General features: G+C 38.7%; 2 protein-coding genes across 6 annotated transcripts in view; one reads left to right on the plus strand and one right to left on the minus strand.

The window, feature by feature from the left end:
• LOC101856539 overlaps positions 1 to 4,263 on the plus strand; it is a gene marked incomplete in the record, with an annotated part of 45,605 nt that extends 41,342 nt beyond the window's left edge. The window contains 3 exon segments of the mRNA XM_005088817.3: positions 339 to 543; positions 1,211 to 1,360; positions 3,746 to 4,263. Of these exon segments, the coding sequence (XP_005088874.2) occupies positions 339 to 543; positions 1,211 to 1,360; positions 3,746 to 3,911 (521 nt within the window).
• A 7,348-nt stretch (positions 4,264 to 11,611) lies between these two features.
• On the minus strand, positions 11,612 to 56,089 carry LOC101856763 (puromycin-sensitive aminopeptidase). Of its 5 annotated transcripts, none has more exons than XM_005088822.3 (22): positions 56,001 to 56,089; positions 46,892 to 47,103; positions 45,020 to 45,089; positions 44,336 to 44,418; positions 43,380 to 43,502; positions 41,318 to 41,425; positions 37,752 to 37,946; positions 36,725 to 36,821; positions 35,948 to 36,096; positions 34,408 to 34,572; positions 32,904 to 33,008; positions 32,192 to 32,347; positions 31,306 to 31,521; positions 30,173 to 30,307; positions 27,413 to 27,538; positions 23,077 to 23,170; positions 21,654 to 21,796; positions 20,183 to 20,239; positions 18,702 to 18,809; positions 17,374 to 17,526; positions 15,249 to 15,296; positions 11,612 to 14,181 (listed from the first exon to the last, which is right to left on the minus strand). In XM_005088822.3, the coding sequence occupies exons 2-22, from the start codon at positions 47,015 to 47,017 to the stop codon at positions 14,047 to 14,049; spliced, it is 2,592 nt and encodes an 863-aa protein (XP_005088879.1). In that variant the 5' UTR covers positions 47,018 to 47,103; positions 56,001 to 56,089; the 3' UTR covers positions 11,612 to 14,046. The 5 variants fall into 5 exon arrangements, with proteins under 5 accessions (XP_005088879.1, XP_005088877.1, XP_005088878.1 ...); XM_005088820.3 differs by lacking the exon at positions 56,001 to 56,089 and adding an exon at positions 54,489 to 54,720; XM_005088821.3 differs by lacking the exon at positions 56,001 to 56,089 and adding an exon at positions 51,276 to 51,373.
• Between the last annotated feature and the right edge of the window lie 2,213 nt (positions 56,090 to 58,302).

The following is a 58,302-nucleotide window of genomic DNA, read 5'->3' on the forward strand; positions in this document are numbered from 1 at the left end:
CTAAAAATTTATTAGGCAAACTAAGAACTCTATACCGACCATCGTTGTATCGGAAGATTTAACAAAAATCAGATTAAAATGTATCATCAGTTTAGTAATAATTTATTACCTCTAGAAAACATACTATTGTATATTAATACCTGGCAGAGAACAATATTCCTGCTTTTGACTGTTGCTGTTGTTGTTGTTGCTGTTGTTGTTGTTGCTGTTGTTGTTGTTGTTGTTGTTGTTGTTGTTGTTGTTGTTGTTGCTACTGCTCCTGTTGTTGTTGCTATTGTGATTGTTTGTTGTTTATGTTACGTATTGCAACCACAAATGTTCTTCTTCCGTCCAAACAGCCCAAGAATCCGTAGAGGTCACCATGGACTCCCCACCACTAGAAAAGCCTAAAATGTCTGGCACTCCCAGGCGTGCCTTCACCGGCAATGTGCCATACATGAGAGTGCCTATCGATGGCCACATAGTGCGCTGGGAGTTCTTCAGCTCTAGCTACGGGGATGGCGCTTTCCAAGTGTGGAGGTCCTTTGGTGAAGGGAATTTTACGTGAGTGTGTTCTGTACAGGTCACTTATTGACTGAAGTATGCAGGTCAAAAGTGTGTAGAACTAACAAAAGTGTGAGGGACAGCTTTTAGAGGTGGGGAAATTTTATAGGACAAAGGTATGAAGGACAGCTGTTAACGAAATTGAGTGGGACAATAAATACTAACAGATATAAGTAGAACAAAATATTGACGGGGATGTGAAGGACAATGCTGACAGAAGCGTTTACGACAAATGTTGACCAAAGTGGGTAGGACAAATATTGACAGAAGAGAGTACGACAAATATTGACAGAAGAGAGTACGACAAATATTGACAGAAGAGAGTATGACAATTATTGACAGAAGAGAGTACGACAAATATTGACATTTTAGGTTCTGTGTCGGACGCGAAATGACATTTATTGTATTTGCAAAGCGCTTATTAACATTTATTACACAGTGATGGATATATTTAGCATTTATTGTACCAGGATCGATATTTGTCATACGTTATAGAGTGCACCTTCATGTACGTACAGTCTATTCTTTTTACTTCCTCGGCCTCAAAGTATAATATTATGTCAAACTGAAAACAAACTACACTATATTATATGCATCACAATTCTATTCATTGGAGTCCTGAAACGATTTTGATTTACGTTTTAAATCATGTTTATCCTTATCACAGGTATCAGTTGATTGGGCAGAATCCCGTGAAGACGGTCTCAGATTTCCAAGTTAACTACTATGTGCCCGAGGCGGACCGTATCCCTGTTCGTAAAGGGGACTTGATCGCTATTTACTACGGCAATGATTATGCAGGGATTGGATACGCTTTGTAAGTTGATTGCTTGTACAGATTTTAACCCCACCCCTTAGTTCTATTTAGATCAGTTAGAAAAGCAAATCATGACCATTTTTGTTGGAGGAGGTTGTTTTGTTTTGTCACTTTTAGTCCAGTGAACATTTGTTTGCAAATCACACCTTTAATAAAACGAGATAATAAAGCAAGTCAGGCAGCATCATTATTTCCTGCGATGGCTAGCCGGACGTGGAGGGAGACACTCGATAAGGTATTTTTTTTAGTTGAAATTTTCTGAGACAGCCACCCACTACCGAGGAGGACAGTGGTTGTCTTGGATATATGAAACGTCTTTGACGGTGCCATTATAATATTACTCGTACATTAGAGAAAAAAAAGGTGCAAGGGATTAAATGGGGATTAATCGTTTGTACAGGTCATTTTCTTGGACAGGTGGTTGTTAGAACAGGCTGTTGTTGTGCAACGTCAATGACACATAACATAGTGTAAACTGCCAGTTTGATTCATTTAAATTAAGTCGGGGACAACCAACCAGGGTTTCTTTCATGGGGGACAAAAGCTACCAAATTTGGGACAATACGACCGATTCAATTCAGAATCTTGAAAAAGGAACGTGTTTGATTTCAAGGTCAAAGTCTAATTAAGTTGGAATTGATAGCATTGTGGCAAATGTGTTGATTCATTTAAATTAAGTCGGGGACAACCAACCAGGGTTTCTTTCATGGGGGACAAAAGCTACCAAATTTGGGACAATACGACCGATTCAATTCAGAATCTTGAAAAAGGAACGTGTTTGATTTCAAGGTCAAAGTCTAATTAAGTTGGAATTGATAGCATTGTGGCAAATGTGTTGATTCATTTAAATTAAGTCGGGGACAACCAACCAGGGTTTCTTTCATGGGGGACAAAAGCTACCAAATTTGGGACAATACGACCGATTCAATTCAGAATCTTGAAAAAGGAACGTGTTTGATTTCAAGGTCAAAGTCTAATTAAGTTGGAATTGATAGCATTGTGGCAAATGTGTTGATTCATTTAAATTAAGTCGGGGACAACCAACCAGGGTTTCTTTCATGGGGGACAAAAGCTACCAAATTTGGGACAATACGACCGATTCAATTCAGAATCTTGAAAAAGGAACGTGTTTGATTTCAAGGTCAAAGTCTAATTAAGTTGGAATTGATAGCATTGTGGCAAATGTGTTGATTCATTTAAATTAAGTCGGGGACAACCAACCAGGGTTTCTTTCATGGGGGACAAAAGCTACCAAATTTGGGACAATACGACCGATTCAATTCAGAATCTTGAAAAAGGAACGTGTTTGATTTCAAGGTCAAAGTCTAATTAAGTTGGAATTGATAGCATTGTGGCAAATGTGTAGCTTTTACGCCATATATGAAGGGGAAATCAGGCTGCCCTAGATTCCGTCAAATGAAGGAAATAACCAGTGTGCCCTGTCCCTGTGTATACCCATTCCGCGTTGGGTGTCCGTTCTCTGTGAGTTTAGTGGAAGACGAACACTCAAAGATTTTTTCTTCCTGTGTGTAAGAATTCAAGAGCTTGCTCTTGAAAATCTTGTTATTACCGTTGCCTTACAATTTTGCACGAACAAAATTCTACTTCAACGAGAGGACATTTAGGAGACATAATATAATCTGGAGGTGTGTACAGTAGGCTATATTATGATATTATTCTTTTTTTTTTAACCAAGTGTTTCATCAACGTCATGCAGATGATAAAATATTCCCTCAGGCACGGCGTACACTAGGAAATTTTCACTCTTCGTTCAACCCCTTTGCCTCTCTTCTGGGCTTCTGACTCTTTCTGCAGCCTTTCTACTGCTACTCCTTGGTCCCTTCTTACTGCTGTCTTTCAACCACACCCCTGATCCTCTGGTGGGAAAGATCTACACCTAGCCTTCTCGGACAAGGGCAAAAAATTTCGAAGGTCCCGTGTGCAAGTTGCGCTTGTTGAAGATACCTTGGTGGTCTGAAATCGATAAGAGTAGGCTTTGGCCGCCACCCGGGCAAAATTCTAAATTTCCTACCAACTGAAAGTTCAGTGTGTTGCGCGCGCTCAGATGACTTTATGCAGTTGCGAGCGCCGTAAAACACTTACCAAAACACATATCTTCGTTCAGGTGCTAGTATGCAAATGAGGCAATTTTCGCTCATTCCCCTATCTTCACCGCCAAGTAACATTATATTTTACAGCCGTGGGACGAGAGGTATTTTTCCTTATGTGTGCGGAGCCTTTGTCGTACTCGCCGCCCAAGAATCATTTACCCTTGCAGCAGGGTGAACTGTAGGTTGAAAGTAGGGAATAGATAGATAGATAGATAGATAGATAGATAGATAGATAGATAGATAGATAGATAACTCTACTATATTTTCCCCACAGATGCAGCCTTGCTGACAATCCAGATTATAAAAATCTAGGATACCTGAAAAACCCCATCACCAGCGCGGCGGACTTTGAGGCCGGTAACTATTACGAATTCGCGCCCTTGGATGCATCCAGTGCTTGCCGTCAATATATCTTCAGGGCTGTGGTTTTGCCCGACTAGACCAAGACAGACAAATAATGGAAGAAGAAAGAATGAAATGAAAACAAAGGTGCAGCACTATACAAACTATGTATAATGCTTTCCATGAAAAAGACTTTCGAGTAATGTGCTACCCTTCTGTTCGTCTGGTAATGTCGCATCAAACCTAATGTCGACAAGGAGCAAGAAGATATGATGTTGAAACCGTTTCCGAGCTTTGCCGGTTATGCTTTCAAGGGTGTATAATTTACTACTCGTGCAATATGGGTGTTGAAACTAATAGCACACATCTCACAAACTTTTTACAAATGCAAAGTGCAACGGCAGTTTGTGAATGACGCTAACAAAAAGAAAATAAAGGTGTAAAAACAAAGATTTTTTTTTCTTTACTAATTTCTGTGTGTGTGTGTATGTGTGTGTGTGTGTGAGAGAGAGAGAGAGAGAGTGTGAGAGAGAGAGTGAGAGAGAGAGAGAGAGAGAGAGAGAGAGAGAGAAAGGGAAGAGAGAGAGAGGGGGGAGAGAGAGACAGAGAGAAAGAGAGAGAAAGAGAGAGAGAGAGAGAGAGAGAGAGAGAGAGAGAGAGAGAGAGAGAGTATGTGTTGTGTATGTTGTATTATGTGTGTCGGGGGGGGGGGGGGGGTAATTTATTTTTTTAATTTTTTAAAAGGATTTTATTGTTAATGTTTTCTTTTTTTTCACTTTTTAAAGAGGGGGGGGGGACTTTTACTTTTTCTGGAAGTCTTGAAATTCCCGTTAGGTATTTCTACTCTTCGTCGTTGAAATGCTGTGTACAAACAGAAGAGTAGGCCTACTTTCTTCCCTCTGATCAAGTAAGATTCGATGAAATATAGCCTTTTCATATTATAATCATTTGTTTTTATTATTGTTCAGGTTCAGCAATCATATAAGCTAGACTAGAGTCTAATCCAAACAAAATTGCTTGGCAAATCGTTAACCCATGTTGTGATACAACATCATTATGCTCAGTACAGAAAGTTACAAGACCAACATAGTAACAACCGACATAGTAACGACAATCATAACGACTTGCAAAGCAAATTTGGATGACAAAGAATTAAAGCTGTTTCCAGATTCTTTGATAACTAGACTTGTCTAAAGTCTAGTTAGTACAAAGTTACGTTTACATTTACAAAAACAGGTTGTAAAACAAAATGTTTTGTTTGTTGTTCCAAATAAATACACAGACACAAAAACAAAAATAGTAGTCTATTATGTTCAACATCGAGAGGGTAGCGACCGACATAGTAACCACCAACAAGTACAAACAAAGTAAGTTTGGATCACCAAGAATTAACACCTTCTTGACTTTGATGATTGTCTTATTAGGGAAAACTTTGATGATTGTCTTATTAGGGAAAATGCTTTCAGAGTTTTGTTTAGACTGTTACGGAGTGTTGAGGGAGGAAGCAGATTGTGTTTCATGGTCCTATTTTGCTTTACAATCACCTGTCTGTACTTAATGCCCCAATCTTTAACAAGAAGCAGATCTTTCTTAAATTAATTCAAGCCTCTCCCTTCCTTCTGTCTGATGGCTAATACCCTTCACGCTTTCTTTCCAATCTGATGAGATTGTCGTGGTTGCATAGTCCTTGCTCTGAAACCAAAGCGGGCTGATCATTCTGCTGTATATGTAGCTGAAAGCTTTAAAGAAGTAAGCGCTCATATGACCTCAGCAGTTGCGAGCGCCGTAAAACCTTATACTATACTATACTAGAAGTAAAATTTTGCGCTTTACCCAGTTTTTATTGAACTTTTTAAAACTAGATATTTCTCGAACACGAAGATCGATTTTCTTCATATTTACATAGGTCATGCCCTCCTTGTGAAGTTTTATTTGTTCAAAGTGTTATTGTAATTAGGGAACAGATGACAGAGTTATTGCCTTTAAATGGGTTTTCTTTTTTAGACACCCTGTACAGCAGTAGATCCAAACGCTCACACATTTCAAATCCAGGCAACTATCTCTCACGTTAAGAAAGAAAATGCTAGAATGCTACATCTTCCTCATATATGGCGCTGATACCCGGACTTTGACAAAGAAAGAAGAAAACAAAATAACTGCATTTGAAATGTAGTGCTACCGTAGAATAGCCAGAAAAGGTTGGAGCGCAAAAAAGACGAACAATGAGGTGTGTCAAATTCTCCAAACAAGACAAACCCTGCGGAATAAAATAGAATCTAGAAAAATACAATACACTGTACTATGGCCACTTAAAATGACACGAGGCCATTGTGAAATAAGTGCTTGAAGAAAGATGTGGGACAGAAGGGCCAGGGGAAGACAAAGAGGAACATGGATGGACAACATAAAACATGGACTGGTCTAGATATGGCAGATAATATGTGTAATGGCAGCTCGCGATCGTGAAGGGTAGAGGGTCATTACACGACAACCTCTGAGTCTGAGTCAGAGGGATGACACCTCCAGGTATCTAGGCACAGCAATAAAAATGAGAATCCTGATCTTGTTCGTTAATGTGCTCAGTGAGGAATATAATTCAAAAACAAATCTTTGTAAGAGTTATCCTCACACTTCCCCAGGCAAAGAGCTACGCTAACCCCGAAGTCCCGATTCGGCTCAAAATTATGGAATTTGAGTTGTAGACATTTTTTGCCTCCTCCGCTTCTCCTACAATTATTTCATGGCATAAGAACCCCCAAAAATCCTAATTTCTTCCCATACCGGGAATGTTTGTCACCACCATTTTCTCATAAAGTCAATATTTTACTTTTCTATTTCGGGTTTCTCAAAACTCGATTTTTCTGAATATTTTTTTGAATAACCCCACCAGTTCTCATCCAATCTTCATGAAACGTTCAGTGAATGAAGAGAAGATGTAATAATAAAAATGTATCAGTTGAAATTTTGATGTATGGAATAGACATTTAATTTGTTGGTGGTGTCTGGACTGTGGATTTTCACGGATTTTTTGCAAACTTGAATGTTACCTCGGGAAAAAACTCATTACAAATTTTCTAATTCGTTGGGGAAAAAATCAACAGACAAATATTTCGATCCAATGTATGCTAACATGCATTTTAAAAAACACAATCAATTTCCACGAAAAGTAAGTGTGGTATTCCTTACGTAAGACATGTCAACAAAATCCAACGCGACCGCCGTATCCATGGAAACGAAACTTTTTTCTCAAATTTAAATTGCTGATATTAAGACCCCTTACTATGCTTGTTGGGTGTGTGAAATATGGTAAAATATGGTCCACTGATAAGTGAGAAAGCCTTCAGGTCAGGTGTAGCCCCCCCCCCCCCCCCCCACCCCACCCCCAACCCCCTTAAGCTTTTGCTATGTATTCATGTCAGTGAATTCATGCTTTTTTCAAAAACTAGATGTGGACTGTGGATGCAGTTCGATGCATGTTCAGAAAAGAGATAAAAGCACACTCAAACTCAAACGCCAGATCGGACCTGGGCACTTGGCAGATAATTTTTGCCCCTCATCTTCATCCGGTGCCTTGCTGACTTGGGTGGGCGATCACGGACCCCCTCTTTACTCTGTCTTGCGTTGTAGCAATGGTGTCTGTTGTTCTTGCTGCTCCCAGCCATGTTGTCAACGTGTCCAGTATCTTTTCCCTCTGTCTGCCTCTGCCTCTCTTTCCCTCAATACTTTTACAATATTCTCCAATGCTTCTTTCCGCATTTTGTGTCCAATGAAATTTGCCTGTCGCTTTCGTATATTCGTCATAAGCTGTCATCTGCAATTTGCTTCAATTTTTGCCCCTGCTAGTGTACTAAAATGTCAATCCAGTCTGTGTATCTTGGTATTACATGGCCAATAGAACTGTGAGGAAACGTTGAAAGGGGGGAGGGGAGGGGGGTGTCGAACCAAGAGTGAAAGTGCCATCAGTGTGGCAGGGACAGTGTGGATGCATCCAAACATCCGACCCAGGCTGCGTTGAATCGGTTACCAAACGATTTCGTACGACTTTTGCCCTTTTCATTAAGAACTCGAGGCAGGATTTCCTTTTTTTTTTCAGTTTTACCTTTTTAAGAGAATCCATAGTTGTTAACATCTAAAATAAAATGTAAAGGTTTCATGTTATACGACTTAATGTACAGTGGAAACTTGATATAGCAGGGATGGCGGGACCAGAGAAAAAGTCATGTTATATCAGATCCCTGTTAAATCTGTCCCTGTTGTTTTAAGCAAGAAAAATTCTGAAATTATGCAAACTGAGCCCAAAAAAATGTGAAATTCTGCGATTCTGTTAATTTGAACAAAGAAGGATAAAGGAAAATATTCAGAAATTATGCAAAAAATGATCACATTGTGCTAAATTATGCTGGGTGCATAAAACCACGGGGACAGTTAAATCAGAAAAACAAGTGAAGGAAGCATTTGTGGACTAATCAAGCTGTATTTATTCATGGGTAGTTTCCCATGGCCTGCGCATGACACATTACGCGTGCGTGTAGCAAAGCTTAGGGCTAGATCGAAGTCTACAGCACACCGCAGCCCTCTTTCCCTTCACCCGCTGTGTTTCTCTCCATCTATCTTACTTTTCACACATTGTTAAGGAGCCTTTGTCCCTGCTATAACCGATTGGGATCCGAAGAGGCCCTGTTATAGCTGATAACTTTTAACAGAGTCAAAGAGTAGGAAAAAAACGGGGATTTTAAAAAACCCTGTTATTATCGGATCCCTGTTATCACCGGGCGTGTTATATATGGTTTCCGCTGTATTATTATTGCTGATGCTCACCTAAAGTGTTCTCAAGTTGAACGGAGTACTATTGTGTATGCAAATTATCCTAACGATTCTTCAAGTTTTAGTAAGCGTTTTACGGCACTTATAACACAATTAGGTCATATAAATGCCGAAGATTAGAGGTGTTACAAGAGAGTAAAAAAAAAAAGGAAGAGGTAATGTTGTTTTTGTAAAGTGTTTTAAGGCGCTCGCAACTGCACAAGGTCATATGAGCGCGCGGGACACACCTAATATATTCAGTTGGTAGGAAATTTTGAATTTTGCCCGGGTGGCGGCCGAAGCCTACTCTTATCGATTTTAGACCACCAAGGGATCATTAACGTGCGCAACTTGCATACGGGCCCTCCGAAATTTTTCGCCCTTGTCCAAGAAGGCTAGGTGTAGATCTTTCCTACCAGAAGATCAGGGGTGTGGCTGAAAGACAGCAGTAAGAAGAAGCCAAGGAGTAGCAGTAGAAAGGCTGCAGAAAGAATCAGGAGCCCAGAGGAAGGGGCAAAGGAGGTGAGGTGGTGGGGGCAGAAAGAGGAGACAAAAGCAGACGACAGAACATTGCTAGAGAGCAGGAAATGAGGTGAAAGGAGACAAATTTAGAGAAGAAAATTTTCGATCTACCCGGAATCGAACCCGTGACCTTTGAATGACCCCTAGGCCACGAGAGCCCCCGAGAAGAGGTAAAGACGACAGATGTTTGTTAGTGAAGAAAGAGCAAACCACACCAGAGCACCCGCCAACCATCCATTACCAACCCCTTCATGAGTTATACAATGGAACCCCTTATGCGGGGTGCCCACAACGGATGGGATCTGCCGATCGGGCCGATCGTCCGACTCTGTCGCCTCAAAAACAAACGTGTTTGTTTTCAGTTTCAGGCGACCGAGTCGGCGATCGGTCCGATCCAGTCGTAGTGGGCACCCCGTATTAATACTGTGTCACTATTTGTGGATTCCAGCACCGACTAATGCTGCCCATTCTCTGTATAGGTGGTTTCACACATATTTAGTTTTGTTTCTAAAATATCAAAAACACTGTGACCAAATTAAGACAGTTTTCACCTCTCTGTCCTAGTGCAGTGGGACATAAAAAGCTTAGTATACTGTATTATGTATAATCAACATGTTTAAAGATGCATATTATAGCCCCAGCGATTTATCTTTTTTTAGTAGAGGTTATACGGCGCTCGCAACTGCATAAGGTCATATGAACGCCAGAAGATTAGAGGAGTTACAAGAGAGTAACAAACATAAAAAAGAAGGAGGGAAGATGAGGATGATAGATGTTTGACAGGAAAGAAGAAGCAAACCACACCAAAGCACCCGCCCACCACCCATGCGATTTATCTAACCAAACAATAAAAACCCATAAAAAGAAGCAAACAGAGGACATAAAAGCATTGACACAAATACATAAACATACATACTAACAAAAAAGAAAGACAGACAGACAGACAAAGATTTCTGATAGATACAGACAAACATAGGTATAGGTAGATTCAGAAATAGACAGACAAAATTTAACAAAGAGACATGGACGGACCAAAAGACATAACAGAAAGACAGACAGACACGGAAAAAAACAAAAATAAACAGAAAGATTCTCAGACATAGATGAATAGACAGATAAACAGACAGAAAGAGGACCAGACATGGGTAGCGAAACAGGGGTCGACGCAGCCTGCTTCCTAAATGGTCTAGATGGTGTCATCCTGGACAAAAAAGACTAAAGGGCTGTCAAAAATTTGTGGCGCAACTTATCGTCCAATAGCTTTTTAAAGGTGAATCAATGTCACCCATACTTTGCACAGCAGTTCGTATTAATTTGTCTTAACTTAATTAGATCTATATTTTTCCACAACAATTAAGGCTAGATTAAAAAAACTTTTCTTCTTTAATTCATATAAAATACTAAAAAATCTACTTCACACGGAAAATGGAATTGTTCACAACACTTCCCATTAACACATACATTTTGCATGTATACGCATATATGGCTTACGTCTCAGCTCATCAATAACACCACTTTTTAGTGGCAAAACTAGTTACAAGAAATTAATTTTAAAGTGAACACTTTTTTAAACTAAAAGTTCTCAAAACAAGCGTTCAATAAAGATAATCTCACGATTAGAAAAAAAATGACGGACTTGCTTTTAAAAGCGATACTGTCCCAGTTGTAAACCTTTTAAAATGAATAGAAACCACCCACTGGGAAGTTTCATTAGTATTCATTAAAGAATTTTCTAGAATAGAGCAAACAGGTGTTTACAAAAACATTGATCTATTAAGACAATTTGGTACAAGCCACTCAGCACAAACTGGAGAGTTAGTTTTAGTAGTAGAGGTTTTACGGCGTTCGCAACTGCATACGGTCATATGAGCGCCAAAAGATTAGAGGTGTTACAAGAGAGTAACAAACATAAAAAAGAAGAAGGGGAGATAAGGATGATAGATGTTTGATAGGAAAGAAGAAGCAAACCACACCAGAGCACCCGCCAACCACCCACCTGGAGAGTTATGTTCGATAGTTGAGGAGATATTTGACAATAAGTTGCACTACAAATTTTTGACCGCACTATAACCTTACAAGTAAAACATTGGCATAGACAACAAGTACAGTCAAAACTGCTCTGACTCTTAACGGCCACCTGTGCGAGGCAATCACCGTTACACACAACCACTTCCCATTGCCCCCTTACATTTTTCTTTTGAACATTTTAATCTTATGGTGAAAGACATCTACCTTAGAAACACTTTTCTCCTTGACGATAGGTGGCTGCCTTAAAGAATTTTGATTGAATATAAAAAAATACAGACAGAAGTGTGTACATTTGCATCCTGTGAAAGCCCGGATATGAATTACTTCAAGTAAGTAATGTCAGTGAAGACTTGAGTCATTAGAGATATTTCCAACTGTCTGGAAAAAGCTGGAACCATGAAGAACAGATTAATAAACAGTATTTAAAAATTTATAAAAAATCAAATTTAAAGTGTTGTATTCTTTTAATAATACAAATACATGTAACACTTGAACATTCATTCATTGTTTCAGTTTTAAATGACTTGGAACACTCCATCAGATCATGACACTTTAGGAATGTACACCACACGTACTCAATTAAGTTTTCAAACAAATTTTATAAACTTGTCCAATTTCATTAGAAACATATACAACACTTATGGTTTCAACTGAAGTCTTAAAAAAAGAAAACCCTTTGAAGTATTACATGCTGTCAGAAAAGAAAAACAAAAACAAAAAAAACCATACACCTACACAGCTTGTTTGACATTAAGTCTACTAGAGACAAGCACATCACTGGCATTTCCAGTGCACTCACAGTTTTCTCTGATATTATCATCTGTGGCTGTGTGACAACACAAACACAGAAGCTTAACTAATTTTTTAAAAAGTAAGTCGAACTATGTCAGTCAGAAGACTTACATTTTCAAAAGTACAACAAAATGCACCAGTCTCTGACTGACTGCCTCAATATTTAGAATAAACAGAAGAAAAAAACAACATTTCCAATGAGACAAATGACTTGAGAATACCCAAGCCCAACATTTCACACCCATGCAGAACCAATGAAGGGTCAATGCGCGACAGCAACTTTGCAGGTTATATGCTAATAAATACCAGGTTTGTCTTTGAAGAAAAATTATAAACATAAAAAAGGAGAGACTTACAAGGAAAATAGATGTTTGATAGGAAAGAAGGAGCAAACCACACCAGAGCACCCGCCAAGCACCCAGTATTAAGTTTGTGTGGCCATGGGCAAAAATCACCACAGCAACATCAAATAAGTTGGCATATAGACGTAAATACTGCTTCAAAAGGTCGACACACAGACAAAGCTAACGTTACATTGTGTCATCCAGTTTGTTGCACAACTCTGACAGTGCTTGGAGTGGAGATTTTGAGAAAAAATGTTTACAGATGGAGAGGAACAGGAATTACAAAGGTACTATGTGATCTCAGACAAATATTTTGATTCAACATACAGATTGTCACCCTTCATTTGATACACAAAAAAAAGACCATTTTGAAACATCATCTCCTCCCTTTCTGAATGGTTTGCTGCCAATAACAGCTGCGTCGGCCATAGAAATGTGAAAATGAGATAAGTACTTTCAAAAATCTCTGAGAGGCATACAAGAAGTGACCTTTTCCTTCAATACATGAAAAAGGAGCCATTGAAGCTTTTCCTTTATAACTGATTTATTATGTATTATCAGTGTCTCATGTCATACACTTATAACAAAGGGATGTAATAATCACTGATCAGTATGCAATTTTGAATCCTCCCCCTCCCCCCACCAATACCAAGGGCTGAGGAGTGGTGAAACAAGAAAAATCTCACAACTTGTTGGGTAAATCAAGAAACTAGTCTAGAATGCACAGAGCAAAATTAGCAGGTTGCAGAAATCGTTCCATAATCCATGAATCTCGCTATGCACATGTTTTAAATACAAAGAATGTATATGAATATGAAAAAAAAATTACGGACAGAAAAATCTGTTTGCTACGTATGTGTTCACTATGTGTGTGAAAGACTATTATTCTGAAAAGTCCAAGACAGCCATAGACCATTCTTAAAGGACAGGCCATTTACCCTGACAGCACAAAGGAGGGAAGAAAAAGAGGAAGTCTTAGTCTTAATATTTGTTATGAAAGCACAGTGTGGATGTCACAGAATGCTGGGCCAGACAATAAAAAAGGAAGAAAAAAAAACAAACTATCATATAACTGACAAAATTATAAATTTAGGAGTCACAAAATTTATGGACAGGGAAAATTGGTGAGCAAAAACATACACGTTTAAAAGTGACCAGCATCAAAAATGACATTTGGGTATTTTGAAACACCTGTCAAAAATTTAATCTAATGTAAAGAAATGTGTCTTTGCTAAAAAAATATGCCTAACTGTTGATATACTGTTGATAAAGAAAATGATGATGTCTGGATTAAAAGGTAAATCTTAAGTGCTTACCAATTACAAAACTTTTATCAACATCATAAACTAGGTACCAAAAAGAGACATCAAAACTACTCTAGACATGAGCAATAAGTAAAATGTTGCTGATTGTAAAGTACAACTCAAATTTCAATAGCATAAGATTTTAAAAAGTTCTAGTAAATTTGCAACCACATATGTTTATTTCAATCTGCTGAAGCAACACACACAAAATACTTTTGGCAAATCTGAGAAGCCGACTAAAAAACACAAATTTACTGAAAACTTCAATAATTTCTAAGGAAATGGAAAAATAAAATCTTGAGTGGATCTGCCAAAATAAAAGTGGAATCAAAATACACATTAGAAGATAAAGGTGAACCCGTTTCAGTAGGAAACAAAAGGTCTGCATTGGTCCAAAGAATGAATGGGGTGTTTTCTCTCTCCCTACCAAATGGGCGGGTTTAGTTGAAAGCTTTCAGGAACTCTGTGACGGCAGGCAGCTCTCTCTGAAGCCAGCGCGCGTTCAACCGGATATTCTCAATGCTCTGCTGGACAGTGCGCTCAGCAGCCGAAACTGGATTAGCCTTGAAGAATGCCTGGAACGGGGGAAAAAGGTGAGAGAAAAATCAAAGTAAGCATCAGCACCCACTGATTCCAAAAGTCTAAGAACATTTTCGTTGATAACGATAATAAAAATAATCCCATTTATACAGTGCACATCCACAGTCTACAGCATGCTCTATGTGCTTTGCAACTATCATTAGACACCACACCTTATTGTCTTTGAATTCCAAAACTTCTCTGCCCATAGAGATGGCATACTGTGCCCCTTCATAAAATGGTCACAAGAGGCTGTATTCCCATGCCATTGCCACTTTATCCCTGATGTTGTTGTTGTACTAACCAACAAACATATTCTTTACAACAATTTGTAATTTGGCAAAACAGCAGGGCAAAGATGCATATAAATTACATGAATCTAAATTCTATTGTTCACAAGGGATGAACTTCTGCCATCGGGTGATTTGTGGGAAACCATTCAAGAAAATGTAAATCAGAGAATGTAAACATATGACACAAAAAAGAGTATATAAAATAAATTTATTTGTTTCATCCTTCCTGTGTACATTTTTTGTTAACAATATCATCCCATTTGCTAAACTGCCTGAGTGAACATCATTTTGCACTCACTGAAAGTGAAAGCAAAGACTGACTGCTGACGCCAGCTCTGACACTTTCCCCACTAGAAATGACCACAAGGTTACAGATTAATGTCTGTATCTATTTAAATCAAAACCAAGTTTACACCAGCATCTGTGGTGTAGCAGTTAGGAGCTTCACTGTTGCACACAGGAGACCAGAGTTCAATTCCCGAGAGAGAAAATTTTTTTTTTATCATGTGTCAGTCTCTCTGCTTGGATTGTGTATCCCTCCCAGCCTGGTTTGGCCTTGACAGCCCACCTCCTAAATGATCTAAACTGTGACGATGGGGGCATAAAAACAACTACATTTTAAAAAGAAAGAAAAGATAATTCCAATAAAGGGAGGGGATGGGGGGTGTCTACCCAGTTTTGGTAGGGGTGAACAGGAAAGAGTTAAATGTATCATATATCTCAAATGCATGAGCAAATATGATTTACTACAGTGCAATGAAAGAACTTACCTCAACTTCCTTTGCTTTCTCTTCTGTGGCAAAACCCTCAGTTGTCGACTGAAATGAATTTTAAAAAATTGTCAACACAATGCTCTGAACAGAATAAAAATCCACTACAAACAGCATAACAGAACAGATACCATGGTAAGTGTCAGGGAAACAGAGTAAGGAATTTTCATAGTGATTATCTGCTTAGTGATCAGAAAATATTAATGGTTTTTCTTTTGTGCTTTCTTCAAAATGTTACAATACAAAAAGTTGCTTAACCCTTTGCTGTAACATCTCGCCGATCTGCAAGAACGCTGATGCTTGTGATGGCAAAGAGTTAACAGAGTCTAAATCCCATTTAGGAATGACTGCTGGCACCCCAATCCAAAAGACGAATTAGGGAGGAGAGAGAGCGAGTGTTTACATTATCCCACATTACCAATGAACAGTCAACAAAGTACAATCTGATCTTTATAACATACCATTTACCACAACAACATGGACATTTCCAGGACATGATGTTCAGGTAATGATTTTGACTGTCCATCCCTTTCTTTTTCTGTCACTATCTTGACTAGATTGCAAGCCTGAGCACGCTCTACACCTTATATACCCTTCTGTGAATCAAAAGCACCCCTCAGAGAGCAGTGGGGCAAATTTAGAAGTCATCCCAAGTGAGCTCAGATGCACAGATCCTGCAATGGTCTCAGGGCAAGGATCTAAGGAATAATAGTCTGACTGCTGACTGCTGAAATCCTGTCCATAACAAACTTTTTTAATGTGAAAGTGCTGGATACATATCCAAGAGAGACCTGAATTTTGTCAGTGCTCCCAACAAGTATGTCTTTTCTCCGTTCAAAGTCCTGATAAAGGGGGGGGGGGGGGGGTGAACTCGTTTTGAAATCTCCACCATTTTCAATACAGCAGGCATTCCCCCCCCTCACACACACACGTCAGAATTGGAGAGGCGAGCATTGATGCAAAATCCCTTTGAAGTTTGCCACCGCGCGGGATTTAACTTTGTATGCAGAATTTTTACAACAATTATCGCCCCGAAAAAATCATTTCATTTTCGGAGTCATATCAAAATAAGCAAAGTGGCTCGTGAAGAACCTGATTTGACGCCATATTTAAACTTAAGCAAACTTCATTTTTGATTGTCAATTTTGAAACTAAAGTCATGTATCAAGGTCGCCCGTGGGTTGTGCATCTGATGTCACAGCTGTGAGACCAATCAAAATGCTTTGTGCCTATAGACCAAGTAAAAAAAATCTGGGGGGTTACAGGGAGGATGCTCCCCTCATTTAACCCATAATTTGATATTTTGCAGTTAGTTTTGAAATTTTCTTGAAAATAATAGATCTGCAACAGTTTTAGTAGCCACATGTGTGATCTGCAGCAAACAATACGCTGTTTGACCCCCCCCCCCCCCAAAGCAGAGCATCTGTGTGCGGGAGTGCGTCTCAAATAGTTCCTGGGTGCTCGCCGGAGACGTCTCCGAATATCTTCTGCCCAAAATACCTCTCCAAAAATAGAATGAAATAAAAAAATTTAAGAAATCTTTTTCCCTCGGTTCTAATATTTCTCTCTTTGAATTTTTACAGGTCATTCCCCCTCATGAACCTCTAGAGATTAGAAGGATCTAAATTGCTTTTATGAGCAAACAAGACTAATAGATTACATGACTCCAGCTAAACCTGAGGCATAAGACGTGCACAAGGTAGCTTGTTGCTAGAGATCACCCTATTACCATTGACAAATAGAGCACACTGACATTTCCCAAACTGTTCTCATTCTTTTACTTTTATGCCAGTGTTAATTTGTAATTCATGTCACTTTACTTTGTATTTTGTTTGGGGTCTTTTTCGGAGGTAAGCATTTGTTGACTTTTCCAATTCATATGTTTGAACACCTCTTTCAAAGAATTTTAATCAAGTATTAAGATAACTTTTTAAAAAGTCTGGAAAAATTTGAAACAATTGTGGGTGAACTGAAAAAGAGGAACGCCTTAGAAAAGCACGCTTATACACGGGAGGGCTTCATGAGTCAAAAGTTGGGAAACCAGAAAAAAAAAATCAGTCTGCCCCCCTCCCCCCCAGATCAACTTGCACGTGCAAAGTAAAGCAGACAGCAGCTGAATGTGTACCTGCACGAGACGGGAGAGGAGGAAGCCGCCCTCGTAACGTTTGTTCAGAGTCTCGAAGTTATCCTGGAAGAACTTCCAGGCCAGGTCCCGTCCCAGGGCAGTGCCAGTGGTGCCTCCGATCACAAACACTGTGTCTTGAGAGCGCACTTTGTCCTGTGGAGACCAAACGCAAAAGATAAAAAAAATTGTGAACATTTTCTCAGACAGTCACCCACCCATTGTCGAGAAGAAAATTGAAAGGAGGCCACCATACAGAATGTAGTTTTTATGTAACAAATACAAAAAGGGAGGGAATGGGAAGGGGCCGTTTGTACAAGTGATTTTCTTATACAGTAACAGTTCTTATACAGACAAAGATTTTCTTATACAGTTCTCAGATTCAGATAAATATTTTCTTATACAGTTCTCAGATTCAGATAAAGATTTTCTTTTCTATACAGTTTGTACAAGAGATTTCCTTACACATGTGGCTATTTGGGCAGGTCTGTAAGTAAGGCGCTGGTTTAGTTTAGATTTGTAAAAGAGTTTTACAGTACTAGCAACACAATAAGGTCATATAAGTGCTCAAGATTAGAGGTGTTACAATAGAGTAACAAACACAAAAAAGAAGGTGGAGAGATCAAGATGATAGATGTCTGATAGGAAAGAAAGAGCAAACCAAAACCAGAGAACCCGCCAACCACCCGCGGGCGCTGGTTACTGAGCTTGAAGAGCCAGGCTATTCACACAGATAAATGATACACTGATAATTTCATAAAATGCAGCCCTTACAGCTCTTTATGAAATATAAATAAAATAATATAGCACTTTGCACTGGCTGCATTATTGACTTTTAGCTCACAATGAGGCAACATGAATGATGGCCACATTTTGCTGGGAACAAATTCTCAAAAGGATACATCCGGAACCCAGAACCACAAAACTGAAGTAGGAGCAAAGTACATCACGTGCCCATTTTTAATCTTTTATTTCTATCTGGATATGGACATTTTTTTTGCAAACTTGTAACAAATCCATGATACTGAAACACATGACAAAAACAAAATAAAAGAAAAATAGCTTTTAAAATAACACACAAACACAAAGTTTTGCTCTGGAAACATTCGGTCAAAATGGTAAATCAAACATTTTGACAATTTACCAAATTCTCAGTATACAATACAAAATTTCATCCTCTCTGTTGATTTGCTAATTGGCTGACATAATTTGAAAACAGAGCAAAGACATATTATGTCTTTTCAAACCTGGATCGACATATGCACCAACAGGCCACTCAGAGAAAGACAAGAGGCAAGTCATGAGAGGAAGAAAAAGAACTGTTGACTTACAGACAGGGAGAAGTCCAACACTCTCTTGATGAGCTCGGCGTCCCGCACGGCACCCATAGAGCGGCTGATCCTCACTTTCTCCTCCTGCATATCTGCTTCATCATAAAGCTGAGGGAGAAAAATGGACGACACTGTCTTAAACATATAATTATAAATGTTTTAAAAGTTGTTTTCAAGCATGATGAATCTTTTAACAAGATAGTCCTCAATCTGTTTTTTAAAAATGTACTAATACACCTTTACTTAGCCCAGTTGATAGCACAATGGCAAGGCAGGCAGACTTGGTTGGAAAATACGTCCTACTTTCCTGTGAAGTCTGAAGCTCGGTCCAGGTAGAAAAAACAATGTACTCCATGGATTCTGACTACACCATCATCATCACTGCCTTTCTCACCCTGCATCAGGGAATAGGCCAAAAGCGCTTTCCACCTTTCCCTAAACTGGGCCAGCCTCTTGATATTATTCCATATCTTCCCCCTTTTCTGTACATCATTATCCGATTCTCTGCTTTAGGTTTTATGTGGCATTCTCCTTGAGAATATGGCATTCTCCCTGTGGATTCCAATCTCACACTTTCTTTAGTATGTAACTGCTTGGTTTCCTCAGAGAATTCTTACTATATCCAAAATCGTAACAAGCTCTAGAGACAGACAGCCCCCTGAGTCAGGAGTCATCTAGAGATCTAGAGCACCCTCTTTTTTGCTTCAAGTAAAGGAAATTGGGGTTGAGGACAATTAAATGAGCTTAAACTTGTTGCCTTAAGACGTATATGGTACATCACAAAGAGTGCAATGAACGTCATAGAAGATGGTAAAATTAGCCGTTCCTGACTACCTATTGGACATACATGTACATCCCACTAATCATCTGCTGTAATTTTTCTGTATGGAGACTTAGCCACAAGAAGTGCGGATTTGTATTTTGGAGAAAAAAAATGCTCATATTTGTAGGCCTTGTCTTGCATATAAAAGTGTGTTATTGCAAAACACCAAAATAACAGGCAGCAATTTTTTACTTAAAAGTACGCAAGTTGATTGAACTGACGTGGAAGATTGGGAATAATACAGTAAAGGGATTATGAGGATGAGGAAGCTGAGCAAGGTGACATTGTTGAAGACTCGGTGTCTAAATATGTCATGAGTGGACCGGAACCAGACAACAAGTCCACTGATACAGAAACTGATGAGACTGCTGACCTGGCTAACGAGCAGAGCTGAAAATCAGTGCTGACAGCAAAATGTACACCCCCGGGCACTGTAAAACTAAACTTTTAGTACAGGTAACATTATATTAGTGATATCCTAGAAAGGTAATATTAATCTGTACATCACTGGCAGTATTCATATGAAGTCTCAACCCCCCCCCACTCCCCCCCCCCCGAATAAAAACCCTTGCAAAAACACTTACTCATAAAACTTACACAAGCAAGGTGTCTTTTCAACAACTGCACAAATTTTAATGGTTAAAAATTATGCAAATACCTTCAAGATTTTCTTAAACGTTTCTTCCCCTCCATTGGCGAGAACAGTTCTGTAGACCTAAAATATAGAACATAGAAGCAAGTGTTAGATTTGTCAGATTATAAGTATTTGAGTGATATTAATAATAGACAACAAACTCAACTGGCGAGTACAAACTTCTCTCCTGCATAAAAAAAAGTGAACAAAAGACTATTTTTTCTAAGAAAGCTCATGTATTTTAAAGTTGACAAAACATTCATGTCCATATTCTATCATTCAACCATAGAGAGTATGATCAATTTTTGTATAACAGCATGGGCCAGGAACACAAGACAACAATATAAAGAAACATTAAATCGATTTATACGGGAAGCATGTAAAATTTCAACATCTACATTTCCCTACTTGGATGAATTGTACATGACAGCTTGAACTAAAAAAAAAATTATTCCTTCTTTTTAGACAACAAACATCCCTTATTCCCTCAAATAAAAACATCAGTCAGAAGTAAAAGACCTAGATTTCTGATCTGTAACAAAGAAAGATACAGAAGGTCATTTTTACCATCATCCATCAAAATTCTTCCATCTCAACCATCTTGTTATAAGTATAATAAGTATTCATATGACCTTAGAGTATGCATCAGAATAACATTGACTATGTAACTAGCTGAAGATTATTATTGTTTATATTGCTGCTCATTTATATTAGGCATGTGATTGTAAGCCTGCGTGCGTGTGCGTGCGCCTGTGCGTGTGTGTGTGCGCACGTGGTGAAATACCAAACCAATGTGCCAGAATTTGGACAATAAAGATGTATCTTATATAACACGAAGAAAGTAGGTTGGGGTCCTACAAAACACAAACAATTTCAGCAAAAAAATCTGGACAAGAAATCAATAGATTGATAATTCTTTACCATTTTCTTGGCTTTGTAATACTAAAAAAAATTAACATTGATTCTAAACTATTAATTCAACGTGAAATAATAGACAAAAAAGATGTTGTGGCATTTAATAGGTACCGGTACTCCGAAAGAGTCAAAGAAAGAGGGGTCAGAGGGAGGACACCAGCATCTGTGGTGTAGCAGTTAGGTGTTTCACCACTGTACATAGAAAACCTCCAGATCAATTCCCCGAATGGGGAGAGAATTTTTATTGAGTATCTTAGTCTTTCTGCAAGGATGTTGCATCCCTGTCAGGTCAAAGCCTGCCTCCTCAATGATCTAAATCATGTTGATAGGGGCATAAAAACACCGGATTAAAAAAACAACTTTAGATGGATAACTCTACTTATCTCTATATTATATTTTTGAGCAAGTCCATTTTTTTGTTATTGTTCAGTCAAACCATTCTGAAAAAAGCTGCTCATAAGACAGATTATTTAGGTAAGCTGTCAATTTAATTGCAAACAAATGCAATTTGTTTTAACCTTAAAAGAAGAAGACACATAGCCAATACGTCAAACATCACACATTGGTGGGCACCACTTACACAGGAGCGTAAGTCAGCTGGCAACTTGCTCGAGCCGTCACAGTGGGCCTCGAACCTGCGGTTGGCCTCAGACACAGTCCCCTTGTCCCCACAGCCGCCCAGCACCCCCAGGACCACCTCTCTCAGCATGGGCATCAGTGTGTCTACAGAAAGTTTCGTTTAGCTTTAGTACAAATTTTATGGCACTTTTGCAACACAAATACGTCAAATAAGTGCCATAAACTAAAATGATACTAGATACAAATATACAAACAAAAAGAAGGAGGGGGGATAAGGACGATATATTTTTTATAGGAAAAAAGAAGCAAACCACATCAAACATCCACCAGTCCCCCTTATGTCTACAAAAAGACATTAACATGCCTGTCAAATCTTATATGGGACGACAAGAGTTTATTAAACTGATCCCACCCACTGTGTGAAAAAGTCACAAAGTATACATGAATCCTTAACTTAAACAAGCTACAACTGTCGGTGGCAATAGACTTTTAACCCTTTCAATGCCGTAGGTAAATAGGCCCCTGTGCCGGGGGAAATCCCATGAACCAAGGCTGCCCAGGGGTGACCCCACTCTACATCCTATAACTTTTTTTATTTATGGATATTTCCTCATGAATATCTGCATGTACATTCTACACTGAACCACATTTCTATTGATAAAATTTTGGGGAAATTTCATTGAGAGATAGAAGGAGAAAACTTGGGGAGTTAGTAACATGGTGCCAAAATCAACACCATCAAACAAAATAAACAACACACATTCCAGTAATGGTAAACTTAGATTTTTTAAAAAGGAGAATACAATATGTTGTGTGAGTGTTTGCAGGTAAAGAGGAAGTGAAAAGAGGCTTTTCCTACATTATACAACACTCGTACAATCCACATACATGTAAGCCCATCTGTGTTTACTGCCTGTAAATCATTTTTGTGTGGTAGACATGTTAGATCTAGATCTAGATCTAATCTTCTATTCGAGCTAAAATCTGAATCTGATGCTTTCAAATGGGGGGGGGGGGGGGGGGGGGGGGGGAGGAAATTGAGGTAAACATAAAGGGAAGGTACCCCAATAATAATTACAAGATTTTAGAAGTAACTTCCCTTATAATTAGTACCAAAACAACCTCTGTCACAGTCCAGTAAATTCTACGGGCCAAAGGCACAGTGCTACAGGGTTCAGGCCCGTAAATTCTACAGGTGCGGCAGCTCAAGAGTTATAATTTAGTGAAAAATGCTAATTATTGTGGAACCATGTACCTTTTACTTTTACACTCTCCATGCAGGGACCGCCCACCCCCAGCCCTAAAAAAAAACCCAACCAGATATACTGTGCAAGGAAAAGAAACCCCAATCAGATATACTGTCTAAAGAAAAGAAACACTGTATCAAAAAAAGAAATCATGCATCACTGGTTAAACTTTTTTACCTTCTCCTTTCTGAACATCCCAGCCCACAGAGGCAGCAATCGTGCCAAACATCTGACAGGTAAATTTGTTAAAGGCAGCAAGGCAGTCCGAGTACTGTAAAAGACCATTCAATAAAACTGAAGGTGGAAAAGCAAGGGTAATCCATGCATTATACATGTAAAAATTGTTGTACGCCAACGATAGGTAAATATTTTTGCTGCTTTAATGTGTCCCAGTCAACAATCAGCTGAATTCTGGGTAGATATGACAAGAGAATTTCAACGACAGACCGCCAAATGACTTGGAAGACTAAAGGCAACAACTCGTGCACATGAAACATGGACTATTTGAAACAAAACAATGTTCAAAACTTTCCTAAGCCCTGAAACTTGCCTGATCTGAACCCAATTGAGCAGAATTGGGATATTTTAGACAGGTAACTCAGAAGTCAAGTACTGACCCCCACAACTCTAAACAAGCCTTTTCAAGTCCTGACAGAAGAGTGAAGAGCCATTCCTATTGCTAACATTCGCCACACCCTTCCTTTCCATGCCCACAAGCTGCCAAGCAGTTATGCAGTCAGCAGGGAGGCATACATTATGATACTGATTACAGCCCTGGAAATAACATTAAAATGTGTATCTTTCCTCTTAATTATACTGAGGAATTAAAACGATCAACAACTGATCTCAAACATCTGAATGTGTTGTAACGAACCTTTGTTTCTAATTTTTGATTAATTATATGAACAGTATAGATCAAACTTTCTTCTCCGCAATATATCCCTCAAAGAACCAGAACCAGATCAGTGCAAGTGGGCTAAAGGAAAGACCAGAAAAGATATCCTCTTGTCATTTTGACTGTCACATGATCTCTAGGTCCCAATAAAAAAGTAGCATGGTGTAAATAAAACCACAAAATAGCAGACGGTATGGATAACCAACCCGAGCTCACAGACACATCTTGAATCATCAGCCCAAAGCAAAAGCCAGTAAAAAATTCAAAGACTGAGCAGCCATGCAGTTGGCAAAGATTGTAAATGGATGAGATTTAATTTTAAATGCTTTGAAGCTGTTACCACAGACAAAAACTGGAAAGGACTCATAATTATCAACACTAATCAACCTTCAACCTGTCCCCAGACAATTTTTGAAGTTCATGCAGAAAACAGAGAGAAACAGGGATAAAGAGAGCGAGAGGGCGAGAGAGAGAGAGAGAGAGAGAGAGAGAGAGAGAGAGAGAAAGAGAGAGAGAGAGAGAGAGAGAGAGAGAGAGAGAGAGAGAGAGAGGGAGAAGAGAGTGAGAGAGAGAGAGGGAGAAGAGAGTGAGAGAGAGAGAGAGACAGACAGACAGACAGACAGACAGACAGACAGACAGACAGACAGACAGACAGAGAAATAATGGACCAAAAAGCAACAGCTCTAATTCACCCACGGCCCTTCATAGAGTGTCAACCCAACTTTGGTACACAACAGAAAAGCAGTAGTATTCTTCAAACTATCACTCTCAACATCAATTATCAATACAATGTATACATGACATACACATGTCAAGGGAATAGTGAAATGAAAAAAAAAAGACAGTACATGTTTAAAACCTCTACAACTACCATAAACCTTAGTTTATCCCCTATAAACAAAATCTTATCACTTTCTTGAGAAAATAAAAACAGGAATGCTCTCCTCTAGAGTTATGCAAGCATAGTGTCTGAACAATGAAACTTGCAAAGGCAGAGTCAAAAGATGGAAAGCTGACTTTCGTGACTCAATCTTAGACAGTTGCAATAAGGTAAACCCACACTATAAGTCTCACAAAAAACATTAAAAAAACCACTTGCAAATCTACACTCCCCTATCCCTTTCAAAAGATAAATTTTTAATATAATAAATAAATAAAAAATAACAATTCCCACAAACAGCCACCATGTGTCCCTGCCGGTCAATATCAGTCATATGAAGGAAATTTCAAAACTGAGTTAACATTATTTTCAAAAACTATCACCTGTTCCCTACAATTTAAAACAAGAATGAAGTAAATATGACCATATTTGACGAAAATACAAAACTTTTAATAGTGCGAGGTGAGGAAACACGAAAAGGAGAAAATGGCCTCAAAAGTTGAGCAACATGTTTCCATAGCAATGGGGGTCTTAGAATTGAGATAGAGACTTGAAATTTAGCAGTTATCTTGGCTATGCCACTACTAGGTATCATACAAAAGTAGAAAACTATTCCATTCACAGAGAAAAAACTTACAGACCAAACAAAATTTTAACGAGAAAGGACTTCACACCAAATACAACAAAATATTAGCATAATACTAGGTACCAGACTCAAAATTTTCAAAGTAGCTGTATGTCAAATTCATCTGTTTCGTTTGAAAGGCCTAGTGTCTCCTGAGAATTTTGGTACCATACATTTACCTTTCAGTCAATGTTTAAGATAATGGCAGCTGTTTCAATTTAGCCTAATAATAAAATATTGCTGAAGTTGTTTACTGGCTGCAACCCCATGTTTGACGGATAGTAAAAGAGTACCAAGTGCACCAAACATCTCTACATTAAAAGAGTACATTCAATATAACATAGAAATGAAGCCTAATAATTTTCAAGACTGTGAGATCATTACAAGTCAGTATTTTATTGCCTCAAACACGATGATCTGTTGTTATTTCAATGAAAACACTGTGAGTGTTGTCTCGGCCGGCGTCGCACCAGCCTTCTCGGCGAGCGAGCCGACTCAATACTGTAGTATACTGAGTGCTCCCGGTAGTTTCGCAGAAGGATTAATGCACAATAATTCTAAGCCGATGACATTATTCTAATAGAAAAAAAACTGTTTTTTTTATTGGTACCTTTTTAGCCGGTATTTTACACATTTCATGTTAAAAATGATCTTTGAAAACTTAGATCCTTTTTTTTCAAGGTGTTCTTTCTAAACTCCAAAGGCCAAAAATGATAACCACGGGAAACCACACGCAAAGCTGTATAGCTCTACGCCAATGAAAAGACGGTATATAATCATTAATCATCAATCTTTCTGCAAAGCATTCAAATGCATGGGTGTCAATTCTCCAGCTCCAAATACCCGGATATACAAACAACTTACAGTATTATAACGAATTAAATCTGAACTTTTTCAAAGTGTTTTGTTTATAGGGAATAAACTAAGGTTTATGGTAGTTGTAGAGGTTTTAAACATGTACTGTCTTTTTATAGCAAAAGAGCAAGGAAACAGAGATCTGAATTATCCCCATTTCACCGAAACCACGCGCTCGGAAGGCCGCGAAACGGCTTACGTGCCGTGTTAACGTTGCCGAATAGTACATTTGAAATAGCACCATAAACGCACGAGAGAGCACACACACACACACATACACACATACAAACACACCAACACACATATACACACATGCACATAGACAGCCTCAGTGACCTCTTGGTAAGGAGTCCACTCTGAGAGATCTAGAGGAAGGTTAATTCATCTTTTAAAGGCTCTAAAACACAATAAAAAACGAATTTTTAAAGTCAATCCAAGTGTAAAACTTAAAAATCAACAGACAATAGCAGCTAGCAGGGCACACCCACACAGTCAGCTGTTTACGTAAACAAGCTTGAAGTGAGCTAGAAGTTCCCGTTTTTACTCCGTTTTACCAATCAGAGTTGTTTATATTTCAGACCTTTCATGCTCGAAAAGGGGTCAAAATCTAAAAATAGTTGGGAATGAAGAACGTTGGAGCAAAGATTTTCCACTAGTGGAGAATCTTTGGTTGAAGCAAAGGTGGCCATGAGGTAATGGTTCTAAAAACAATCTTACAGCTACACACTAGAAAGGTCCAAATTCCTTTATCTCGTCACCAAAGCTCGCAACAAGCCACACATGCCTCCAAAATAAATCAAATAAAATATTTATAGTTGATTAAAGTTGTTTATTTTTATCGTAAATGAAGCAGAAGATATCAAACTTTCAATATGTTCAAAAAACAAAAATTTCACGGAAAGTTACTTTTTTGCCTTTCGAGCCTCGTAGCGGATAATAGTACAGTGCGTCTTACGACTGATATTGAGCGGGGCAGACAGGAATGTCCAACACACAGAACCATATTGTCAGGATCATAATAATAATAAAAACGATAATAATTATTATAACAATAAAAATAATAACAAGAAGAAGAATAACTATGGAGGAAAAAGTTCCCCTCAACAACAAATTCTGTGCCCTTTAAAATCTATAATATTATTGGTACCCTCGCAGACCTGATAACATTCTGAAACAATTTCAACTTCCTGGGAAGAAAAGTAAAGAACCCCAGTGACCCAAGCAGTATCGGAGAGCAGGAAACAAAGGACAAACTGACCTGCAAAATGTGTCTGATGGTGGCCATGTTGGAGGCCAGGTTTGACCAGACAGTGTAATCTTGCTCATTCTCAAAGGCTAGCGCCACCTTCAGGACATCCACGGCAGACGTGAGGCCAGCTCGGGACTGAAAAAAATAATAAATTGGGGTGGTTTTCGTAAGAGTTTTACAGCACTTCCAACAAGATTGAGTCATATCAGTGTTGAAGACTTGAGGTGTTACAAGAGGGTAAAAAACATATTTAAAAAGGGAAAGATATGGATGATAGATGTTTGATAGGAAAAAAGGACCACATCAGCGGACCCGCCACGACAACCCATTTTTTCTTTTAAAATTTTTTACAGATTAGCATGTGTAGTACAAATATTTGTCAGGGGGTGTGGGTCATTACAGAGGTCTCCGTCCAAAAATAGTCTAATTTGGAAAACAGGTCAAACACAGCTCTCCTCAAGGTAATTTTCTTTAACATTCGCTTACACTTGATGCACAATATGAATACAATCGATGCTGCAAGAAAGATGATCAAACCCCAGTGTTTTGTAATGAACCTTAAAAAGTAAAGCGAAATAAAACTCATCTTTCTTGCCACTAGGAGAGAAGCTGATGGCAATCGAAACATGTATCATCACTGGCAATGCTCAGAGAAAAATGTTGGGAGGCATTAATCCATACAAGGGAGTTGAAGTTGTCACAGGTAAGAAAGCAAATTGAATGGACATACAGTTCAGATCAAAACTTCTTAAAATTAGACATGAAACTAGAATTTTTCCTATTGGCTTGTAATAAAAGCTGTGACTGTAATAATACATTTTAAAAAATATTGATTCTTTCCAGATGAAAAACCCCTTTATCTGCAGTAATTGCAAAGAAAAAAGCAATGGGGAAAGACTTAACCCAATGTCATCATCAGTTCCGGTTCTAAGCAGTCATCCAAATATCAGTATGATCATCACTACACAAACACGGTCCATCAACAACAATGTCATTTTCAAAAGTAGTGTCTTGACAAAACATGTTCCAATTTAGCATTCTCTTCAACATGATTACATCATCATCTTCAGCCTTTCTCACCCTGTGCCTGAGTATAGGCCATCCCCAAGACCCTCTCATGTACTTCTTTCCTGGGCTATTGTCCCAACCTCTGCCCCACTGTATCCCATCTCCTCTAGATTGAAACCTATGTCCCTCTTTTAAGTACTTTCTCTCTCCTTTGGGATTTCATCTTAACTCTTTTTATCCTAGCCGTACCGCCACGGACTCAGTACCAGTCCTGGGGCCGCCGCGCCGCATGAGTCGGAAGTTAGTGCGTACAGTTCAAAGTGCCATATTTCTTACATTTACTCTAAGTTTTTAAGGAAATTTGGAAGTTAAGTTAGAAATTGAATGTAGTTTTTGTAAATGTATGTGGTTAAGAAATACACCAATAGCACAATGTAGATTTTGAGGTGTATTCCACCTTCGAACTTGACCCTGATTGCCGCGCCCACGACGTCCCATTGGATTTTATAGATCTAGATATAGCCCTACCATAGATGTACACTATAGGCACGCGAATTCCAGCTGACCCCTTCACCATGATCTGAATCGCTATTAGATGAGTCTAAGTCCTGTTTCTTATTATCCACAACGGAATTTACGGCTCTTATTTCAGAGTCACTTTCATCAAATTAGTATCATTCCCCCTCACAACCCAGCGCCACTTCAAAAAGAACTTTGTCGGTCGTGTATGTGCGTTTTCGAGACATCTTTCAAGCTTCTACACCCATCAAAAACAAAGAAACTACTGTTCATTGGAAAATTAAAATATTCAGACAGAGCTAGCATCGCCGTATTTGCGTATTTTGGTAATTACAAATAGAACTTGCTTCTTTGACGTGACTGTATCGCTGTTCCGAGAATACTCGTAGCCCGGACTGGTCCTCGTTACGAGTATACTCGTAGCCCGGATAAAAAGAGTTAAGGCTTGGGGGTAATGTTCGGTTTGTTTGCTTTATTCAAGGCATGACCAATCTACTTCCACTTTTTTTGTTTATGATTTCTATATCTAATTTCTTTTGATTTGTTTGCTCCCAAAGTAGTTCATTTCTTTTGGAGTCAGGTAAATGAATTTTTAGGAATTTTTCAAGGAGTTGTAGACATATGCCAGTAGCATTCCATTACAACAACAAAAAGTAATCCATCGAGACTAAAGTTATTAGAAACCAGTTAGAAAACATATAAGGGTTATATAACAGCAAACAATCATAGAACAATACAATGAAGCATCGAAACCTTTCCTCCCAGTTTCAATATAACTTTCAACTGAAAGTCCGGTCCAATGTGACTTTAGCGTTTTGAATCACATGCTTTTCAGAAGATGCGAGCACACAAGTTGTGCCAGACAAGCTAAAGCAAAAAAAGTTATATCTAACCACCTCACATTATAACCGAGACTAAGAAAAGAAACTTGCTCGTTTTTTAACGCGTATCATCACTTCCAACAGAAGGTTCTCAAAGCAACCCACATTTTCATTCAAGCCTCCAAGAAGACATGCATACAGCATTGCAGTCTATTACACAAACACATCACTATCATTCACATATTCCATCTACACCAGTTGCAAATGCCCATCAGCAGCTGGGTGATCGGAGAATAAATAAGGTCGGCAAAACTTTTCGAAAAGAGACTATGTCTTAGCCTTAGAAGGTAGGAATCAAACTCACAACTTTGTAAATTGTAAATGCAAGTCTACCCAGTCGTATATCCTGAGAAGCACTCACCAGGGCAAAGAGATCTGACTGAAGTCCTAATCTGTCTTTGGGAGGCAGAGAGAGATCTTTGACAGCAGGAACCAGGGCATCCAACATCTCAGACGGGTACATGACCCGATACACTCCCACTGAGCCAGCATTTACCTGGAAAAAAAAAAATGCAGGTGTTTTTTTACACCTCCCTTAACATGATTTTGATAATTCAGGAAGCGAACTTAAACCCTAATTGTCAGGGCCAACCTGGGCTGAGGGGGACACAACATCCCAGCAGAAAGACCAATACACTAAACAAAAACTCTCTCCGCTCAAAAGACAAACTTGATTCTCGTGCATATAACGGTGAAGTGCCTACATCATAATCACCAATTAGCTGGTCAGTCTACTAAAAATATCAACTTTACCCATCAACATACATCCCAAAACACTGATTAATACTTACAGTAAAATTTAATTCTAATCACTGCAACACACAAACACTCAGTGTTCATTTTTGTTGATAAAAAAAAAGAAATGTTATTTTCTCTCTTCGAAATAATTTTTTAGTCTGGACTTAGAATTGCACTGTCACCATTATCTGAGGGAACACAGGCTTTAAGATGTTTGATCCTCGTCAAATAGTAAAAAAAAGCTCTCTCCATGCTCAAGCTTCTCTTTCTAAATAAAAATTATCGTAAAGTATATAGAACCTTTTTTCAAGTACAGATCTGCTTAACATAAACGAAAACTACTTCTGTCATTAATATTAGTTTCTGACAAAAGGCTTTTATAACAGAAACTTCCTTGGACTGGCCTGTCCATTCCATTACCCCATCTCAGTTCCGCAGAGGGACCTTCCATTTTGTCATGTATTTTTACATCAGTGTACAGCTAAATACTCAATCAATGCGGGCGAATTTGAGAAAAAAAAGGTAGGGCAGTTTCTCCTGCCACACACAGCCAGAAATGGAAGTCATCCCTAAAGATTGCAAGTCTAAAACTAAGCTGCAAGAAAACAATTTAAAAATTCCGAGTAAAATTTTTTAGACAAGAATATTTCTTTGGCAAATTTGAGGCCAACAACTGCTCATCAAACAAACGAAAAGGGGACAAGAACCAGTACTTAAAAAGAAAGTTCTGTTTCAGTTTCAAACCTAACAACAGACCTTCACCCAGCTGTCTTCTGGTGCAGACGGAACGTTGAACGTAGCTGAGGCATCCTCCAGAAGGCCCAGGTTTGTGGCTGTGGTGGGAGTGGCCTTGGAACAGACTGAAATGGGGACCATCCAGCAGAACTCTTTGGTGGGAGTTGAGCCATCGGCCGTGAACTTGGTCTGAGAGACTTTCAGTTGTCGCGAATCTCCATTTTGTTCCTGGCTGACCTGGAGACACGATGATATCCCAATTTTTGAAATAGAAGCACATTGACAAAACAAAATAGTCATTTAGTGGAGGGAAAGTAAAAGGCACACAGACAAGAACAACAGATGGAAAGAAAACAAGACCTCCTAGTGACACTCTTACACTTCAACCATCTGTACATCAGCGATGCCTAGTCGCTTTGATTCAGGGCTGACCACCAACCAGCATATGTTACAGTGATCAACAGATAGAAAATGAGTAAACTGACTTAAAAATTCGTAATATGGCCATAGAAAATCTTCGAAGGGGTATCAAGGACAGGGGTTGTAGTCCAGTATAGTAAAAATGTAATGAAAACAAAGGCATGATGATACAAAAGGGCAGGAATTTTATTTTCTAACATCTTGTCAATCTAATGTTTGCCTTACTCATAACAAAATAAGTTATTTTTTGTATGTCAGTTCTATGGAAATTATTATGTCACTCATACAGGTGGAGTTTCTACAATTTAAAAGTGTAAATTAATAAAAATCAGGTTACACTTGAAGAAAAGGGTGTCAACTGAAAAATCTAACTCAGTGTCAATTTTTTAACTGAATTCACCTGTCGCAGATTTTGAGAAGTGACTCATTCTGTCAGGCCTTCTCACAATTGCCGATGATGATATTCCCTAGAGAGGCCAGCACTTACCTTGAGCACCGGGAAGCCCATCTGCAGAGTCCACGTCTTCATCATCTTGCCAACTGGCTTCCCACTGGCCTCTTCCAGGGCAGCCCACAGGTCCTCTGTGAACGTATTCTTGTACTGATGCCGTGTCAGATACAAGTGCATGCCCTTCTTAAAGTCCTGTGCACACAATAAAAAAAAGCAATTAACATGGGTCAAGCCTATCTGCTGCTATAAGGGTTCAAACTTTCTAAGTTTTTTTGTTGGTCTCTTCTAAATATTTTTTTTAAATTTGGGGTGGGGTACTTTCTTTTCAGAAATAAACCCAAGACTTTTACAGAGTTTAAGATATGGTCTTTCTAAAAACTTTGCTTCATGTGGGAGAAGCTTGGTGATATAGGAATATATGGTTGGCTTCTTTTATTTTTAAACAGTTATCTGACATACCTTGACCAAACAAAAATTTCGGTTTAACGAAGTTCAGTACCCTTCATGTACATGTCTACCACTCAGTGTCAAGACGACAATAGAAATGCAACCTTTTAACCATTAAGTGAAATACCATAACTAAGAAGTGATATGACAGCTATGAGACACAAAAATTTCTCGTAGTAACAAAACTTCGTAAAACCTTCCACTGGAATTCAAATTTAGGTCACCAAAACAGCAGTTTGGTGTTTCCACCAGAGAAAATAGATGTAAGGAACTCCCAATTTTAGAGAGAGGGCTGACTTACCTCATCTCCAAGGAAGTCATGCAGCATACGAATCACTGAAGAACCTTTGCTGTATGAGATGGCATCAAAGATCTCATCAATCTCTGAAGGGTGTCCCACCTCAACCTGAAACAAAAGAAGATGCAAGTTTTCAGTCTCATATTCATATGAAGGGAGAAAAAAGTTCAACAAGGGTAATTATATGTCTCTTTAGCACTTGAAACAATGCTAGCATTTGAGTTCAAAACCTTTATCCAATAAGGTGATGTTGTTTTGTAAATTAGAACCAAAAAAAATCAATGACGGCAATTCAGTTCACCCAATCTTTAAAATGTTTGTATATATTTTTGAATATAGAGATACTGATGTCAACAAATACAGAAAGATGAGGATGACATCTTTACATCTTTAAGTAATTTAAGGTATAAAAAAGTGTGTTTCACCTACATTCACATAAACAGACCTGCCAACCCCCACATGACCCAAATTGTTTTCCAGTCTAGAGAAAAAAACTGAAGTTTGAGGGAAAAAACTGGAGTCTCCAGAACCCCAGTAGATTCAGATTACAGTACGAACCAACAGTGGCAAATGATTCTGTATTGCAAAAACATGAAAAAAATGCAAATAAAAATGTGTATTTTCATGTCATTTACGATAAGTTGTGCAAATATCACAAATAAACACAAATAAACCTATGTATTCTCATCCCATTTTTTCAATAACTTATGTCCAAATGATGGAAACAAGATTCAAGAAAAATAAAGGATTGTGTGCAAATGCAATCTGGTTTCTTCCATAGGCCTTAAGAAACCCTTCCAGGGGGCTCCATTTTTTATCATAGTACTGTTAGTAGTGTAAGTACTGCCATGTCTTCATTCACCTGACAGTTACAGGAAGCTAAAAATGTCAGCTATTTATCATTGAGAGGAAAGTGCTGAGAAAAAGATATGTCATACACCTTTTCTTTCTCTTTTAGAAGAAAAAGTGTAACATAATTTGAGATATGTACAGTTAGTGGCAAAATTTACAGAACTATAGATGAAAGATATAAATGCAGTAACAGTTATTGAAAACACAAACTCCAAAAACACTTTTTCTCTCAGTCACTTATCACATAATAAAATGGATCTATTTTGAGGCACACTTTCCTGAGTTTTGCTTGTAATAGCGAAATTGAAGAAGTAACAATGGGTGGCATCAATACAATTTGAAAATGAAGTAATATTCAAATTTAGGAAAGTCATTAGACTTGAGTCATTGTGAAGAAAATAAATTAATAATAAACCTAAAAAAAAAGAAATGAAAATACAGAAAAAAACACTGTCTATGTACACCATGTAGATCACACCCCATTTTTTCCTCTTCTTGCAGCACGCAACTGTCATCCCCCACAGTGACCCTGTATACTGTGTATAGGGTTTAGTTGTTTGAAGGGAGGGAGAGGGATATTCTTCACTGTATCACAAAAAGAAACAAAACAAAAACTATCCAAAACATAAACAGAATCTCCACAATTTTCCCAAACCTCAATGGGGTGGCTGTTGTCCAAAGCATCCATCTCGAGTGCCCGTCCCAGGTCATTGTTGACAAACTGAGTCCAGACGTCGTACTCAGGGAAGCAGTAGTCAACACACAGGTACTCAATCCAGGAAGCAAAACCTTCATTCAGCCACAGATGTGTCCACCACTCCTGAAACAGGAAAGCACACCACAAGGGGGGTGAACCTCTAAAGTGTTACCGTCCCAACATTTGTACCCTGTTTAAGACCTGCCAGCTTCCAAGAGATGCCAAAATGTTTGCAGTAAGCCTACAAAAAGTTGGGTTTTTTTTTTTAAATCACAAAGATATGTAACTCTGAAATTTGATATTTTTAAAACTTTTTTTCTAAAAACTAGATTCGCCAGAAGTGGTTTCCCCTACCCCAGTAAACTCTGGTTATTTCAAGCTAAAATTAAAAAATTAACAAACGCTGAAAAGTAGCACTTGAGTACCATCTGTGAAATTCCACTCAGTCTCAGTACACAGTTTATCAGTTTCTTCTCTCTGAATTCTTTCCATTGTTTGTCTACACCAGTCACATGCACCACCACGTTCTCTTTACCACCACCAGCTCTCTCAAGGGTCACGATCTATCTCTCGTACTCTTGTACAGTAGGATGTCTTTGTAGAGGTATTAAGCTGTGGAAAAAATTTCTCAATGAGAATCTCCCTCGAAGTCAGTTATATAAATGTCATTAGAAACAGCAGTTTTTTTCAATAGCTTCTACTCCACTATATTTATCTCTATAATAGGCTTATTTAACACCTTTCAGCTGTGTATGAACACTTTGCCATCATTCATACTATTCAAACCAACTGACCTACTTTCAAATTATCGCTGACATTAGTTTGAATAAAGTGTTAAATGACAGTTCCCCCACCCACCTTTCACATTAACAAGGGAGCCACTTTTATGAAATAAACACTTGATTTTTAGAGGCTTAATTTCAAACATGAAATCCCCATGTGGGCAGTCAGAGATGAAGTGTGAGCATGCAGAATCCCTGTGTGTGGCATGAAATGTGTTTAGACTGGTGATTTAGTTTTAGTAAGACAGGGAAACGTAGCTTTTTTTTCTTTTTTTAGAGCATCCGAGCAAGGGAATGAATGGAAAACCATGATCGCCGATATCTGTCACAGATCTGGCACTGGATGATGATGATGAAGAGTTTTACGGCACTTGCAACACAATCAGGTGCCAAAGACTAAAGGTGTTGCTAGAGTGTAACATACAAACAAAAGAAGGAGAGATAAGGACTACAAATGTCTGGTAAGAAAGAAAGAGGAAACCACACGAGAGCAACCACATATCATCCACAAGACTAGAGCTTATGATCAATAGAAATATGATTTCGTCTAAATCTAATGCTGATTAAAAATAAAATAATCTTCACATTATCGCCATCAATACAAAAATAATCACCCACTCACTTTCTTCACACTCGCAAACAAAACAACAACAAAAAAAGAACAAAACAGAAAAATACACACTTCTGGCTAAGAGCCACCCATCCCTCCTCCTCACCATGGTAACGAGGTTTCCAAACCACTGATGAGCCAGCTCATGGCCCACGACCAGAGCCACCCACTGCTTGATGCGGGCCGAAGTCTGCTCCGGGTCAACCAGCAGGGCCGTCTCCCTGTATGTGATCAGACCCCAGTTCTCCATGGCACCTGAGAACGGACGTAACAACACCGAAAGTTTTGAATGTAACACTAGTTGTCTTTCCTGGAAATCCAGCCGTCCGCTATACAAAGTATTTGTCACTTCAAAGGCAGAATACTTATTCATCTATCAGGACAGCAGGCTGACAGGGAAAAAAAAAACATCTCTTATTAATTGACAATAATTGAGCTACGCAGCAGCAGTGGGCTTCTACATTTCTCCTCTCTGCCAAAATGGCCAGCAAGATTAATGCAAACTTTTTTCCTCTTTTTCATCAAAATCATAGGGAAATGTGGAGCAAGAGTACAAAAGTAAACAAAGGCAGTAGCAATACAGGTAAAAAAAAAAACAGTAGCGACAGAAAACAACCGAAAAATTCCTGAAAACAACACGCACATTAGAGAGGGCTGAGAAAAAAGTACGCAAAGTTTTTTAAAAACACAAAGGAGTCTTGGGTTTATAAACTAGAAAAAAAGATAAAATAATTAATCCTACACTGACAAGATCATACAAAAGCAAAGAAAACATTTTAGAAAGAAACTTAAAGGAATCAAAAATGTTTTAAAGAATTTAAATTTACAAAAACAAAACCCAAAAAAACTTCCAAAAGCAGAAATGTCATCATCCAACATTCACCTGCTGAGAAGTCAGCAATAGCAATGAGGTCACACTTGGGCAGAGGGTAGGCAATTCCAAAGTACTTGTTGTAGAATGGCAGAGTTTTCACAGCAACCTATGGTAAATTGAGAAAAAGTGCAATTATTATTTTCCAAGAAAACATTGTGATTTATTTCACAAATATTCCAGAAAGCAAACTTTTATCAAGAACCTTGTTTCAAGAACTTGTTACACACTTTTGAAAACACTTTTCCATCTAGATTATATAAAAAGAATTAAGTTTAAATAGAAAACTAAAACTAAAATCTATGTTCTTCAGAACTGTAGGAGCTCTCATCTCTCTATGAGTGTCTTTCAAATGATGGGGAATTCTTTATAGATATAAATTCTTTATTAACCACCTTCATGAAAGTGGAATAGACAGTCTGTTGGTAGCATCTGCTGCATCTATAAATAGGCAGCATATAGTGAAAGCTATTTGAAGACTCAAATCGTTATAATTTCCATCATTGTCTTCCACAAACCTTTGGTCAAAGCCCTAAGTATGTCCTTAGCAGATCATAAAGTAAGTTACAAAATTAATTTTTAAATATCCATCTGCTAAAAAGTAATGACAAAGTTGATTTGAGCCCTATCCCAACTTGTCTCACCTTCCAGGAATCTTTCCTGTCAAAACTATTTTATGTCAGTTCTTCAGTAAATGAGTCAAGGGTGCCAAAAATGAAAAAGGTAATGAAATCATTCGTAAAAAGACTAGGGTAGTTACAATGGTGTATTCCTTAATAAAGACATATCAACCCTGACCAGAAATCTGGGCATAGCATAACAGCGAGACCACCAATGGTGTCTTAGGTCTAAAAACTACTCACTTTGTCTTTCTCAGAGCATGAAGAAAGTGGTCGCAGTATTACGTACAAGCTTTCATATATGCACAAGGGCTGGAAAAATTTCTAGAAAGAAAAAAATAATGTGGTTTTCCTGTTAAATTTTAAAAATGCTTCACTTCATAAATATTCACAAGTAGCGCATGTACTCAAAAACTTACGTCGAGAGCAAAGCGACCCTGCTCCTTTTTCCCAGTTGGGGTGTACACTCTCACCAAAACACCATCTTCATCTGTTGCCTCCACATAGTCATATTCTCCAACAACAAATGCCAACAGATATGTGGACATGATTGGGGTGGTGTCATATGTCAGCTCCTTGAGAGTCGAACTCGCATCTTTCTCAGACACAACTGGCTGAAAAGTAATGAGAAAAAAAATTACAGCGGTTGAGACTGTAGCTACTGCAACAAAAACTGAAGTGTAGAGTAGCAATGCCAATGAAAAATGGAATTTTGGCTTTAGCCCTTTTTCATTTGGTACCTAAGAGAGGTACTTTTATTCCAAACATTAGGCTTTTTTTATTTAAAGAATCAGTTCATAAATTTAACAAGTTATGGGGTTGTAAAGTGCAGCAAAAAAAAGACGACTCAATCATATGAAAATATTGTCAAAAAGTGAAACACTTCACAATAGAATACGTAAGAAAACCAACGACATCTCAGTTATTGACTGAAGCGTTTGTGAAAGAAACTTGGCTACTCAACATGTTTTTGGGTGGACAAATCATTTCTACAGTCAGATTTACTTACCATTAAGTGGTTATTTTGTTAAAATTAGAATTTTCCAGAACATATTACGATTTTGAGAAAGAGGTGTGTTGGGAGGACCTTTCATTTATAGCGTCATATCACAACATGGGATCTTTAAGAATATATTGGCAGTATGACTAAATAATGACAAAACTTTCTTTGATAACTTTAGACCAAGCCAACCCAAAAATACAATTCAATTCAATTTAACATGCCGTAAAATTAAAAAGCTTTCTTTTTTTCTATTGAGACGCGAACACCAGCATTACGATGTTACAGGGGAACAGAGAGAAAAACAACCAGATGCACATGCCCGCCATTGCCATATTTCAAGAGACCAAGGAACGGGCTCAGAATAATCAAGCACGGATTTGTAGGTCACATACATTTGCCGAGGGAGAACGGGGAAAATGGCTAGTCTCTGTGCCAAGCAGTTTGGACAGGGAGTAGTGGTACATATATATAATAAATTCTAAACAACTACTTGACACAGAACTTTCAAATTTGAGGACACTATAGAGGAAAGATAGACATTTTACTTTCTCAAAGTTGAAAATCAAGCTCTTTTTAGTTTATGGAAAAACCGATACGAAATGGTTTCTGACACCAAAAACGTAGGTCAATTTATGTGTACAAACTTCAACGTCCACCTACCATTATTTTGCCCTATTTTCTGATTGGTTCACAAGTTCAAGTATCATTCATATTGCATGGCGCACCGGCAGTGGAATTTTAGTTGCAGGAGGGGGGTTCTCCGCCGAGAGCCTTACCACGTCGGGGTCACGGGGGTCAGCTCCCTATCGCCGCTGTCTGGGCTGACTTAATTTTTGGTACTTTTCAACCTACAGTCTTAAGTGTATCCATGTATTTATGGTAATTATCATTTAATGTAACCAAAGCACGCATTTCTGCTTTTGAGACTCAAAAAAGAACGAACATTGTAACATGTCTGGTCATTTCGTAAGACACGCTGAAGTCGGCAATGCTAAATTGTAAAAAAGTTTGGACAAGTGTGAATGAAAAAAAAATCAATGTAAAAAAAACGACAAAAATTGTCAAACTTTTGGAACATGAACGACATAACATTGGTGCAGACACTCAGAAAAGATGGTATCTGCGCATATAATAGAAAGCTGTAATTTTGCACCTTTATCCATCTGGAACACAATTCGCTATGAAGTAATTCCTCCAAATACAACTTTATGTGTCTAATATGATCGGGAATATTCGTATATTTTCTCGAAAGTGTATAAAAATTACCCTGTAGTATTTCAAAGAAGAAGTACGAATTGATTTTAGTGCCAGAATATATCTACAATGTAATATACAAACAGTAACGGTAACACTCCAGAAATTCCTTACTTTTTTTAAAACAGTAAGTCTAGGTTTTGTAAGTTGACTGGATAACAGGGATGACTTCTCATAATTGGGTTATAAGAATAGTTTCTAGCTTTCCAGTGACACTGAATCAGAACCAGACTTGTCCAGATTATTTTCGTTTCTATGACTGTTTACAATAACTGACAATGTTCTGATTTCTTCACATTAATAAATGCCAGCGCATATTTCCAACACAACGACTAAGAATGAAAGTGTCAGCTGTTGTTATTTTGATTCCATACAAGAAGTTATCTCTACCCATGTATTTACACAGTTTAGTGTTTTTAACATATCGCATATTATATCTTTCTTAGTTGTATGCAGGCTGCCACAGACACAGCATGATTCATGAACAAATGCAGAGTAACTTTCTCTTGTTCAATGGTAAACAAGAGCTAACGCTCAGTGTCTTTAGTTAAAAAATGCAGATGTGCATCTTTCTTCTCTTATAACTTGACTATTACTACTTGCGCAGATTTAAAGATTTCTCACGGTAAAAGACATGATATTGGTAGTCAGTTTAAACACAGATTTATGAGAGATCTATCGAGCCGTTTTTAAATAAACAATCATTTATTCATATGTATGTAACAAAAAAAAGGACAAATTGGGTACTCTATAAACACTTGTCTAGAACAAAAACTAAGGCACAGAAATTAACCATTCCAACGCAAAATTAATCTCAAGACATTGAGCTTTTAGAACATCAGTGTAATGGTTTGCTGTGTGGGATCAGGAAGAAGTTATATCGTTTCAAACGTAGACAAAAATGCAAACTTCTTAACCAATACCAGCAAAGTCGCTTCAGGGCTCATTAACCCCGGGACCCCGAGCAGGGGAGCTCCGGCGGCTGCTGAGTCACACTAACTAAAAGTAAAAGAATCAGGCGAAAAGTGACGCCGTGATTGGTCTAGAAATGTAGCCGACTGAGGTTTTCTTTTTTTTGGAGAAAGTTAGTCATCTATGGTCCAATCCGGTCCAAAAATACACCCCCAAACGGGAACAAAATTTTTACCGCATACACAAGCTTGATTGGCATTGCTATATACAGCAGTCAGGTCTTTTGAGTGAACAAACAATAGCAGTTGAGTAATGTAAGAAGACAAAAAGACAAAAAGATTCTACCTGATTACTTTCAGCGGAGTTAACAAAATATATTCAGGCTCATGTGTGCATTGTGTGTATACGGTACTGGGGGTGACGGGGTGGGCGTCTTAACAAACAGAAAAAAACACTTGCAAAGGGAGAACCATGTCCTTCTCATGACAGATTAACCCATGTGCACCTATATATTCTTTGCTCATAATTATTGCATGTGATACTTTCATGAAACTCCTCTTTGTCTCCTTCATTCAAGCCCCCAGATTAACTCTGTGCTTTCAAAATGACTCACACTTGAGACTGAGTAAGGGGCCATGCCATATTCATACCAAAACAAAACTGTCTGCATCTTTAAAGTGTTACCTAAAAGGAAATACTACTTTCTACAAGCACCAATCCCCCCCCCCCCCCCCGACCACACCAACCCCCTTTTTATGCCCTCAGTTTCATTACAATTCATTTCAAGACTTCAAAGACTTCAGGAATTCCACTTACCATGTTGGACAGTGCTACTCTGTCCTTCGGCACAACCAAAGTGACATCAAATGTAGCCTTGATCGCTGGCTCGTCCCAGCATGGGAAAGCACGCCGGGCATCTGTTGCCTGATGACACGTCACACAGAAACCATAACAGAGTCTGGCATTATCATAGCTTTAAAGGACATTGAACGTAAAGGATTAGTGTTGAATGTAAAGAAAACAGAATGCATGGTAATATAAAAAAAAGCAGCAAATCCTAGTTGTAATCTCATAAGCAAAGGTGAAAAGATCAAACAAGTCCAACAGTTTAAATATCTAGGATATATGATAACATCTGATGCCAAATGTTCCACACAAGTAAAACGAAGAATTACAATGGCTGAGACTAGTTTCTATAAAATGAGCCCAACCCTGAAAAATAGAAACATCTCAATGACCACCAACATGAAAGTTCTGAAATGCTATGTATGGTCCACCCTTCTATATGGCTGAGAATGCTGGACAATCACTAATTAAAGACAGAGAAAATAAAATAGAAGCAATAGAAATGTGCTAAGACTGCTAAGAGTATGGTGGAAGGAAAAGAATTCAAATGAGGTAGTGCTGGATGAGGCCCACGTGGGATGCTCAATGTTAAAAACAATCAGGAAACGACAAATGCAGTTTTTGAGAAACCTGAATAGACAAGGGTCTTAACATCTAGCTCTCACTGGCAAAATTGAAGGCAAACGAGGCAGGGGTAAGCCAAGAACAATCTACTACGGGAACCTAAACAAATGGGTAACAGGGAAAGATCATGGAAACGTAGCTTTTTTGAGAGCATCCGAGAAAAGGAATGAATGGAGAACCATGATCGCCGATGTTTGTCGCAGATCTGGCACTGCATGTTGATGAAAGGACATTGAGACATAATCTGAGAATAGTCTGCAATTCTTTGATCCTAACAAGGAACCCAATAAGGAAAGGAGAACAGAATTTCCTACGATGAGCTGGAGGGGAGATATTGAAGGGAGCTGAAAAGGAAGGAGGAACAGCTGATGGGAGGGTTGGAGAGAAGGAAACAGCTCATGGTAAGGGGAACAGCTAAATGGAGGGAAAGGAACAGCTGATGGGAGGGAGGGAGGGAGGGGTACAGCTGGTGGGAGGTAGGGAGGGGGGGGGACAGCCATTGAGGGTTAGGGAGGGAGGGGAACAGCTGATAAGAGGGAGAAAGTGAGGGAAACAGCTGATGGGAGGGAGGGAGGGACGGGAACAATTGATGGGAGGGAAGGAGGGCGAGGAACAGCTGATGGGAGGGGAGGACGGTAAGGCTGATATTATAAGAGGGAGGGAGGGAGAGGAACAGCTGATAAAAGGGAGGGAGGGAAATAGCTGATGGGATGGAGGGGAACAGCTGATGGGAGGGAGGGAAACAGCTGATTAAAGGGAGGGAGGGAAACAGCTGATGGGAGGGAGGGAAACAGCGGATGGGAGGGATGGAAACAGCTCATGGGAGGGAATGAAATAGCTGACGGTAAAAAAGGCACACAACCCAGAGCCATATCTGACAGAAATGACTCATCACTAACCAAAATGCCCACAGATAGGGACCTAGGTAATTTAAATAGCCATTTTATGACTCTTATTTGATTTACAACAGAAGTCAATTCCAACAAATTGTTCTGCTGGACAAATGTCCAGTCTTTTTAACTCACTTGCCATTTTCATAACAAAGAAAAAATCAAAGCAGTCCACCATGAAACCCATCCCTTAAGCTCAATAGATGAAGGCATTAAACATTGTACCATAAAAACAGTAAAAATCTGTAAGCATATGTACTTTATGCCCTGAACAATGGTTACTTTATCAGAGGTCAGATTCTTTGCGTATGCATTAAAACCAGGTAAAACAGGGCCTTTTTAAACTAACAGTGATCTGTGTAAAGGCATCAAAATTCTGCTTTTAAGCTGTTATCAGGAACACCCTTTCAGTGAGCAGTACCGGAAAAAGAAATTTTATAAAACGGTAAAAGGAATCGAGATTAAAATAAATAAGTGCAGAAGAAACATTAACCAGGGATGTATTGATGAAAACTTACCTCAAATTGTGTAACTGCAGCATATCTTTTCTCCTCCCCTACTTTGTACTCGCTGCGATAAAATCCCCGCATTTTGTCATTCAGTTCGCCCGTGAACTTCATGGACAAAAAACCTTCGCCTGGCTAAAGAAAGTAGATGGCAAAAGGGGAAATATAAGTTATATACACATCTAACAACAAATTCTAAAAAGTTTAGACTAATCTGAACCTTCCCACATGACTCAAAACAGTCAGGAAATTACAGTAATAAAATCAGAAAACATGCATTACAGACAGTAAATTTTGAACACCTTGGTATAAAAAGAAAACATCCACAAAAACAACAAACCAACCCACGAACCCTGTTTTTAAACAAGACTGGGCCATGAGTAAAAATAATATTACAATTACTAGAGAGAGTTTTTCGAAGAGGTCTGAGCTGGTGATTTTGAATTGCCTGTGCCGAATTTAAAATGCTACAAAGACGTGGCTTTCACTGGATTTCGAATTCTAAGGAAGAGCCCACCCGTCTGGGCTACATAAGTGGCAGGAATTTGGTACAGACAGAAAGAAATTGTTGAGGAAGAGAAGAAAAGGAGTACAGACATTGAGTTGAGGTAAATACCCCAATATTTCCTTTTCATTTCATGTAAATTCTTTTTTCCAGACGTGTAACAATAAAACACAGTAACATCCAAGACTTATATGCAAGAGATTATCAATTCCATGCCTTTACATGTAACAATCAATACATCTCAGATCTCGTAATCATGACCACTAAATGAACGTCCCTTGCTGCTACACAGAAACACATAAAAGGACACCAGCAAACTGGAAGGATTCAAAAGTGCACACACACACACACACACACACACACACACACACACACACACACACACACACACACACAAAAGCACTCAGCTCCTTCACGGCCACCATCAATTAGTGCAAATGTCAGACAGGAGCCACATACTTACCGCGAGTTCAGACGGAAATTCAAAGCCAACCTCTTCTTCTTCCTTGTAGTATTTCACTTTTGCTTTCACTTCTCCACTTGCACCTGACAGAGAGAAAAAGACGAAAAATATACCGTCATCTGTAGTACAAGACAAGAGCAGATTGAAACAGAAGTCGAGACCAAATCAAAGTTCACTAAGCTCCAGAGACATCAGCAAATTTTAGGCACTGGGGACTTCTTCCTGTCGCACAGGCAGTTCTTAGAACCATTCACACTGACTTGCAGAAATTTGAGAAATACACACAAGCTTCGGACCATCTAATTTCAAGTAGTAACCCCTACCACACCTTCTCTACCACAGTTGGCCTATAAGAAGGTAAGTTACAGAATAAACTCTCACAGAAGAAGGCCTTGAAATTATATCAGTCGTTGGTACTGGGATTGGATGGTACAACCAAAGACCTTAAGAATCATTGAAATGGTAGAAGACACATTCACTTTAATTATCTAGTACCTCCAAATCCAAAAGACAAAGCAAACTTCTGAACAAAACCAATACATCTCTTGCAACGGCATATATTTATATAATATTATCATACAAAATTTTAAAAGCAAATAGTCATGATATTGTTTGTACTGCATCACTGCATTACATGATGTGATAATGTAATTAAAAATCACAGTAATGATAAACAGAACTTACATCTGTACATAGCATCTTGAACTTCTATGTCATTAGCATTCATTTTGATTTCAGAAACAGCTTCTTTGATCTGCAATATAAAGTGCAAACGAGTAAACTAAACATATTTGTACATTATTACCAGTATGTGCACAAAATGTCAAACATGGGAGAGAGTTAAACAAAAGAACATCAAAATATGCAAGCCAACAGTCAGCTCTAAAGTCCTATCTTGAATCAAATACTGTCAACCCAGTCTTAGTCTATAAGTCACTCACAATGACAGAGAAAAACTACAGTTTAATAAACAGGTGGTCATTATGAACAGGGACTGAGTTATTATCACTTACTGCACTCAAACAGAATGCTGCCTACAGACTCACTTTTGACACAGCGACCATAGACGAAACAAAACAAGATACCCAAGAATTTTTTTTTAAAACTGACCTGCGCATCTGAAGGCCATTGTATGCCACACGGAATGTCATATGACTGCATGAAATTAACAGAGGTCAGCAGCAGTGTGCTGGTAGTCCTATAAAGTATGGTCAGGAGCCGTGTGCTCAGGTCATTGGACACTCACATTCACACATCATTGAGTAAGCACAGAACTATTTCCTATCTCCTTTTGTTTAAAAGGTAGGGCCAAGCAAGGCGAAAATCAGCTGCTTCTTTGCACTGACTGAACAAACATGCGCAGTCTGAGGACGTGTAGGAGAAAAACTTTTGTAGCTAGTCAGCAACTGGGCAGCTTTTGAGGCTGACTTGTCGCAAAGAAAACGAACTGTGAATGTATTGGACAGGGACCTCTGTGGGCAGGTTAAAATATAGAAACACAGAGGAATAAAGAATGGTAGCCATTAGTAGCTGTGACCACTGTGGAGAGGTGATCTTTGATCACTTTGTACCAAAATAACGGTACGATCACAGAGCACCAAATACCCTGGGGTATCCAAATATCGGTGACTCCCCCACCTAAATCTGGAAATAGAACACAAATATGATACACAGTAATAGATAGCTTTGACTCTGTTTTATACTTAAAACAGCATCAATGGCCCCATACATGGTCATTTGATGACAGCACAATCTTTTTCTGAACTATTTGTTGCGTTTTAAAAATGCAAAACAATCAGCTGGCGGAGTCAACTGTAGCAGCTGTCTAACAAGGTGTAGACCTACAATGATCTCCAGAGCTGTCTAATACTGATTCAGGGGAAGTACTGAACGAAGCAAAAGATGAGTACGATGACAATAAAATGATGAGAGTGGAGGATGTTTAGCAGTAGCAGCAAAGCGAAAAGGACAGAGTAAGTGGCAGTGGATGTGACAGTAGCATGACACCACAAAGTGACACATCTGACTGTCCCGGCAGGATATCAAAACAACCAGAAAAGTTAGTTAGTCTGCTGAATATAAAACAAGAATCTCTGTGACGACGGAATTCAACCCATAGACCAATACAAGAAAAGCATGACCATGACCAAGGTCTGTGAAATGTTCCTCCTCACATCAAAGCTGACAACAAACCAATAGGTCTATTTGTTTGATTGTTGTTTTGGTACAGTTAAGTGTTTTGTGTTTTACAGCCCTCACAACTTCATTAGGTCATTACGCGGGACATATTAAACATTTTCAGCCAATAGGTCTTTAAAAAGAATCACTGGAATTGCTCAGGAGCCCAGGGTAATCATTAATGCTTATCTAAGGCTCAAGAGTGCAGGGTTCAAAAGGTTAGGGCAGGCTTGACTGCAATATGAATGTAACTGACAAAATGATACTTTTTTTTCATTGACCAGGTCAAAACCATCCACATTTTTACTGACAGTGGACACGAAAACCCTTATAAATTTTTAACTCAACCTGTCTAGTCTGCTCTTAATTTAAACTCACCTGAAGCTTGATCTCCTCTGACCCTTCAAAAGTCAGCTTCACCAGATCAGGTTGTAGTCTGATCTTGTAGTTGACAGGCACCACTGCGGTGGGCAGACGCTCAAACTTTTTCTTATCTGACGACATGCTGTCTGTGTTAGGTGTAGATGAGGAAAACCTTCTTGAGATAGAGAATACCCCAGGGAACTCAGTATACTTTGGTAGGTAAAGACCTGAAAGTAAATCAAATTGTGTTTTTGTTAACATTTTGCAGTCACACACCCAGCGGTACAAAATACCCCATCCAGTCACCCAGACAGGAGAGTGACTGCAAAGGACATCTCGCGTTTGGTGAGGTGACCGGAACAGATCATCTTCACAGGCACATTACTGCACCAAGTGGCCGCAAAGCGTTAATATAAGTCTCTTTCAAAGGCTCATTCCTATGCCAGTTTCACTGAATACTTATTACAAGAATCAAAAACTTGCCAATTGATTACAATTGTAATTGTTACCCTCTTTATCAGCAAATATAACCATTATTTAATAGTTGTAGGCCCAAATAGTATTTTAAAACTGTCGGGACAAAATGCTAACCTAGCCTTTTCAAAAGCATTTAAAATCAAAATTAGTCAAAGCAGCTTTAACAACCACCTGCCCAAGACCATCACCTGTAGCCTGCAGTACAAATAGCCATTTCTGCCCCGCCCCCCTCCTGAATTGCTTCGTTTTTCCATTTTGCAATAACACTGTCCGGGGGGGACCCTTTTTCTCAGACGAACTTTTCCCCTTTTCTCCCCAAATAATATTGAAACTTGTAGCAGTAGCATTGAGCTTCTGGTGGATGGCCAACTGAGCGCATATATTTTCCACTTTCTAACGTTCTATTTCATATTCAGATTCAGTGAATTTGAATGAGAAGCGGATAATTAGAGAACGTCAGATGTACGCCATAGGCCGATATATATATAGCAACAGCCATCTTGTTAGACCTATTCTTTAACAAACCATGAGCATTATCATACACTTTGCAGAATGAAAAAAAAAAGCTTTCTTTTTTTACTTCATATTTTTTTTTTTTCCGATCAGACAGAGGCGCTCATATGACCTTATTATGCAGTTGCGAGCACAGTAAAACTGGAACTTCTTTTGTCTTATGTCAGAATGAAGAACACTATTTTATGACACCAACAAGATGGCTGTAACTATCGGCTAATGGCGTACATCTGACGTTCTCTAATTATCTGCTTGAATTTGAATGATTCGGATTTGACAACAGACTACTACATTTCTGAGCACACCTTTTTGGTTTAGTTTTAATACTCTCTAATTATTACTGTGCACTCATAATTTCTCGGGGGAGGGGGATGCCTCCATCAGTTAAGATTAAAAAAAGATCCCCCCACCCCCCATTTTTCTTTCTTTTCAATTTGATGCTTTGCATTTAACAGTTGACGTTTTCTTGAATACTTTCAATTCAATTTGCACAAATATGCCGCTGTCAAATCTAACCATATGTTGGTCATTGTGATGAAATAAGGCGCTTGTTAAAATAATGAAATCGGAGAAACAGGCATTTTTTTGCACCAGTTAAGCTGACATTCCACATGCCCGAAAAACCGATGCGAACTTCGGGTGCGAATTTCGCTTGCGAATTATTTTTTTTGCACAAACGTTTTTGTCATTGGGTGAATCCATATACCGGAATTTCGCATGGCCGAGTCCGAAATTCGCATGCGAAGATTTTGTTTCGCACGAGGGAGCGAAACTTTTTTCTTCGCATGCGAATTCTTCGTAAAGTGGGCGGGGCTTATTTCCCGCCAAATCTACTTCAAAGGAACGAAGCAGCATGGAAGCACTAGGTAAGTGGGAAAACGTCGAAATGTTGATTTCCTTGGTTCGAGAGAGAAGTGTTAAAACCAAGACTGAAAAGAAGTGTTTATTTTCAAGGTGGCTGTCATTTGCATGGCAACCACTTTTTTTTTTTTAGTTATGAGAAACTTTCGGGAGTCTATGTAATCTATGATCTATGCTATCATTTATCGTTTAAATCATGTAATAACTAAAAATAGCATTTCACTTACACCCCCCCTCCTTAATTAAATGCACTTGAATATAACTTCTAACATACATTAATTATAACTTAAGATTGCTGTCTGTGCCGCAGCCACATCAGCCAGCGCTGTCGGTGATAGGACCGAAGCTTCGAAAAGAAAACGACCCAAGAAAGCAAAGCTTATGAAGGAAGGACCATCATCAAGTCTGGACAAAGCAATTTAAAGCTGCTTTCGTAGGAACAGGAGTTCTAACACAGCCAAATTCTCTTGCTTTCAACGTAGTGTGCTTGCTCTGACTGAACTGGTGCCGTGATTTCAGTCTGATGACGGATACGAATTTCGCGTATATGGAACGGGGGCTCTTTTTTCCTTGCACACGAATTTCGTACACGAAATTCGCACCCGAAGTTCGCATCGGTTTTTCGGGCATATGGAATGCCAGCTTTAGGCAATTTTTAGCGACGTTTGTTTATTAGCTCTCAACCCCTTTTATGTCCATACCCACATTTCATGTGAATTTTACTGAAAGACTTTAAATAATAAAGGCACAAAATAGACTCATCTTTAACTAAATGTATTGGAGTTACCAATCTTTGACTTTGGCAGCTATTTTCTTGCTTATATATTTCACCACAGAAACCAGGCGAACTCACTTCCTTCAATCTGATATCTTGACTTCTATTCAATTTTTCATTGAAAGAAGGCAAATGAAAAAGCTTTCAAATTATAAAAAAAGAAGTGACTAGGCCTATTTCTCCGAATACTCCGGAAAATAAACTTGACCTCTATTTCTCCAATCTATTTGAGAGATCTCTGTGTCATCTTTCATTCTGCCAGGACTGGATGGAAGCATTTTTTGCATTGAATTCAATTTCAAGAGCTAGAGATTTTTAAATGTCTGACTATTTAGACACTTCAACTGTGGTTAAGGCAACGTTCCCTGACTATATTTCTTTTGAAAATGCCTTCAAAAGGTACAGCAAGAAAACAAGACTGCTTGACTTTGGCAGTAACCTGTTTTGCATTTGGTCACCAGTAAAGCAAAAACAAAAATCCTTCACTTCATGTAAACAAAAAAAAATCCTTTTACCCCCCCACCAGTTCACACCTTATTAGGCTTTTATACACACACTCTATCTCTCTCTCTCTCTCTTACACACACACTCCATTTGCAAATAACCAACAAATTGTTCGGAGAAATAGAGTTCAAGTTTATTTACCCGAGCGTTTGGAGAAATAGAGCCGGCCTTAAATAAAAAAAACCCACAAGCCCCAAAATTGACAAGTCCCTGATTTCACAGCGTGAGGACACAGCCCCAAATTCTGCAGAGTTAATAAAATATATATATATATATATATATATATATATAGATCTAGATCTATATAATTTTATTTATAGATATATATAATATACAGGGAAAGTAGATCGAGAAAATTGTGCCGCCAACTTTTATTGGACTAAGTACACTAAACTTTCACTTACCACCTCCTGCTAAACAAACAGAAGGATCAGCCTTAAAATTTTGACGAGTCGGACTCTCGACTAACAAGAAAGAACTTGGTGATCTTAATCTTAATATGACTGAAGAATTGATGCCATATGAGGAAAAATCATGAAACCCCTTCTTGTGTAGTAGATAAGGATAAGGTAAGCATGTCCGCAACCTACAACTACTTCGACAGAGACAAAATGAGTTTGAATGAAAAAACAGTATAGGAACAAGGGTTTTCATAAACTTTGCCATTCTAGATCTAGATCTAGATCTAGACTCTAAATCTGGAGTCTAACTTCCCAAAATTAATAAGTCAGTAGTCAGCCAAGTGTTTCAGTCAAGAGCAATTAATTATTCCATAGTGCGGTGAATAAAAATTCGGCTGACCAAGATGAAGTAGAAAAGCAGCTCTTGATCTTGAGGAAGTCTTAGATCTAGAATCTTGTTGCGTCGTAGTCGTATAACATAACTAGATATCTAATATATAATAAAGAAATCTAGATTCTAGATCTACATAAAAGACAGAACAAGAGAGTGTTCGCTCGGCTAGGCTAGAGATTTGACTAAGATTAGCCTAGCCTAAGGTTATAATAGTTATATTAATTTAGAGTGGTAGGCCTATTATTAGTAATTAGATCTATTAGATCTAGATTTTCTACTTCTTTTTTTTTCTTAACTTCATAAGAGACACAGTCCTTAACATTTGCTCGAAGTCAAATGAACATCAAAGCCATTCCATTCTCCTGTCTTGTTTATTAAAACATAATCAATAATTAGTTGCGTTTCACAGCTGTTTGGTTTAAGAAAACAAATAGTCTAGATCTAATAACAACAACTGAACATAGCAAGTCTTACTTAGTTTCGTTACCGGCCGGCGTGAGTGAGAAAGGTCACATCCGGTTCACGTAAAAATTAGCACCATAGACTTGTAATCCAGTTGTATTCGAGATTGTGTACTCTGACGTACTTCCTGTTCAATATTAATAATTATTATTAAGCTCATCATTTAAGCATTTTGGAACCAAACGCAGCGTAAAATAAAAAGGCTGTACGCACACTAGGCAATAGCAAAGCTAGTGTTTGCCCTTATTTCGAGAGTCCACAGTGCCCACCAGCGATGGAAAGTTTTTATAGTATATGCTAGGAGATACAGACAATTCAGTACGTTTTAAAAGATCTTGAATATTAGGCTTAGATCTACCCCAGGTTTAGATATCTATCTGTCCCCGTGGTTTTATGCACCCAGCATAATTTAGCAAAATTTTATCTTTTTTTTCATAATTTCTGATTGTCACTATCATTCTTTGTTAAAATTAACAGAATCGCATAATTTCGCATTTTTGGGGCTCATTTTGCATAATTTCAGAATTTTTCTTGTATTAAACGAAGGGAATGTACTGGAAAAGCTAGACAAAGATGAAAAAGATCTAAGAATTATCAGGAATTTGTACTGGGACCAAAACGCTGCTGTGCCAATTAATGGAGAATAAAGTGAATATAAGCAGATCAGGCGAGGAGTGACGCAAGGATGTGTTATGTCACCAGACCTCTTTAACATGTACAGTGAAAGAATCCTTAGAAACATAGAAGAATGTCCTGGTCTCAAAGTAAATGGAGAAAATATTAATAACATCAGATATGCAGGGGGGCTCTCGTGGCCTAGAGGTTAAGGTGTTGGCCTCTCATTCAAAGGTCCCGGGTTCGAATCTGGGTAGCGACCGAAAAATTTTCTTCTCTAAAATTGTCTCCTTTCACCTCATTTCCTGCTCTCTAGCAATGTTCTGTTGTCTGCTTTCAATTCCACTTTCTGCCCCCACCCCCTCACCTCATTTGCCCCCTCCTCTGGGCTCCTGATTCTTTCTACAGCCTTTCTACTGCTACTCCTTCGCTTCTTCTTACTGCTGTCTTTCAGTCACACCCCTGATCTTCTGGTAGGAAAGATCTACACCTAGCCTTCTCGGACAAGGGCGAAAAATCTCGGAGGGCCCGTGTGCAAGTTGCGCACGTTAAAGATCCCTTGGTGGTCTAAAATCGATAAGAGTAGGCTTCGGCCACCACCCGGGCAAAATTCAAAATTTCCTACCAACTGAAGCTATTAGGTGTGTCCCGCGCGCTCATATGACCTATGCAGTTGCGAGCGCCGTAAAACACTTTACAAAAACAAAAAACAGGTATGCAGATGACACAGTTTTGATAGCAGGCTCAGAAAAGGACATTCAATTGCTTCTAGATACTGTTGTAATAGAAAGTGAACGTAAAGGATTAGTGTTGAATGTAAAGAAAACAAAATACATGGTAATATCCAAAAAGCAACAAAGCCTAGTCGTAATCTCATTAGCAAAGGTGAAAAGATCAAACTAGTCCAACAGTTTAAATATCTAGGATATATGATAACACCTGATGCCAAATGTTACACAGAAATAAGACGGAGAATTACAATGGCTTAGGCTAGTTTCAATAAAATGAGCCCAATCCTGAAAAATAGAAACATTTCAATGAACACCAAAATGAAAGTTCTGAAATGCTATGTTTCTTCAACCCTTCCATAGTAATGGCTGTGAATGCTGGACAATCACTAAAGACAGTGAAAATAAAATAGAAGCAACAGAAAGGTGGCTTCTTAGGAGACTGCTAAGAGTATCGTGGAAGGAAAAGAAATCAAATGAGGTACCGTAGTGCTTGATGAAGCCCACGTTGGACGCTCAATGTTAAAAACAATCTGGAAACGACAAATGCAGTTTTTGGGACACATAAATAGACATATAGGGTCTTGAACACCTAGCTCTCACTGGCAAAATCGAGGGCAAGCGAGGCAGGGGAAAGCCCAGAACAACATACTTGGGTAACCTAAACATATGGGAAACGGGGAAAGATCAGGGAAACGTAGCTTTTTTTTTTTTTAGAGCATCCGAGCAAAGGAATGAATGGAGAACCAAGATCGCCTATGTCTGTATCAGATCTGGCTCTGGGTGATGATGAAAACGAAGGGGACAGATCAACGGGATTTTTTTGTTAATGAAATTTTTAAAAACCTCTAACTTACAACTTTGAGGAAATAAATTTTTTAATGCTGATTAATGTCCTCGTGACGTTGCCCAAAGTAGGATAACGGTTACACAACTCTCTCTCTCTCTCTCTCTCTCTCTCTCTCTCTCTCTCTCTCTCTCTCTCTGTATCTTTCATGATAATAACATGTCAACAAAATTATATGGGCAATGGAAAAATTAGTTATACGCCTATCATGTTCGCCTTGCCCGAACAAAAACAAAGAAGTAGTCGGTTATTTGACCCGCTGATTTTCACTGTTGAAAATTGCCTTGTAACTTGAGGAAGACAGCACCAATACATCAGCCAGGAAAAATTGGATTTTTGTTTTCAAAGTATAATGTTAAGAGAAATTGCAATAGGTCGACATAGAATAATAATAAAATAATTAAGATGGGGAAAAAGGGATATATGTATCAGGTACCAGCTTGACAAACTTACATCGGGTTCTGGGGTTATCTTATATTTTTTTAGAATCTTCGATTGCACGCAGTAAACGATAAAGTTTAATTCCCGAATATCAGTTCCTTATATCAGTGATTCTGCTCAGATGCTAGGCCAACAGGAAGGGTTGAAGCAGCCCACCTCCTAATAATTGAGCAAAGTTGTGTCCATGGGGCTGGGGGGGGGGGGGGGGCATTTGTTTTACAGTCAATCCGTTTCCATACCACCTTGAAGGGCAGACTTAGCAGAGGTAAAGTTGTCTTTACGACGAAGTGTTAAGGAAAACAAAACAGATCCCAGTCAGAGATGAGGTAGGAAGAAGGCGGTGGCGATGGATTGGACATACTCTCAGGAAGTCAGGCAGCTGCATAACAAAGAAAGTTTTGGATTGGAACCCACAGAGAAAGAGATCAAGGGGAAGACCAGAGAAGAATCACAGAAATGGATGTACACAAAAGTGGGAAGGCATGGAATAACATCAAGAGGCTAGACCAGGATAGAGAAAGGTGGAAGGTGTTTGTCCGTGGCCTCTACCCTGGTGCAGGGTGAGAAAGGCAATGGTGATGAAAGTTGTCTTACCTTACGTTTGTCCTGAAGTGTAACCGTCTGAAGAAGATGATCATCCGTCAGAATTATTTGCTGCCACCACCAGAGTCACTGCCCGTTTGAGCCTGTTGCTAACCTGAATACCATTACTTTTATAGACCACACGGCGAAATATTAAAAGCACTACACTTTAATTTGTTTGTTTAGTCATTTCAGTCGTGTATCGGGGAGTAAAAAACACCTAGCCCTTCTTTCCCTAATTTAGAAGGGGGAAAAAAAAAGAAACCATTTAAAAAAATTGTTATAATATATATTGCATACAAAAGACAACTCTAATAAAAAAAAAAGGAGAAAAAAGAAAACCTCATGCAAGGACATACTTCACGTTGGAGGAGGCAGGCGCGGTGATAATTTGGGGTTTAGGCCGGCGAGCTATCAACAGCTCTGGACAAACTAAGGGCGCCCTTCAGAGATATCAAAGATGTAACAATTATTGATAAGGCCCATCAGGACGTATCTAGCCTACTATAGGGCCTACAACATGCACGCTGTTAGCAATTTATCTACTGTGCTGACGTCATTCCTTTTTCTGTTTTTAAGCCTGATATTTTTTAAATATTTGTGTTTGTTTGTTTGCTTATTTGTTTGTTTGTTTGTTTGCTTTAAACAATACTAGGCCAATCGACCGATTTTTTGTAATAATGTTAAAAGAGAAAAGTCTGTATGCAGTACATTTTTGGCGGGTGGCTGGAGGGCGCCAATGGCAAGTCCTACTTCTTCATTTTCCCGCTGCTGTCTAATTTTTTTCTCAACACTAAATGATAAATATTGTGTCGATGTGCTTCTCTTTACTCAAACAAACCAAACTGATTTCTTTTCTATCGTTTAGTTCTGATCTCAAACTTTCTTTTGGGGGCTCTAGTGGGCAAGAGGTGAAGGTATTCGCCTCTCATTCAATAGGTCCTGGGTTTGGATCCGGATAGCGGCGGAAAATTTTCTTCTCTCAAATTGCCTCCTTTCACATCTTTTCCTGCTCTCTAACAGTATTCTGTCGCCTGCTTTCGTCTCCTCTTTCTGCCCCCACCCCTCACCCCCTTTGCCCCCTTCTCTAGCTTCCTGGCTCTTTCTGCATCTACGGCTACTCCTTGGCTCCTTCTTACTACTATCTTTCAACCACACCCCTGATCTTATGGTAGGTAAGATCTTACACCTAGTCTTCCCGGATAAGAGTGAAAAATTTCGGAGGTTCCGTGTGCATAATGCGCGCGTTAAAGATCCCTAGGTGGTCCAAAATCGATAAAAGTAGGTTCGGCACCACCCGGGAAAAATTCAAAATTTCCTACCAACTAGAAATGTTTCATGTGTCCATGTGTTCATATGACGTTATGCAATGGCGAGCGCCGTAAACCACTTACCAAAAAAAAAAAAAGGAAGAAGAAGTCTTTTACCACTATATCTATGGAAATCTGAGAGATGAGTTCGCTGGTAGGCAAAGAACGGAACCTGCCAAGACATTTCAAGACTGAGAATAAAGCTTCCACTTACCTGTTTGTCGTAATGAAATATGAACAGTGCCATTTAACCAACTGCAAGTCTTTTATAAAGCTTATCTCTTATATCAGCTCTAAGTTAAACTGGAGAATCAATTCGCTATGTCTAAATTTAGACATTCTAAGAAAGATCCGTCTTTGGAGAAGCTACACTCGACACTCAAGGAAAGTGGCAACTGCGTCGTCCCAAGGGCCCCTACGCTTACCCTAATATAAACGAATCATTCTTGGAAAATACCTTTTTCAAGATCTTGCCTAGCTTATTGTTGCTTGCTGGAGGTAATCTAGCGCTTGGTAAGCTATTCGTTTCTTCAAGCCGAGATCTATTGAAATTCAAATGCCAGCCTGTGCTCAAAGCAATCTAATTGTGGCGTGAGACGTACCGAAGTATAAACAGTGGAGGCATTTTTTGTGTTGCGATTCGGTGGAAATTCAAGCGCTCGTCAATTTTTGGCAACATATAGAAATTTGTTTAAACTTAAAGCTTGTTTATTTATCTTGCTTAAAATGGAAAAAAATGCTCTTCTTTCTTAAATAGAAGTAGAGATATTTGTGACAGAAAAATCGCCTGGTGTCGGAGGGGAAATTAGCGAGAAAATGGCTGCCAAAGATTCGTAATTTTCGAAGATTGAAAGTCGTCGGCGATCGGAAGCTGAACATACGTTTCCGTGCCTTTGATAAGCGTTTTTCAGGAAAATCCACCCTGGAATGTGTTTTTACATGGACACGACAGATGTTGAACGAAATAAAATCGATTTTAAAAAAATGCTCAACGGGCTTGAAAATTATGCAGATTAAAAAAAAAAAGTCATTATTTTGACGAGCGCCTTATTGCACCACGACGGCTCATACTTTTTAACAGGCTATGAATACAGGTAACTGGCGGCTTACGTTCCTCAAAATACGGCGGGAGGGCGAAATTGGGGGGAGGGGGGGAGGGCTGTCGGTTTTATGATTGTCTCTGTATCGAACCACCTGCTCGAGTGTGTCCGTGGGTGAGTTTGTGTCGTGTATGCGTGTGTGTGTGTGGAGGGAGGAAGGGGGGGGGGGGGTCTTTCGTGTGCACGTGTGTGTGTGTGTGTGTGTGTGTGTGTGTGTGTGTGTGTGTGTGTGTGTGTGTATGTGTGTGTGTGTGTGTGCGAGAGAGAGAGAGAGAGAGAGAGAGAGAGAGAGAGAGAGAGAGAGAGAGAGAGAGAGAGAGAGAGAGAGAGAGAGAGTTTGTGTGTATGTGTGTGTTTGTGTGGATTATGTCTGAACGTTTAACGTTCGTCCCGTGACATGTTGTCTGCAATCACCCTCTAAAGCAAATAAACTTAAAATAAACAAACAAACAAACAATCAATTTGGTTTTTTTTAGCAAATGTGTTACCCCTACTTAAAATATAATAAAATGAAACAAAACAATTAAAAAGATTGTAAACATCTTCATGTGTTGAACGTATTGAATTCCAACTAACGCTTATTCTTAGAAATGAAACCGTCCTAAGTAAGTTGTTCTACTTGGAATATAAACCAACTAGCTGGGCCCCCTTTCGATGAAAGGAATTATCTGCGCATTGACATCAACTGAAAGTCAAATTGGTCTACTCTTTTAACAGTCTGGTGGAATGGAGCTATGAATCTTGAGGGAAAAGTGACACGTGTGTTTCCAAGTTGCCAGATATCATAATAGATGTATAGATCGATTCTCTATTCCGCTTTCGTGGTTGTACAATCCATAATTTCAAAAGTGTGGAATCTGCGCACAGCTAGTGAAGGGAAGCCTCGCTTGTTTAAAATGGCGTCTTAGAAGACGGACTTTCCCAAGATTAGATCTAAACGAAACTAATAAAAAAAACACCTGAAAATTAAACTACAGTGACTTCAGGCTCCTCAATGAAACTGTGCACCCTTTAAACGATTTTGAATCACCATTAATTTTGTCAAATTCGAAAGCTAAGTGTGTTCGGAAGTTTTAGCCTGCGAAAGTGTGAAGTTTCACATTATAGAGATAGAGGTACTCAGCACTTTTTGATACAGCGCTGGACCAGACAGTAGAATATTATTAATTGCCCATACAGTAAGTTGTATGCTTGGAAAAGCCGGCTTGATCTGTTCGGTATATATTGTGACGTCGTAGGTTTCATTTGTGCTGCAGCCAGCATAAAGGTTTCCCTGAAGTCCAGATCTAGAAACAATATATATTGTTCCTGTCTTCTTGACGACATAAAGGAAATTGTACGAGCTCTTATAATTCTTCTCGCTTTCTTCTTCTTCTTCTTCTTCTTCTTCTTCTTCTTCTTCTTCTTCTTCTTCTT

The sequence above is a fragment of the Aplysia californica genome, unplaced genomic scaffold (assembly GCF_000002075.1).
Source record: "Aplysia californica isolate F4 #8 unplaced genomic scaffold, AplCal3.0 scaffold00001, whole genome shotgun sequence".
In the NCBI taxonomy this organism is placed as follows: Eukaryota; Metazoa; Mollusca; class Gastropoda; order Aplysiida; family Aplysiidae; genus Aplysia; species Aplysia californica.

Bases quoted from the DNA above. Each gene is read 5' to 3' on its own strand.
- LOC101856763 (XM_035968826.1), bottom strand. From the start codon at position 50,672: ATGGCAAAGTTTATGAAAACCCTTGTTCCTATACTGTTTTTTCATTCA. The intron at 27,539-30,172 runs GTGAGTGCTTCT...TATTTTTTTCAG, and splicing joins AGTCAGATCTCTTTGCCCTG to TCCCGAGCTGGCCTCACGTC. The intron at 21,797-23,076 runs GTAAAAAAGTTT...AACTTTCTGTAG, and splicing joins GGATGTTCAGAAAGGAGAAG to ACACACTGATGCCCATGCTG.